Source organism: Macrobrachium rosenbergii, chromosome 21 (genome assembly GCF_040412425.1).
Source record: "Macrobrachium rosenbergii isolate ZJJX-2024 chromosome 21, ASM4041242v1, whole genome shotgun sequence".
NCBI lineage: Eukaryota > Metazoa > Arthropoda > Malacostraca > Decapoda > Palaemonidae > Macrobrachium > Macrobrachium rosenbergii.
In genome coordinates this window covers 47,917,824-47,989,912 of record NC_089761.1, presented here as the reverse complement: position 1 = coordinate 47,989,912, position 72,089 = coordinate 47,917,824, and the positions used below count along the sequence as shown (strand labels likewise).

Sequence of the window (72,089 nt, the reverse complement as noted above, 5' to 3'; positions counted from 1 at the left end):
AACATTTGACTGTCCATTAGGGATAAATAGATTGCATCATACAAATAATTTTGACTCATTCCTTAATAAATTGCATCATACTGAAATTTATTATTTTGTCCCAGTATTGTATACCACACATGAACATGTCAAGTACAGTACTTTATGTAACATTTTATTATATTGCAATATTTACACCACACCAAGCCACAAATGCTAAAAGCAATGGAAAGTGGGAGTTTGTGGTTTGCAACAAGATATGAATACTGTACAGGGAATTTAAGGAGGAACTGAGAGAATGCCACAGTTGCAATTTCAGATGCTGGACAGCAAAACTAAGGATAGGGAAATTTATGAATGGATTTACAGGTCACAAAAATCACCTGAAGCTTAACCAAATTACACAAATAGTGAGCTTTATAAAGCTTGAAATGCCTGTGTATATACTGTATTCTCAACCAGATATCATAACTATATACTGTATTCTCAACCAGATATCGTAACTATATACTGTATTCAACCAGATATCGTAACTATATACTGTATTCTCAACCAGATATCGTAACTATATACTGTATTCTCAACCAGATATCGTAACTTAACAAGTCCATGTGTATTATTATTTCCTTCTATACCAACCTGGAATATTTTAAAGTTTAAAAAGTGTAAAAAATAAGCAAGCAGGTTTTAATTTTGTGGAACTCCAAACTTATGTAGCAACAGTAGTAATTGCTATATATATTACATACTATACACACTTCAAGCAAAGCAGAAGATGAGAGAGTAGAAAATTAACCAAGCTGTAAGTGCTTATACTTTGAACTGTTAAATGTCTCCTGGTATTTTCTTTAAGCTGTAAGACCTTAAGCACCCTTCCACTACCCACTAAAATCATTTTTTCAGTAATACTGTACTCTTACAACTGAAGGAGAGTAAAAGTATGAGAAAAAGGAAAACAGGAAATGCTGATAGGCAACGGGTCAAAAGGGTGCAAGCATTACTCCCTCCCATCTTACAGTACCAGCTTTTAATCAAAACTTTTAGTTTACTAAAAGTATAGTCGACCCCCGGTATTCACGGGATATGTGTATCAACTCCTGCGAATGGTTAAAACCCCGTTTAAAAATGCTTATACCTGAGTATTTTAATAGTTTTATCACAAAAAATGCATTTAGTCATGAATGTGAATAGGCAGGGGGTTGACTGTAGACCTAATTCAGCTGCTACACAAACATACTATGAATTTTTTTTTTTATGTTCAAGTTACTAGAAGCTACCAGACTAACATTACAATGTTAGCAAATTATGTGCACAAATTTACGTACATCCAGGTATACCTGAACAATGACCTGATAAGCTTACCGTTTCTCTGGCAGAAATTACTTTATGGAAAGTTGGGCTGTTCAAGCCGAGCTCTATGGTGCTTTGTTAGTCAGTGCTCAAGACAGGAAACCAGATCCAAAGAATAAAGAGGAGGATTCACAGGGGGAACTGGTAGGAAACCCCACAGCTGCACTAAGAAATAGAAGCAGGACAGCTAGAACGAAGAGAGTACAATTATAACTACTATGTACTATATAGTTTTACTATATTCAAATCTTAATGTTCTATGCAAACCCACATACTATTCCATATGCCTATGTAAAAAATTATGCCATTAAATCAATGTTTAAGATACTGTATAGGGGTAGTCATGTTTCAGCTTCTGGAACTCGTATGGTCATGTAAAAAATGTCAAGTCACATGCCAGTTTGAGACAATTTTTATTTCAGAACTCTCAAAGTCTAAACTATACCATATCCCCCTTAATTCTTTCAAGCATGAAACCAAGCTTTCTTTAATCCCAAAGCAAGTTTATAATTTCATTCCGTTACAGACTACCACCATCCAAGACTAATACTGTACTGTTCTATTCTTTGTTGCCAGTAATTTTGCAGCTTGGCTATAACAGATCTGGGCAATCAAATCAGAAAATGGGAAGTTAATTTATAAAAAAAAAAAAAAAAATTTAATGTTAGCTCAGTTTAAGGATGAACATTGAAAGTAGCCTTAGTTCCAGAAAATTTACCATGAGGGCCAACAGTGTGTTAGAAAAACTAGAAAATCTTCGAAAATCTGACTTCAAGGTACTATTCACTGACTAGCTTGTAAAAATGAAACACTCAACCATCTTTAAACAGTATCCAGACAATTTTCTACCCTATAAATTTTACAAGGAACCATGCAACGACACGTCTCAGGCAAAATCTAATAACTACTGTACTTTCCACACTTCAGACTTACCTACTTAAAAATTGAGATTAACACTAATGCAGAGAAATTAATTTCACTAATGATGCTAATATACTTAACCTATTTGATAGTTTTGCCAAACTGACATTTCAGCTTAATAATGGTGTTTGCTACATTACCAGTTCAGTAACCATTTTGATCGCGCTAATGACAGTGACAGCTAACAGCTAACATCTGCAATTTGTTCAGCTACTTACCAGTTTACATTTGATACCTTAAGCTTATTCTATCTCCAAACCAAAATACAACATAGGCAAGGCTCAGACAAAAAGGTTACTAAATTTTACGATAGAAAAAGCCCTCATGAACGATAGTTTAAGAGCAACTATGGTCACCCCATTTTTCCCCACACCACTATAGCCAGAAGGGTGTACCCCAAATTAACCAAAATTCAACCAAACCACCTCACTAGGGAAGGATAAACAGACAACATTTTTAACTATTAGACCATTTTACCATCAACTACATACAAATTTCTACATTCCAATTCACCCGAAAGTAAGATTACCCAAAATAGCTTCGTATGACTTGAACAGCAAATTTGCAGGCAGGACAAGTACTCATGCTAAGCAATTGGGGTGTCGTAGACCATCTCGGCAGCCTTTCATGCAACAATTACCACTTCATTATCACAAACTTATCACCTTTCACTTCATATGGAGGCAAACCTGGAAAAATATTACTTGGTCATTGAATCTTACATGACCTGATAACCTAATAAACTCCAAAAACAATGCATAAATAATATACGTTCTGTTAGTTAAAACAGAAATTGCTAATGTTTACGCTAGCAGTAAAAAACTTTACGTTAATATATTGGATGATAAAATTACTTTTAGAGCCTGATAAAACCAAACTTGTATATTAATACGTACTTACGAAAGTCAAACCAGGCAGGCATACTAACATCTAATTATCAGGAAGTAACTATCTAGATAACTAGGGAAGTATATTAAAAACACCATGCAATGATTAAATCCATAGGTAATGTACAATAAGAGTGTGCAGGCTGTATAAAATTATCTTCTAAAATTACATGGAAAAGGCATAAAAACTATACTCTAAAGTATCATTAAACTGGACATTCACATTCACTACAGCCCGTCTCATACTACTGCAATTAATTTCACAAGAGGGTAGCTTGGAAAGATTCAAACCATTTAAAAGCAATTTTGCATTCACACATCTATATATCTAAAACAGCTGGGGGACAAAAGGTTGTTTTACCTTTAAATACTAATTCGGTTCAACACTTCCCTGGACTCAACCTAATTTATAAATGGTTTCAGGGGACTAACCAGTCCATCATCTGCTTAATGTTTAAGAGCATTGTCTGTCATTTAAATTATGCAATCACGATTAATGCTCTGTAATCTCTAATCACTTATAATCCTAACTAATTCTGCGCCATTTGGTTCTACCAATTATTGCCAATTCCGTGAAAAAGTTGTTTCGGATGTCGTTTATTAATATTTTACTAAGACGACACCCTACAACAAACCAAAGACGCATATATTAAAACTTTTCTGTTGTGGGAAGGTAACTGAATTAATATTCCAACTGAACTGTCAGATTCTCCAGTGAAGTGAAACCAGAAAGCAAAATATTTGTTCACTTGCAACTGGCATCCATATCTCTTAAGCTTCATAATTTGCTAATTATAAACGAGATTGAACCTTACGTACGTCAAGTTTTGCTAGAACCTTTTAAAGGAATTTTGCAGCTTTATTCCAGAAATAGCTTCAAAACCTACAGCTTGAAAGGTAAGTTAGTACTTGCATGAAGAGAATGGTTGGACAGAGCATTACATCGACCCAAAATGAACGACGCATAACGCAAATGAAAAAGAACCTGTGCCACCATGAAAATATCTAAGAAAAGTAAAACAGAACACCCAGCAATTGCACTACGTAATAAAAACATTGAACAAAAGATGAGGTAGGAATGGATGTAAATTAAGGCAATGCCTATGCTGTACTGTGTTGCACCCCACCGAGGTCCACTGTCCATACCTAATTCATCACAGGTGGAATTACAGTAACTTTACACTGGCTTAGTGAACACTTTAGTATAAATTGATGATGATTATTATTATTAAAATAGTTTAACCAGAAGTATAAATTGAAAGTATCATTTAAATACCTACTTCAATAAAACCTAAAGCATTTCCCACTGATTTGATTTTTAACATCACCAGCTGATGCTATACTTGAAAACTGAACTTGCTCTCATTTTCTTGTCTATTGGCAACGAATATTCGAGTTATAAAAATACAAGGCTAAATAATTACAGATTTCCTTAAGGCCTGCCCCTGTCAAGACCTGCTCCTGGCAAAATACTGAACCAATACAAACTGCCTTAGCAAAAGATCAAGTATTATCTTACTCCAGTGTTGAAACAACCTTGAACATTTTGAGTTTAATGAAAAACCTGAAAACTGGGCATCAGTAACAGTTTTGGTTACTTTACTTTCAATATCAACTTTGAAACTGAAAACCTAATGTCACACTTGGATATTAACTTGATGCATTGGTCAGCTGTCGAGTAACTTCACTGCAACTGTCAAATATTAGCAGTTAGGATGGGTGCAATATATACAACGAATAAACCAAAAAACCTTCAATTTTGTATTTTCTGTTAAGTGCTTAGAGCCCTGGAGAAAGTTTTCTTACAGCGCAGAGTAGGATATGTTTTGAAAACCTTTACTGGACCCGTAGGGAAAATTGTTCGCTAGGAAAAAAAATTCTCTAAGGGAAAAATTGTTCTTTGGGCCGAAATCGTGAGTACTTGCCAAAAACATGCAAGTTAAAGTTCTGGGATATTCGGTTTAGTATGTATCTCAATAACTATAGTCCAATTACTCTACTAACCACCACATTTAGTTTTTACTCACTATCTTATCCTTTAAATCCATTACACACATACAGCTCTCTAGAAAAATTATTTTCAGTGGAACAGTTTTTGAAATGGTGTTAACTATGGAGGCTTTAACAAAGATAAAACCACAGAAGATAAAGGCTCAATTTCTGGAGCATCATAACTAGTGGTACAGATTAAATCAACGTTTTATTTACCATGAGATTTCTGGTATACTAAAGAAAACTGTATAAATATGCCAAAATGAGATCTAAACTGTGTCATATGATTAGTAATCATCAACTTGTAACTCAGCTAAATTTCATGAGGAAATTTCCTGTCAAAAAAAGAAAAAAAAAATACATCCGAGAGTCTAAAGATACACTGCACGGTCAGACCAAATCTTACCAAGTCTTGCATCAATTGCACAAGGATTCCATATAACTATGGTTTGGTTAGATCTTTTCAACTACACCAACACTAAATTAATTAAATACTACAATGGTAGACTTCTTTTCAGTGAGGAAAGTAAACCTATCTAATAAGAACTTCAGTAATTAAACCCACTAACTTTAACCAACCTGGAATTTAGTACCAAGACCTACTTAGTATACTATTCAAAGTTAAAATAACCATGAAATAAAGCATACATAAAATGCAAATACTTTTGTACAATCCTTAGGATATTTTGCTTTGTGAAAATAAAGTTCAGAAAGTTCATAACATTGAAAACTACTGTACTTTCACGAGTTTGTATTTTAACATTGATGCTACCACTTCTTATATTAATGACTGATACTACACTTAGGCAATTTTCGGCAACAAACTACCTAGATGAATCTAGAATTGCAAGGCTTAAATTTAGCTATTCTATAATCAGTTCTGATTGTAATTCTTGAATTTTACCAAACAGAACTAAACAGCAGCCGAACCACAGTTGCAAACAAATTAAATTTTTATCCTACAGTTAATCTTTAGGTTTACTACGGAACTAATTTTTCAGCTACTGTAAAACCAGTGTGTTTTCCTCGCAAATTATAGTTTACTTGGCATCTGTAGCAACTAGTCTACTACTAATTTAGATTGACCAGGCCAAGGGAATAAGTTTTAGTTTATACAGGCAACTAGATTTGTCACTAATGCCACAAGGTATAAAAACAGGGTGACAAACCTAATCAGATTAATGCGAGGAACAAAGATTAAAGTATAAAAAGTTCTTGATATTTATCTCCCATAATTCAACTAGCTATTTTAGATACACTATCCCTCCCCTTAAGCAATGCATATGGTCATTTACAGGTTACATTAACAAAAAAAAAAAATATTCACAAAACCTCTTTCAAGGTATACCTGACAGTGTATGACTCCACAGAACTTAGGTTTCATGAATTTATCCCCCTAGCATATAAACCTGCAACAGTTACTGCCAGATTACTCCAAAATATATACAATATAAAACAGACCTAATGAATGATAAACAGAAATTTTAAGATTTAAGCATTCAGCTACTACTTTCAACAAGTTCACATTTTGACTATACCTTAACATGAGGATAATTCAGCTTCACTGGACTAGTGCACCTCCCAGACAAATATCTCTAGGTAAGTTGGTTAACAAGGGAGAAACCATTATTTCGGCTGTATTGCACAAACAATACTACAATTTCTTATGTCAGTGCCAGACTCCATTAGACTTCACATTGCCATCATTAAAAGGATTGATTTCTATTGGCAGAATCTTAAGTCTTACTGCAGTAGTTCATTTTTTTTTCCTGAAATTAGAAATTACAGTTAGAATATTCAACCCATCAAAGCCTATGAATAACAAGACCACCAACAGCAAAAATTTTACCAAAATTAAACAGACAGCAATTCTCTTGCTGACGTTCCAAGTTCCAAGCTGGATTTAATGGCAGCCATACTGATTAATCGCAGTTGACTATTTTAAGAATAAAATTTACATTAAGCCCTTTGACAAAAAAAAAAAAAAAATGGCTGCAAAGTGCCTTGAATGTGATTAGATCCATCAAGGTAATAGTATTCCAATAAAATTCTTATACAAAAGTTCTTCCACCCCTACGTCACACCTCCAATGATCAACTTAAAAATTCCATCCAAACTCCAGTAGCTTGGTTAAATCTTTCAGCCTGAAGTTTATATTCATACACAAACACTAAACCCGGAATATTTAACTTCCATTTGAACAGTTTGGGAAATAGTCAATATGCCTTACTATAACCTGTTTCACTTGCAAAGTCTTAACCTGTCTATGCAAATTCCCTTTGATATGCAAACTACCAAACAAGGTTTTTGTTGAACTACAGTAGTATTCCATTCTTAAGTCCTCCTGCACAAACTTATGTTGAAGCTTACATCAAGTAAAATCTGGAAATGGTTTGTAAAAAGCAGGATTAAAAAACTTAGTCTTCAAGTGAGTTAAAATTTTGGCAAAGCTCAAAACATCAAGGTGCTCCAAGGCTAAAGCTTTCCTGTACAGTAAGTCTCCCACACGTTAGCTAATTACTGAGGTTGAGATTACCTAATGAACCTTGCTATGACCACACGGCAATTAATTTCCTGTATTTTGACGTTACTCATAACTAAATTATTACGTTTGGCAATTTGTATGAAATATCTACAATAAAAGCAGTTCTGCATGTGTTCAAATTTCCCTTTGAACCAATTAAGTTCACAAGACTTCAAAACCAGTCTACAGCTTTAATTCCAAATGCTGATGTTGCTTACTCAGTACTACACCACATCCCCACCCCTCCTAATTCAGGTGAATAAACTGAAACATCCAGACACTAAATAAATACCAATTCTCCTCTACACTAAAAGGACTGGATGGAAGAACAAACATACAAGCTGCCTTCCTGTCACCAACATTGTTAAAAAAGAAATGCAAGTGGGGCAAAAAAAAAAAAAAATATACAACTAGGAGCAAAGCATATCACTAAAGGCTTGCTACTAGGTCCGCAGTTTTGTTTACGTCATCAAGATCCAGCAACGAGTCACCTTGACCCATTCGTCAACACTAGTCCTCTGACCAGACACCGCTTCCTTCCCCTCTCATTTAAGATCGTCCATCGTCCTTATGACTTATATTACAGCCTGAGAAGAAGTGTCTCTCACTGCCCACTAAAATTCAGATTCCCTGTCCATTAGATACTGGGACAGTCTTAAATGAACGAGTTACTAGAATTGTTGTAACCTTTTTTATCGACCATACCCCCGAAAAAGAGGCTTACCTTTAAAAAATATCTTGCACATTTGCTCTAAATAAAAATAGGTTTGTTACAGGCTGTGTTGACTAAAATACCTGGGCTAGCCTCGAACACCCAAACATAAGAACATTTATATAAATGCTGAAGTTAACTGCGGCCTTTTGAAAGGATGCTTAATCAAGGTCATAGGGAACTTCCATCATATTCTGACACATGACTAAAACATGTTGAAAGGGCAATGGTTTCATTCTCATTATCCCTGAATGAACATCATTGCCCTCTGTGATTTGGCTTTGAACTGCGTTATAGTAGTACAGGAACTCAATTGGCTACCCTCTCCTGAATTTACTCAATTAGGCTTCTGAAATGAAGCATAGGTCATGGCTAAATCTTCTGCAGTAGGCCAACCATTCATTGAAAATTTCATCACTATTTATGGGTGCTGAGTCTCCTAATGGCATTTTTGCTGTCACTGGCAATTTGCTGTTTCTTAAGTAGCGCTTTGTGTTCAGTTGGTTTATCTTGTAGATCCTTTGGTAACAGCACTCTTATCATGACTTTTGACAAAGTTTGATATTCCATTTTAAAGATAAGCTAACAGCATGGCCCACCTTTGAATCCTGTAGTAGAGAGTTTAAATGCCATTTCTGAACCAAGGATTAACTGAGGGGTGTATTACCAGTAATGGTAAATTTTCTTCCACATACTAGCAAATTATTTGAGGGGAAGGGCAAGGACCAATCCTTTAGATTTTATCTGAATGTTAGTTCTTATTTCACTAAATTGAGGCTGTCAAGCCAAGCACTCAAACTTGTGACATTCAATGCTTAAGACAGAAGGAAAAAGTTTGTAGACTGTTGATACTTGAAAAACTCAGCATTAATTTATTTTTTCAAAGTTAAAACTAAGATGACAACCAATTTTATTTATGCATAAACGACATCGAGGATAAATTTTAAGTAAATCATGCTCTTACCAATATCAAGACAACATTGAAGCAGTAAAATGAAAATCTAAAAGCGGAGAGAAAAATAAATTCAGGCATACTTGTGTTGATCAACTGAAAAATAGTAAACCAGTTCTGAATGCTAACTACATGCGTGACTCAGTGCTGCAATGTGATTTGCCTCAAGCTACTCAAATCAGTATTGGAAGGGTTACCACCTACCAGAAATATTGACAGTTAAAACTAAATCAAAAGTGGAACTCTGAAACTATATTAGGAAGAGAAGATTATCAAGATTAACCCTTCATTCAGTTGCACTGACCCCCTACCAAAAACTGCAGTAAAATTTGGGTAAATTTTTATAACAGTTCCAACTCCACTTTTCAAAAGTAATTATGTATTTTGTGTGTTTTAATGTGTTCTGAATGGTTATGACAGTAATACATCAGGGAAATTAGTTTTTGATTTACTAGCCTATACACCCCTACCACATCCAACAAGGTTGGGGGCCCTTTGGGAAGGTGGGGTTTTGGGTCGGGTAAATCGCCATCGACACAAAACAGCATTCAAATTAATGAATAAAATGAGGTAAATCATAGCATACCTAGCAAACCATAGTCAGGCAACGTAGGCTAGTGTAATGTAGCCTAACATCCCTTAACAGCAAGCTGGTGGTGGAACGGAGCTTTGCGCCTTATCCGCATTTATAAAGATTCTTGGCACGCTTCGTATATGCCGGCAAGAGGTAATGTTGCACTGCGCGCGCTAGCCACAGGGGTTACAGGAGGTAAATCTTGTTACAATATTTTTAAAAATTATAAATTTACCTTAATTGGATGGACACAAACGTTTTGATGGGTTATATCCAGAACAAGATGGTTGTGGCTCATCTAGTGTCATCGTCGTCGTTGTCATCAGAAAATGATTCCCTAGGTGGTGATGGTGGCAGTGTGTCACAAAGGTGGATATAATTTAGCAGCTTCAAGTAAAAATTGGTGTAAAACTGAACTGTACTGCGGCAGGTAACACTCCATGTCTTAAAAAATCAATGTATCGTGTTTCATTTTCAAAGGAATCGTGAATTAAGCAAAAATCATCAAAGTTACAAAACGAACACAGACTGGACATAACCCACTCTGTGACAGACTTGGCCCAAATGACAAGCGAAAATGTTTGACACCTGTAAGATTTTCACCAGGTCACGTGACTCCTAGACTAACACGTAACTACCCACAAAGCAATTTTAAGGGGAAAAAAATTCGCATCAGAACCACAATGTAGCTCTAAACAAAAACAAACTCGCATCAGAGCACAAACTGTGTCCGTGTTAAAGTAAACAAAACACTTAGAAATTTTTCGAGGATAGGTATTATATAAACATTCATATCTCGGATATGGTGAATTTCCCCAAAAAGTGAGACAAAGTTTAATTATTTTTATGCAAAATGCATCTATTATACTATAATTATTATAGAATGAGTTGGAACTATAGTAAAATAACAAAATTTGTAGTGACAATTTAAAAGAATCCATTGCCAAAATACTTGAAATTTTATGTGCATTATACTGGAAATAAATGGCGTCAGTATTAGGTACAGCAGGTTTAGTTGTTCGGGCCAAGATACACTTCGAAAATTGGCCTTTGAGTGTACAAATTTGCAGCCTCAAACAATAAGCTACTTAAGAAAAAATATAGTCTTGATGAAAAATTTGACTATTTTCTAAGCTTTATAATTAAGTCAACCATGCGGAATGCGTAGTATGATTTAAGTGCGTCTGCATTGTGTATAGGACCGATGAATTTGCGAGTCAGAGAACGCCTGCGGGGAAGTTGGACCGGAAAAAGCCAGCACGACCAAGACCGCTGACGTTTGAGATATCCGGATTCAAAACACTCAAAACAGAGCAGTTTACCCAGATTGGAGTAAATCCATAAGGGCCCTAATGTGAACAGTGGTTCATACAGCTTTTAAACCAATGGTAACCCAGTCTCAAACCTATTTAAGAGCAAAAAAGGTTAATTTACTCATTTCCACTGACCAAGTACATCAATAACCCAGGGTTTACAAACAGGCACAAAATAAAGTCACATGGTAGTATCAGGTTATTTTTCGTTAGACTCAGCCACCTCCGCTTTATAATTTATATTTTCTTGGGTAAATCACATCAAAACAAAAATTTCTTCTCAATACATAACCTTCGCAAATGCCTAATAGCAGAGAAAAATAAGGACTTTAAGACAAACAGCCCACCCCCTCCATAACTAAAGTAAACACCCCTAGTTTACGTTAGGTTGGTATTTAGTTCTTTACTACCTTATCAGCCCATTTCTGCATGAAAAATCAAAATGGTTTTTCATGCAAAAATGGCTAGCTAATTTGTAATAAAAATTACCGTATCAGCCTTGACCATGAACGCTTAATCTGTAATAAAAAAAAACACACACGCACACGAAGCACCATCAATTGAAACACCAACTCTCAAGCTAAGCTTGAATGGCAAATAACTATCCATTTTGCATCCAAATGTTCCCATACGTTGATTATCTTTGTGCATGGAAATACAAGACACCTACTCTAATAAATATCATCGTAGATACTTTTTTGCAAACTATCGTGAAAACTTTCTAATTGCGTTATCCCTATTACTCTCAGAAATTAAGATTTGGCTAATATACGATATGCACAAGTTTGGAATAAAAAATTGCCTCTTTAATTGATCTGCGTTGCTTGAGAGAGTGGGAGTCCACAGTGTCTCAATCCCTACCACACCTGAAAAAGCTTGTGAACAAGGGCTTGAAGCCAGCATACCTTGACAAAATTAACTTACTCCACAAAATGTTACAAATTAATCCCAAGTAAAGCGACCCAAACTAATAAAGTTAAAGCCTCTGACCTGAACCAGCGCCTAACAAATCAAGCCATACTTTATTGCTTAGTTATATTTAGAAAATTTACTTTTTCTAAAATGGCTGCAGACAAGCTCAGTCCTGAATACGGACTACTAAAGCACTGTAGAATGCCGTACATTTTGGCAAGAAACCAGTATTTAAGCTCAAAATGCGACTTGCATCTTACGTAAAACCAAAGCAAACAGCTCTAGGACTCGTTCCCTATGATCAGAACTACCCATAAACTTGAAACTCATCTACCTCAAAATACGCTGATTACTGCCAAGCAGAGCCATAGCTGCCAAGCAGAGCCAAGTATATAAAAAAAAAAAAAAAAACCACGCTGACCTTAGTAATTTCCAACACTTTTCGAAGCACCGCGAATAACCAACCCCTCATGCTTCAATCACACTTAATTAACAGAAAACCAACTATGTCGACTGCAGAAGATCAAAGGAAGGCATTTTGAAGTTCCTCTAGAAGTTAACTACAGAAACAAAGAAGGACTATTTAACCAAGGAAGTGATACTACACCTTACAAGTAGGTTCTTTACCATCCATGTGAACAAGTAGCGTTATCTACAATTCTCTACGTCACTGATTTCACTTTCCGTGAATAGCAAAGGCACGTGTTTAAGTATTTACCCAAGCTACGATTTTCAAAGGAAATCTGCTATTAGATCGTGATAAATTAAAATAAATAACAATATATATGCACACATACGGGGGGAGGGCGGGAAATCGACCGAGAACTCCAGATTAAGAATACTTTAGGAAATTAGGTACGATGACGAATCTTATCTGATTGACCTTAGAACTTTAATTAATTAGATTCGATTTGGTTTTATGAAATATTTGTTGAAAATCGAATCATTGTAGAGCTTTAGGCCACTTACAACTTCAGAAAGTGAAAAGAGGGAGACGGAATGGTTGGACAGCAAGATAATGGATAGCAAGAAAATAAAAATTAAGTACAAGGAACTGAAGGTGGAACTGGGGCGAACCCAACAGTTGCATAAACAAGTAGAAAGCACTGAGAGTGGGCAGCAAGACTGAAGAAAGGAAGCGGGAATGGAGGTCAAATAAAATGCTAAAAAAAAATGGGTGCAGCTATGGGCCCAAAGGACACTGCAAACACCTTTTAGCGTTGCCTGCAGTGGACTACGTGAGTTGTACTGGCGGCATTGAACCGCTATGAAGAGAATTTTGACTGATATAGTAGTACTGCGCCGAATGGAAATATTTTGTTGTATAATATAACTAGAATACGAGCACAAAGTGAAATTGTCATGTTGACAGTCTAGTAAACTTAAAAATTAGCTATTAAAAATCTGTATAGGAAAGCTGCGAGTAACTAGAAAAACTATGAAATACATGGCCCACCTTCAGTGTCAGAAAAAATCTCAATTCGGGTATACGGACTACTTTAGGAGCAAAAAGCTTTGCTGTTATCCTCTAATCCCAGCTCAATCTGCTAATAACAGCAAGAAGTTATCTTTCTGTTCGTACATCATGAAAGTTTTTCGTGATGATGTAGGTGGCAAGACTCTTCCATAATAGTTAGGATGTTCTATCTAGAAGGTCAGCAGTTGGACATACCGGCTAAATAAACAGTTTAGAAATATCTGGTCCCCCTTGAAGGACGGAATATAGAGGTCAAGCTCAATGAGACAGTAACAATACGTCCAACCCCCTTTCATCCGGCCAGACAAAGTAAAAATAATAGTTGCATCCTTCACGACTCCTTACAAAAGAGTTTTACGGGAGAGGCTTTTCCCGCGAAAATTAAATTTGGGCGCGTTATTTGCTGATGCTTTTGCAAAATCTCTGTATTGATTATCGGGATGGTGAGTCTCACCGCTACCTTTACATGGTGTGTGCAAAACACAGGAATATATAAGCTTAAAAAGACTGAGCCAAATGTTTTGCTACTTCGTTTTGCTTTATGTTAATGGATGGGTTTAAAATTTGGAAATTTTCTGTGTATGTTGCTTTTTAATCAAAAATTAATAAACTTTAAATATCTTTTAATAAAGTTCCTAAATATCATAATAATTAATTAACGTAATTTGGATTATTTTTTATTATAGTTCTAATAAACCTGTAGGCTATAATACGCTTCCTTAAAGATAATTTATTTATAATTATGAGTGTTTTGTCCGCAGAGGACTTATCGCTGGTGATTTGTCGCCAACTTACAGCCTGGAAATAACTCTCCACATTCAACTAACCAACATGTACACAATTCGCTACTTGGGATAACTGGTTGGAAGGGGGCACAATGGATTTTTTAGGAAAGTCCTAGATACGTTACATCCTAAGAGATTTATAACTGATAAGTGCTCCTGTCCTGGCTAGGATTCGAATCTGGGAATCTCTCTTGATAACTTGGTTAAAGTTGACTGTGTATCATTGTTACTAAACCAAATGACCAGGTTCGAATCCTAACTGAGGCAGAAACACTTACAAATTAAAATTCGTGCAAGTTTATTACTAAGGTATAGTGAACTTTATATTAGATGATATTTGTGGTTTAATATTAGTGAATATTTAAATAAAGGTAATACATGTATAGGTTGCAAAGATTAATATATCTATCTAATCAATATGGGATTAGGCCACACGCATCAATTAAAATACATTAATTCATATCACTTGATATTACATCACTGGGTGTGTAAACATAACCGCATTCTAGTTTAGTTTTGATCTTTGATTTATCATATACTTCTTTCAGTTAAATTATTTCTGATAGCTCACTGAAGTCTTGCAATTTTTTTTTAAATAAGAGAACTGTGCTACTGGCAAGCTTTGTGGTAATTAGTACAGTAACGTTAACGTTATTAAATTTATTTGACATCGTGGGTTTACAGAACATGTCTTCAAATTATATTAAGAACATTTCTCCTACTTTTTAAATTGTCAGCATTTCTGATTGCATCAAACACGTTGACTTACATTGAATATCCTTCGATTGAACTTCAGTGCAAACATTAGCAAAATTGAAGTTTTAAATATTTTGCATACTTTGACCTTATTACCTTACATTTAATTGGTTTGATGCATGGATATAACTTAAAGTTGATGGTAAGCCTATGTGGCATATGCCGACTGAGTTTCTTCCTGGTACAGTAATTTATAATTTATTATCCTTTTTGTGGCCTAAAATCCGCATGCACATCTGGTTTTAGCACTATTCAGTGTAATCTCTGATTTGGCAAAAGTTAAATTAGAAATTAAGGAAATTTCTTAGCTCAAAACTCAAAATTTCGACTTCAGAAACAACCATTAAGGTGCTTCTGACAATGTCGTGAAAGTTGATCTACAATGAATGTTAAATGGGTCAATGAAGGGGCTAGGTGGACGGGGTTGCCTGGCTGGTTAAGGATGAAGAGTGGTGAGAATTTCCTCGAAAGGATGGTTTTTTTGTTAGACAAGTAAATTAATTTTTTTAAACAATCAAGAGTTTTTCTTTCCTTTGTTAGTCAGATGAAAGTAAACTGCAGACTGGCCATCTTGATCTCAAAAGACGGAGGGATGGGTGTATATTTAATGTCAGATTCCAAGAACAGGCCCAGGAAGGTAATTCAGCTTTTATTCCGTTGTCAGGGTGATCTAGACTTCGGTCCCAATATGTCTTCGTCTTCCATGCTTGGTATCTGTCCATACGTGTCATCTTACATCTAAAGACTTACTAGCAATCTCTTCCCTGTCTATGTTAGGTAGCCCTCATCCCCTCGTCAAGGTTGCCTCCACCTATTATTGTTCTTTGAAAAATTATTTTCAACCTATCTCCAGAAAAGGGTGCTGCTTTAATGCCTGTAAATGTGCTGTTCTGTTGTTTAAACTTCTCAGTACTGGAGAATTCGAAACTACTGAACTCTTATTCCCTCAGAAATCTAGAATTCATATCTTCTCCTTTGGGTCACCCTAATGATTTCCATGAAGCACGATCTGCTAAGGCCTTCTTTCCGAGCTTAATGGTGCTTTATTATCTCCTCTGCCAGGCATCGGAGAGCCCTTTATCATCATTCACCTTGTTTGTTTTAGGATATCATTGTGGCTTGTTTCGAATGGCTTCATTCTAAACAAATGAAGTGTGGACATTCACAAAAGCATCATGGTACTTCAAAGCAGCACTTCTTTTGGTATGAACACCATAACCTAACAATGGGTTTGATCTATTTTAATTTGCTATTCAGTTCATTATTTCATAAAGTCTGTCATTTAACAAAAATAATGTATTTTATAGGTGTTAAACAAGTACTGAAAGGAATGTTGAACTCTGATATGGTTATAGCAGGCTCTGGCTACTTATCAGCATCTTTCCTTCCCTAAATAATTACAAGAGTAGGGACCAAAAATATTTCAAAATTTGCAGCACAACAACTCAATATATGTAGCATGAAGAATGAAAACTTTACAGTTTTGAAGTGGGGTTGTTAGCCTTGTGCTCAAACCAATCTTTTGGTTGGTATGATTCTGTAAAGTAATTGAGTTGTTCGGACAAACTCATAAGTTAAAATTCTTACCTCGCATACAGTAGACTCAAACTGTCTTTTTAATAAAAAATTAATTTTAAAAACTTCAGTTTTAACATTTTAAAAACTGAACCCAGGTACATTTGAAGAAAAATGATGAAGATTTTGATGAATTACCTTGATATGTTTCTAAATCCTGACAGTTACTGATGGATGAAGTGTGGACATTCACAATAAACATTAAGGTACTTTAATGTGGAACTCCTTTGATATGAATGCCACACTCCAATGAGGTGCTTGGTCTGTTTTAATTTGCTATTCAGTACAGTATAGAACAGAATAGAATATAGGATTTACGCCAAAGGCCATGAACCGGGACCTATGAGGTCATTCAGCGCTAAAATGGAAATTGGCAGTAAAAAGGTTTGAAAGGTGTAACAGGAAAGCCTCACAGTTGTACTATGAATCACTTGTTAGCAAAGGGTGGAAAAGGAAGATGGAAGAAAGAGACTACGGACAAAGGTACAGTGAAAGGAGGAAAACAGACTGGATTCTTGGACATACACATAAAAAACCTCTTGAATTTCTGGGTCTTCTTTAGGTAATGATAATGAAGCATTGTTCTCAATGAACACAGAAAATCTCTGTTAGGCAACAGATTCAAGAGAAGGGATGAAGAAGGGCGCTGTGGAATGGTCCCAGGTACCTGGAATTTGGGTCTTCACCAAAAAGTCAGTTGCAAACAACAAATATCCAGCCCATAGAATGTGGGGCTCCCAGAAAGAACGTGAATCTTGCTGTCCTACCTCAAAGATATATGTGCCAAGAGAAAAAAATGTCTTCAGTGAAAGGTTAGCAATGAGGTCACTTCCAAAGGCTTGTATGATTGCGTGGTAAGACTAAATTAGGGAAAGATTTGAGTTTGGAGGCTAAGATGACTCTGTGGAACCTACTTTTCGTGTATGAAGCTTGAGACTTATTATTGGGCAGCCTTATGGCCCATGAGGGCCAAGATTAGTTTCTATATTGAAGAATGATAAAATTACAGTAATGGTGGAACCAACTGTGTTAATGCTTCTTTCACTGGACCAATTATAAAACTGTCTTCACTTGGCCTGGTTGAAGCTCTGTTAAGCCTAGCCATGGCTTCAGTTTGTCCCATTAAAAATTCTCTGCTGAGATTAATGGATAATTTCAAGCTGTAAGTTGCAATCACATGGGATCCTTCTGTATATGAACCTTCAAGATGTCATCTAAGGCTCCAAGCACAACCTCATCAACTGCAGCTCTAGCAATACAGTAAACACCCCGTATTCGCGGACTCACGCATTCACGGGTTTCTCTATGGAACATATCTACCCATTATTTGCTGAAAATTCGCCCATTCGCGGTATTTTTCACTGTGAAATATTCACTAATTACTGTATTTTCAGATAATTTTCATGAATAAATGCACTTTTTGTGATAAAACTATTAAAATACTCAGGTATAACCATTTTTACAGGGTTTTTCTTGTGTTTAAACTATCAAAATGGGCAGTTCTAAGTGTTTTTAGAGGGGTTTTATGTATTCGCGGATTTTAGCTATTCACGGGGGGGTGTGGTACCCATCCCCAGCGAATACGGGGGGTTCACTGTAATGTGCTGAAACAGCTGGGGGGGGCGGGTGATTAACTTCTCCATAGAGAAGGTCCCCAATCAGATGATTGCCGTAACTTTGAAAGAGGATCAGGACTGTGCTCAAACTTCTGGATAAAGAATAACAACCTCTTGATCTTATCCCCTCTCTCGTGAACTATGGATGCCTTTTTGTCAGTCATTTAATGTGAAGTCCACAGCATTAGAAAGCTTGAATCAGAATCAGGCCATGGAATTCTGTTGGTGATGCTACCATCACCAACTTGCTGCCCAGGTACCTTGGAGGCATTTTGTCATTTCTGTGGGCCATTGCTAATACTGGTGCTAAAGTTTGGGTAAAGGCTTGAGGAGCAGCTGCCAAACCAAAACAATGACCCTTGAACTTGAATATCTTCCCTATCAAATTAAGCAAACGTACTTCCTGAAACTCAAATGTACAAAGAATTGAAAGCATGCCTTCTTGAGATCCAGGGATATTACAAAATCCCCTTTCATGATGGAATAATGAACCTAGGCCACTTTGACCATCTTAAAAGGGGTCTGCTATTGGAAACTTTGGTAATCAAAGCCTTCCTCCTGTCACCTTCCTAACCAAAAACAATTAACTGTAGAACCCAGTCCAGTGCCTGATCCTGTAGTAGTGACCCAATCTTGCTGTCCAGGACCTGGAACCTCTTGAAGTCTTGCCTTTAAACATCAAAGCCCACTAGCTGTGATAAGAGTGAGGCTTCTTTCTAGAAAAAGATGGTGGCTGCCCATGGCTCTGCTTTTAACTATCTACTGTACTACCAAGGTCTCTACAACTTCTGAAGAAATGCACCCGTCCCCACCCCAGAGGTAGAACCATCAGTGGAGGAATACTATCCTTGATAAGTTTTTCTTTCAGGGGACTTTGTCAAAGGCTGTCCTTGTTTCCTAGGCTGAAAGGGCAACTACTACCTCCTTGCTGAAGTCGTCCTTTTAGAAACAGGCTGTCTGAGTGCAGGTGAGATCAGATTGTTTAGAGTCCCTGCAATAAGTATAAAGGTCACCACTAAGCAGTAGAGGCAAGGGACAGGTCATTTTGTTGTTACACCAAGTCTTAGAGACTGAACATACACCTATTATCAGCCCTCAAGGGTCCTTTTCACCCATGTTAGGACCTGGAAAACCAGACAGATGGTTGTTAATGGTTGAGTAGGTAGACCTAAGGGCAAAACGTAACTCTCAGAGATGGTAAAGATATGATGTAAGGAAAATCTACCAGTCTTGAGTGAGGTCTCAACTCAGGACCATTACAATGGGAGGTCCAGGCGATACCAACAGCTATCACAACTCCTGGGAACAAGAACCTCAAGTTCTTGATGTCTGAGGGAGGCATCAGGTTAGAGCACTCCCTCATTGCTAAATACCTATCTTCATAACAATATTGGCCAAATGATAGAACTCAAGTCAAATGTGAAAAATACAGGCCTGGCCAAGTAAGACTAACATTCTTTTCTGTAATAATGATAACTTCTTACAACTCAGCTTTCTGGAACTTGCTAGGAAAACATTCTGAAATATAGTATTGATCTCCACTAGCAAAATTATGGCTGAAGATGGAGTCAATGAAGAAGATGCCTATTTCAACAATTCCTCTGTTGCACATGAAGGATGAAGTGCCTGCAATGAGCTGCCCTAGATACAGCAGAACCTTTGCAAATGATAGTCAGCCAGAGCATAAAAATGTATGGCACCAATAAATATCATATCCTTTGCTGGTTACTCTTCTGTCTTGGTTAATTCAGTCTAAGGCTCCACAGTTGGCACCTCCTTTAGTTTATGGCCTCCCATGTCTGAAGGTGCACAAATCCAGTCTAGCACACTGAGAGTGAAGCCTCATCCACATGGTCTTATTGTTTGTTGCACCTTGTCCTCTGGGCAGATGTAGGAGTTTCTGGTGTGTTGCCTGAAGAATAGTGAGTTTCCTCTCCTGAAACACAGCACAACACTAACCTTTGGTGAAGTTAAACATCTCTTGGCCTTTTTTTAATAAATTTTTGTAAGTCACTGAAGAGCAGCCCTCACTTAATGATGACAAGGAGACAGCCTAAGACTGCCTCTTGGCCAGTGCCTGTAATCTTCTCTATAGAAACATGCTTGTTGTATGCTTCCTACCTTGGATGGTTCCCTATCCTGATGAAAGAAAGTCAAATCACTCTCCCTTGAAGTCCCATGGCACCAATCTGACTCTGGTTGCGAGTCTCCTGCAACCGAGAAGGTTGCCTGTTTTGGTCTTAGATATATAAGCAGTCATGGTCCCCCAAACTTGCAGCTGGTCATCCAGTCAGGGAACAGCATGTACTGGAGTACTTGGTGGTGGGTACCCAACCAGTCACTGTGTTGTTCTTTATCTGTATGCCACATCTGGTTATCTTGCTGGAAAAGTCATCTGGTTGATCACTCCCACTTCCTGTGACTGTAACTGAGGTCTTAGCACTGCCACAACTACTGCTACAAGACTTAGTAGCTGCATGCTCACCATTTATTTTATGCATCCTTGGCACATGCACTACTACTGCTGCTGCCCTACATCTGGGCAATAGTGATTACAGTTGTGGTCTCCATCACAGTCACTGTCTTAACAGTAGGCATGGTCAGTCACTGTGATGGCTGGAGAGGGAAGTAGTTTGCTCTGGCAGCTTCATGTAGACAGAAAAATAATAATAAAAAAATAATGTCTATAGTTAAATAGCTAACCTCCACAACTGGCCATAATACATTCAAACAGCAAGACTGCTGTTGTATATAAACACACACAAAAACAAAATGCTGTAGCTCTATAATATATGTAATTTAAAAATTGCTAAATATGGAAGACAGGTAATACTGCAAAGACAACGGTAATGATGAAATCAATATTGCAGGACATGAGTAGTTCTAAATATGCTCGTTCATGCTTTAAAACAAAATTACATGCAAGAACATCCTTGGCAGTTATAAATAAGAAAAGTTAAAAAGTGTCTTTTTTTAAATAATGGAGAATAGAAAACACATACACCTGTGAAATCCATTAAGGGGTTAATGTCAGATTTTACTGTATTTGATATCAGGTGTGCACATGTTACAAAGTATGAGACTGAATAACAGACAGCCATTGATGTCTTTCCACCTAGCAACTAATTTTCATTCTTTACTATGAAAAATAGATACACAGCTTTATGCAAATCTATCTTTACTAATCACACATCAGTAATTTCCATATTTCTTGGTACTATATGCATCTAACTTTTGGCATTTACCCAGTGGAGCAAACAAAACTGGAACATATCTATAAGAGTACTTCAAACATATACTGCGTTTGATATATGTTGCATCACTATGATGTTACTGCATTTTCTTTATTTTCATATATCTCTTGTTTTTTATCATGTCATTCCACTTGTAGAAGAAAATGATCATGTGGCTCGTGTAGGTTAGAGTAAGTGTCTATGGTCCTTTCAGGTTTGGTAATTAGCTGAATCATTCATTGGCACAGTAATGGGTTAGCAATGAAAAAATCAATATTTCTAAAAAACATTTGCTTCATGACAAACCCATCACTTTAAAATGTGCTTAATAGCAACTTGGGAATAAGGTATGCTGAGATGCTAACACTCTGAAAAGGACCTGATGGAAACAGAAAGCCCTCAGGTAAATATGCATAAAAAAAATTGAAGGTTCTAAATGGGATGGAACAGGGTGTCAGTGTTAACCCTTTTAACCCGGACTAATAATTATGACATGCGAGCCCATGCGTGCATAAAATTGCATGTTATTTTGGAAAAGTGGGTCTTTTTTTCCTGTCACTTACCGTATGTTAATTATCTCCCAATATACAGGCTATTATATATCAATTTAAAGCTTATGAACTGTATTTTAAAGTGAAAATATAAAAATTGATGTTCCCTGTAGGATTAAGGTTCGCTGTCAGGTATCAGCAGACAACAGACATCAGCTGACGACAACAGACATGAGAAACACATTACAAAACCTTATTTACAACACTGTCTGAGCTTGTCACTCTTATATAACACAATCTTTATTCTCTATGTCATTATTGTAAACTAAAAAATAAGTGTATCTAAATTGTTAACTAAAAAACAAGTGCATCTTATGCATTTCTAATATAATATCACAAAATTTACATATATATATATATGCGATAATCACTTGAGACCACAGCCATGCGTGAACCTGAAAATGTAAACAAACACGAGATTTCTGGGTAATATGCCTGAAAGATGTACTGTCATCTGATTGCTTTTGTTGGAAAAGGAGGAGGGAGATGGTCAGCCAATAAAAAGTAACTGTCTCCTGATGTGGGTTGGGCTTATTTAAGCGCGTAATTTGAAAGTGACTATATATCGCCACACGGAGTAAGCAGTAAAAGCCAGTATATAGCCTCAAGGGTTAAAAGTGTTAAGATTGGAACCTTGTCAGAACATTGGAAAAATGCAATTATGAAAATCAGATACTGTACTAAGAAATATGCACCCTATTCATTTGTAAAGATACAAAAGGAGAATCTTGAATCTACCTACCTACAGTACAAGAAACCAAGTAATGACAGTTAAGGAGATGAGGAAGATGATGCTTCAAAAGCAGAAGCTTGTCCTGTTGAAATCATAACAAGAACTGAGCAAGATAACCTTTGGAACTATAACCAAGCATGGACTTACACCTGAGATGCTGGAGAAAGTCACGTCAACTCCATATTCCAAAGTGGCATAAATAGTGAAATCATCTACAAAGACGTGTACAGAACCAAGGTCTAGAGAATACAAGGTCTTCTCACAGCTGACCCAAAATTGGGATCTAATGCGCAGGTAGAGGTTGTGACGTCAAGCGGTCTACTCACGGTCCTTAGTAATCTCTGACTGATCAGTTCGTTTACAAACAAACACTTAGGCCTTGCTTCTACATATTTGGTATTGATATTGTCCGTAATAGCAGCCTTATATTTTTTTCTTTCTTGCTGCAATTTAGACAGTTTAAGTGATATGAGCCAAATCTTGTGCAGTAAACGGGTACTTTGAAAATAGGAAAAAAATAGGATCTAATTCTTCATAGATTTCCTATGGACGAAAAGTGTAGTGTCGCAAAAATATGGAGTTATGATAAAGGCACAGATGCTTTATATGAACCTAGCTCAAAAGTGCGATGTGTAAAGGTCAGACCTTGGAAACCGCTTATTCATTGTAATTTCGACACCGATATAACTAAAATTCTCCTATTTGAATTCATCATTAATATAGCGAGAGCTGGATTTCCTATAGTTGGTATGGTTCATGACTTGGGGCAACAAATATAAGGTTATGGAATTCAGTAGGCAATGGCGTAACTAGGTTAATCCAACATTGTTAATCCCTGCGGATTATTGCAGGGGAAATACATGTATTTGCCGATGCTCCCACTTGATAAAACTCATCACAAACACTTCACTTTCTCAGAACATGGATCTAGGTTATTGGACTGTAGGACTGCTTACATTGAGTCAGGAACTAATTAAGAAAAGTAAAGGTGATCTAATGACAACTCGAAAACTATTTGAAAAGCATTCAAGTGTTACAGGTATGGAGGGTACGACAGTGAAATTAGCGTTACAGTTACTCTGCCACTCACAAAAATCTCAAACACTAGGCACTGGGAAAGTGCAATCCAGTTCATTTGCCTTGTTGATAAGTGGTTTGATATACTCAGTTCTGGAGTGCCTTTCGATAGAAAGTCTTCACGGAATGCTTACGGGCTAATCTTAGAAACCAAAACAACACGGAATGCTTACGGGCTAATCTTAGAAACCAAAACAAAACATTGAAAGAGATGATACACCCATCCAGAACAATGAAAAGTCTGGGAAGAAAAGGACTTTACCCTTTCCAAAAAGGCCTCGTGATGTCTTGCAAATCTCTAACGAACTTGCCAGGGATGTTAGGTGAAATTTTGCAATATCATACATCTTGACTCATAGGTTGAATCGAGATGGACTGGAACACTTTTTTGGCTGTACACGGTAAATGGGTGCATGTCATCAGCACCCATCACCTGTTGAATTTAAGCACCGAATTTGAGCCCATCTCCTGGGAAAAGAGAGAACTCTATGAGGCGCAAAATACAATGTTGAAAATTGTATTAGCGATAATATAACTGAGGTCTCATTTTCCAACTTGATAACTAAAGAAAGCACTTCTTACGAGGCTGAAGAAACATCTCTTCAGAAAGCGTTGTTTATCGGCAATATTGTTTCGTTTGCCAATGGAGGAATTGCAGGATGACAATGAAGACAAAACTGAAGGAGGCATGCAATATGTGGGTGGTTTTGTAAAGTTTCCCCAAGTATGACTTTCTAGGAACTAAAGAACCGAAGGGGATGGCACAAGAATCGGCACTATAAGTAGAACAAATGAGAAGCTAATGAAACCTCGACCCGAATTTTTGGAGTATTTAAAATCTATGGAAAAGATATTTATTTGTTATCATTGTAAACATAACGAAAAAGTTGGTCACATAATTGTATAATTGTTAACCTTATGTATACATGTACTCGTATATGTGTATTTGAGTGTGAGTTGTATATTGTAGTGAAAAATGGTTTTTCATTTTTAAATTCCATTTGTAATTATTTGGATGAATATACATATAGAAATGAATATGGTCAACGTGCTTTATTTTCCAAAAAGAATGAATCAATTTTCAATATTAAAGAGAGTCAGCGAGGAAACCGGAGAAAAGTTTTCCCATTTGTAGAGAGCTTGGGCAGAGGAGAAAGCAAGTAGACCATGTGATGTCACATTTCTTAACTCCCATCTCCTTACCTCGTTAATCCTGCACGTGAGAAGACCTTGTATTCTCTAGACCTTGTACAGAACTACAACCTTCTCAAACCATAGGGATACAAATATTCTAATCCTCCATAGTGCTTCAATAGGAAGAACATAAAACCTCCATGGGATCCCAAACCTTTGGGATTTCTTGTTGCAATAGTGAATGAAGCATCAAACACAACTTTGCTGAGAAAAACTTCTAGAGGGGAAGTTAGCATTGCTAGAATACTAAACTCTTTAGAGCCACTGCATGAGGTTGAAGATAAGGTTCCTTCCAATCAAATTCTGATACGCTTCATGACATTCCAGAGAAGTCAATGTTCATAAAAACAGTTTTATTCGTCATTTAAACAGCTGCTATGGTACTGGTATCTTGAGTGTGAAAACCTAAATGCCGGAATGTAATAACAGTAGCTAGACTGTGGAGGGCTGACAATCAATCATATGTAAGGAGAGGGGACGGAGCTTCAAGGATGTTGAGTAACCTGCAATCAAAGTTTTGGCAAAAGACTTGAGGAGGGTGAGACAAAGGATTTACACTCACAGGTAAACTGACTGGTACATTCTTGATCCTGAGTGCTCAAGGAAAGAAGACTCAGGAGTTTACAGGGAAAATTACTCTTGAGATCAACAATAGTTTTATGATAAAATGTTTATAAACAGTATGTAATGTCCCTAATGACAAAACTAAATGTAAATTATGTTTTACCAAGACAGTGTTATAACAACTCAGACAGATGCTAAACCTTGAAAGTAAAATTGAAATTAGGGTCTCCTTTTAGTGAAGGCCACCTTATTTACAAAAATAACCATACTGATATGAAATATCTTTAACAGGCTTAAAATTACACTACCAATAATATATGGGTATGTATGTGTATATGACAGAGAGAGAAATTGTTCACAAAATTGCATAAGATCAAGTAGCTTACAGCATATTTTGGATGATGCAATGATTAAGGCTGGGGATGAATGGAGATCTGTGGAAGATAACACATAAGAATGACATGAGGGGTAGAATTTTTCAAAGGCCCTCTGTGTCACAATTCATTGGATGGGGTGGTGATGATGAATGATTATGTAAATTTATATTTTCAGATACCCACATCCCATGCATAACAGAGAGAGAGAGAGAGAGAGAGAGAGAGAGAGAGAGAGAGAGAGAGAGAGAGAGAGAGAGAGAGAGAGAGAGAGATAAGCAAATGACAGATTTCAGTACAACAGAGTATGTTATGTAGCCTAAGATGTATTTTGGAAAGTGTAATGATTGAGTAAATTTGTGTATACAAACATCATACTCCATAAATAATAATAATGTTCAGTTCAATACAGTGCTGTTGTGTGCATAAAATCAGATGCCGTAAAATCCACAATTTTTTAAAAGAGAATTTTTTTTTTTTTTTTTTTTACAAAAATTCCTGTTTTTGCATGTCCACAACCTGTTCAAATTTTGGTCCACCGTAACAAACAATTGATAATAGAAGGGAATAGGGCTGAATTATTCTGTTAACCCTTAAATGCCGAGCCTCTATTTACAAAAGTGCCTGTCGTATGCCAGCGGTGTTCGGGAGTTAGCACCGAGGAGGAAAAAAAGTTTTTTTTCAAAAAATCACAGCACACTTAGTTTTTGAGATTAAGAGTTCATTTTTGGCTCCTTTTTTTGTCATTGCCTGAAGTTTAGTATGCAACCATCAGAAATGAAAAAAATATCATTATCATATATAAATATTGAAACACTAAATTGCGATGGTTTTGGTATACTGTATAACAAATTGTAAAACGATCAAAGCAACACAAAGAAAATATTATCACAAAATGATCTATGAATTTGTAACGCGCGGACATAAAAAAGTTTTTTTCAAAAATTCACCATAAATCAAAATATTGTGCTAGAGACTTCCTGTTTGTTGCAAAATGAAGGTAATTGATTGAATATTACTAGACTGTAAGTGTTTTGGCTTACAATTGCAGTTTTCGACCATTTTGGTCGAGTTAAAGTTGACCGAAGGTAGAATTTTTTCTATTTATTGTGATTTATATGAAAATATTTCAAAACTGATAAAAGCTACAACCATGAGTTATTTTCTGTTGTATTCTACATGAAATTGCGCACATTTTCATATATAAAACTTTATGTAACGACTAATATAAAACGGTGCAAACATTACGACAAAATGACGAAAGAATTTCTGAGATGTTCGGCCGAGTTACCGCGCAGACGTAAGGAAAAAGTTTTTTTCAAAAATTCACCATAAATCAAAATATTGTGCTAGAGACTTCCAATTTGTTGCAAAATGAAGGTAAATGATTGAATATTACTAGAAAGTAAGAGTTTTAGCCTACAATTGCGTTTTTCAACCATTTCGGTCAAGTTAAAGTTGACCGAAGGTTGAAATTTTGGCACTTATCGTGATTTATATAAAAATATTTCAAAACTGATAAAAGCTACAACCATGAGTTATTTTCTGTTGTATTCTACATGAAATTGCGCACATTTTCATATATAAAACTTTATGTAACGACTAATATAAAACAGTGCAAACATTACGACAAAGTGACAAAAGAATTTCTGAGATGTTCGGCCGAGTTACGGCGCGCGGATGTAAGGAAAAAGTTTTTTTTTTCAAAAATTCACCATAAATCGAAATATTGTGCTAGAGACTTCCAATTTGTTGCAAAATGAAGGTACATGATTGAATATTACTAGAATGTAAGATTTTAGCTTACAATTGCATTTTTCGACCATTTCAGTCGAGTTAAAGTTGACAGAAGGTTGAAAACTTATTTTATATGAAAATATTTCCAAACTGATAAAAGCTACAACCTTGAGTTATTTTCTGTTGTATTCTACATGAAATTCACATTTTCATATATAAAACTTTATAACAATATAAAACAAACATTACGACAAAGTGACGAAAGAATTTCTGAGATGTTCACAATTTAAGGAAAAGTTTTTCAAATATTCACCATAAATCGAAATATTGTGCTAGAGACTTCCAATTTGTTGCAAAATGAAGGTACATGATTGAATATTACTAGAATGTAAGAGTCTTAGCTTACAATTGCATTTTTCGACCATTTCGGTCGAGTCAAAGTTGACCGAAGGTTGAAATTTTTTGCAGTCGACGTACGGTACGTCCACTCATCACCTGACAGACAATTTTAGTCAACTTAGGATACGTCCAGTCGGCATTTAAGGGCTTATGAGGACATAGTGTATCATCCATTTACTGCCTAAATCCCTTAGCCTGCATATACCCAACTGCTCTGCTATGTTCCTGGAAAGTCCACTCAGATTTAATACAATGGTCCTTACAATTATAACTGCTACAAGGACCTACTGTATTTGCATATTAATACATCAGCAACTTCATGAATTGTTCATACAAAGTAGCTTGCACTTCTGAAGACAAACATTCTTTCCATTTTAGATCCTGAACAGGTATCTTGGCTTTCTGCAGCACATGACAAAAAACTCTTGAGGCATGAAGAAAACAAATTTAAAAATTAGCTTCTATTCAGAAGGGATTTACCAACATGATAAAACAAAAAATTGTTGTTATTTGTACTGTTAATTATATGATTAATACAAAACAATTTATGTTACATCTTTTCTAATAATTGATATCTTCTTTTGGTGATTCTGAGAAGTGCTTGCATAAGTTCCAGTCCTTATAAGAAAAGGAAAATTTTTACCCATTAAGTATATCTTATTTACTTCTTCAGATAACCCCAAAATTTCTGGGGAGAAAGGAATGTCCTTCTCTTTTGGCTTACCATGCTCTGTAATATACTCTGCAAATAAAAATCCTGTCATAAAAGCATCAAATCCTGCCCTGTGCCCTGCAGCATACTGCATGTCCTGGGCTTTACCAGTTTCATTCACTGTTTGTACTCCATTTGAACTTGCAACTTCAATTTTCTTATCTGGTAATATTTTTGCTTTCTTCTCCAATGGTTCTGCATTTTCCATATCTGAAGAATGATTACTGTGTTCCTCTTCTTTCTTGACATGTTTAAGAATCTGAGCAACAGATTCACAAACAGGACCAGAGTATTTGGAATTGCCTCGTTTTTTTGCACCAACTGGCTGAAGGCTCTTCACAATTTTGTTGATGTTATGACTGTTCTCACACTTATCATATTTGGAACACCATCCATGAAACTGAAAAAACAGGCACCTTGATATTAACAATATAAATTGCTTTCCAGAGTATTGAAAAACTTCCCTAACCAAACAATACTTCCATTTAAAAATTATGAATTACTGTTCAATTATACAATCTTACAATCTACAACTTTCACATTACTGTACACTGCATTTTAATCTGTATGTATGCATCACTTTCTTCCTCATTCCACAAAAGATCCTTACATAACTATTGTTGTACTATAAAAGAGAGTACACACTTCCTAACCTGGCATCTTGAGGAGATACCCTTCACAGACTGACATATACACTAGATTAGTCAAAGGTTTTCTTGCAAGGCTAAGCTAGACTAGGCCACAAAGATTCACAGCCTAAGGTATGGCATTTGTGTGCCTGACAAAATCCAAAGAACAACAGCTTTTAGTAAAAGAAATAACAAGACTGGCTGCACCCAGTAACTTAGATCATGGACATATGGATCCCCCGTGCCCAGCGACTCAATCCTTGTATGTCTGCTGACTAGCTATCAGCCTACTTAAGCAACTTCCAGACTTGATGAATATTTGTTAAAGAACTACCTTCATTTATTCACCCTTTATTTTTCATCGTCATTCTCACTTATTTTATGTTCTTTATTTTGGCTGGGGCGAATAACTAATTTGCTGAGGGTTTTGCTGCTCTCTCTGATGTAGTTTGCAAGAACTTCTGCAAGTACTCTGCTCTCATTTCTAGTCTTTTGGGTATTTAGGTGTTTTGACACTGTTTTCATATTTTGGGGGGGTATTAGGTAAAAGTATACTATCTAGCAATGTAGGTGTTATCTAGTAAGTTATTTGCATTTAAGTCAAGAAACAAATAGTTTTCTTTAAAGATAAGTTGGAATAAATTTTATCAGTACATACTTGGTTTTACAAATCAGTTCTTGTTCTTTCCTTACTAGTTTTTTATATTTCTTGTACACTTTACATTAATTTCAATTAACAAGTATTGCATATGTTTTATGTTTTATAATCTTGTTGTTTATTACTTAACCATTTTTTGTAACAATTGGTTAATTTGTTTTCTTGCAAACTTCATTACCTCCTCATCTCACACATAGTTTTTGTTTAGTGGTATTTACTTAAGAAGTGTTATTCCCAAATCCTGTAATTCAACAGTTTTGTTCATACTGGTTATTCCATAAGGTAATTTGACTTGCATTTATTACTGCAAGCCCATCAATCATAAATAACCCTTAACTTGCATTTCAAAGAACTCAATGCACATGCCAAGCCAACTCTATGATCCATGAAGTGACATTTTCATTCTCCTGTCCACTTTCATTCTCTATTCTGTATGGGTGCAAAACATGGACCCTATACCGAAGACACATCAAGCAGCTCAAAAAGTTCTATACAAGATTGCTGTGCTCTATTATGGGCATTTGCTGGTGAACAAATGTTACAAATCAGGAAGTGCTGGACAGAGCTGGTTTGTCTAGTGTTGAGTCGATGCTCCTAAAGCACCAACTTCGCTGGACAGGCCACGCCATTAGAATGGATGACAGCCGCATCCCCAGGCAACTAATGTTTGGTCAGCTGAAAGACGGCACACGCAAGCAAGGAAGACCCAGACTAAGGTTCAAAGACACCTTAAAGAACAACCCTAGGTGGTGTGCATCGAACCCTGTGACCTGGAGGCCACAGCAAAAGACAGAAAACTGTGGAGATCCCTAACTTGAACAGCAACCGCCGCATTTGAGGACGATTGGAGACGCCGTCTCACCGATGCATAAGATAGGCGTCACAGAGCAGTACCCCCAGCAATACAGTCTACAGACCACAGGTGTGATGCCTGCAGATGCCTGTGCACCTTTAGCTTCGGGTTACAGAGCCACAGACATTCACATCGCTGAATGCACAGATTCATCATCGTCAGACCACAACGGACTACCAAGAGAAGAAGGGGCCATTTTTCATGATGTGCCATTCACAGAATTTAATTTTAAGTACATTTTCATAGCGCTTTTATCTTTGCTGGTTATGTGATTAATAATGTTTTGTGAGTTTTAGCATTGTGTTGCCCTTCAGCCAGCAAATAACATACTGCTGTGTTATTACTGTGGGTAGCCTACTGCTCTTAAGTTTCTTGGTTGTTTTCCAGTTTTCTCATTTTGCCATATAATTTCAGAATTTTAGTAATTTTCATAAGTACTTTTCCAATTGCTTTCTTTTCACTCAGTTTAGCATTTCCTATTTACATTATTTTAGTTTGGGGTGTTGCTTTGACAAGAGTTATGGTCTTTTTCCATAACTTTCACCCTTGCCATAATCTTATTGGGGTTTCTCATTTCTGCAGTACTATTTGCTTTAATATTTACTTCTTATTTTCCATGACCAAAGTAAGGGTTACCTTAAGCTCTTTCATTCTGTCTCTGATTATTTTGTGAAAATTTTGTCTTACGACTTACTAATTAGCACAGCATACCTGAGGGATGTCAAGAACTTCTCTCTTAGTTATCACACATTTTCTTGCTGCCTTGACTTCAGGAAAGACAAGTATGAACTCATCATTCCTGAAGTCCAAGTTATGTTGAATAAAAACTTAAGACAAGGCAGAGTGATAATATTTGATAGCTAAGGAAGAACCTTTTCCACGATTTTGTTTAACCCATTCTTATGTTTGAGTGTACTGAAGTTGGGACTTGATCTGGATGATGTACAATCTTACTAAGCCACCATATAAATATCTAATTGATACATCTCTTACATTTGATCTCAAGGCCATGTCCAGATTACCTTGGCCTCCTCCTTCCGAGGAAGTCTTGCATTCAAGTCACAAGTCCTCAGTTAGTAGCCAAGAATCAGTCTTCTAGCAGGGATTGTTCTCTTATTTGGTCCCTTTGCTATGCCTACCCAACCTTCTGCTCAAAATATCAGTCTTCTCTGTCCTGTGAAGGCTCTTAAGTCTTATTTCCAATGTAAGGAGCCCTCTCATCTGTCTCCTCCTCCTCTGCTCCTGTACATGTCATCACCACTGAGCAGTGTTTAAACACTTTCTAATTGGTTAGTCTTTCTTCTACCCTATCTAGAGAAGTTCTTCTTTGGAGGGGTGGTAGAGCTTTCGACTGGCACACTGTTGGCCCAGCGTTCGACTCTCCGAGCCGCCAAAGAAGAATTAGAGGAATTTATTTCTGGTGATAGAAATTCATTTCTTGTCATAATGTGGTTCGGATTCCACAATAAGCTGTAGGTCCTGTTGCTAGGTAACCAGTTGGTTCTTAGCCACGTAAAAATAAGTCTAATCCTTCGGGCCAGCCCTAGGAGAGCTGTTAACCAGCTCAGTAGTCTGGTTAAACTAAGATATACTTAACTTTTACCCTATCTAGAGAGGACTTTGCTACTCTTAAGAGTCAGGGCCTCATGGGGTTTGTGTCCTCTCATCCTCGCTGGCCTTCAAGGATAATTTGGAGCACTCTGCCACCCTGAAAGCAAGAAACTGGCATTGTCAGAACATCCTGGCCAAGTTTAATAATCATGATATCACTAAAATGACTAGTGATTTGTATTTCTTTGGACCCATCACTGCAGCATGCCATGTACTTTCAGTAGGGACAGACTTGAATCACACATCTCCACCCTCTATGATTCATTCCTCATCTATCTGGCACACTAGAGGCATGTAATTCCTGGAGTACCAGCTGTTACACCTATTACGCTTCTTGAGTGCTCCCCTTGGGTTCATCTTCCATTCCAGACCCATTATATATGGAGTACCCATTACCTTGAGAATTCTTCCATTGCAAATTCATTACTTCTACAAGCTCTCCTTAACACAAGTTTTTATACAAACCCAGTACCCATAATTTCTAGTACCTTCCTCCGGTTCCATCTTTCTTCAGATGGAGACTGGCACAGAATAAAAAGGGCATTACTTTATGGATCAGGGAGTCAGTTGGGAATACACATTGGGGTCTTTCTTTGAAATGCTCTGCTTCATGCACATCGATATGAATTACACTAAAGCCTTGAACATACCTAAGTCAACCTTGGTGAAATGCATCATAAATGAAGGTTCTATTACCGCAAAATAATTTGTTAACTTATCCTTACACAAAGCAATTAACCTTTTCAAAAGAAATCGTGACCATTCTTCATTTGGTTCTACACCAGATACCCAACTCGTCAATCAACAGAAGCACAAACAACTTACCCTCTGGCAAAGACAAAGCAGGAAAATAGGGCTTAACCACAGAACATGCACAAAAGAGACCACGGCAAAGACTACACCTACAGCAGCTGACTGCATTGAACTAAGTCCTGATAAGCTTCTACCATCAGCTGAAAACTCCTCTTTAGTCACTGCAGATAAAACCACTTGATCTGGCTCCAAAGGATACTGATTCGGTTGAAAACCTGTTGACTCAACAACGGATATAAATTCTGACCAGGAAAAATCTCAGGATAACAAGAAAGTTCCTGAACCACCAAGTAATTGAAACCAAAACGGCAACCAACTATTTATGGAAGAAACTCCCTTAACTGGAAAAGGGGTCAAAATCCCTGATGCAGGATGTTAAGAGACTACTAAAGGCCTGCCTATCCAAAAAGACACCAAAACGAGAGCACTTTTTCGAAATTCTCTATAGGGACGCGATAGTCAAACAGGCAGTAGGCACACAAGCGATAGGCGCACAGGTGATAGGCGTGCAGGTGATAGGCACACGGGCCATAGTTATGCAGGCAATAATTGCACAGACGATAATCAAACACATGTCACACAGGTGCATGAGAATGGCGACTAGAGAACCTACAAACTGAGGGAGAAAACCTGAGGGGCACAACACACAGGCGAGAGAAGCCCGTGGCATGGCATTGTGCTACAATGTGCAAAACTGCACTAGGTGCAGGCGAACGGTGCGTCATAACTGTGAGGCCCACAATCTCAAGAGCTGAAGAAAGCACAATACAAGGGAAAGTGGAAGAAAGTCCACACTTCTCTCTCTCTCTAGAAACTAATTGATACTTAGGCCCCTTTCACACTGAGCAAACAGTGAATGCTACCAGTGACAGCCAACAGTTGCCCCCGTTAGTTTTCAACAAAGTCTTTCATATGAAGGCAATTGTAGTTGTTGGGCTGGCAAAAGTGCTCAGACAGTTGCTTGCTCAGCAACTAGTGGCCGCCACTCACAGTTGACGCCACCAGCTGTGAAGCAGTGTTTCAAATTAGAGCTTTCACATGGCACCAACGGCTGCCGCCACCTGTCATTGTTACCCATGCCTTTGGGAGATCAAGACTGTTATGATAGAAGGCATTTCAAAGATGGTGGAGGAGAAAGTGAACACAAAAAATTTAATTTATGATATTGAAAAGAGGACAGTAATTTGGAATAAGAGTTGTGAAGAATATGGAAACAAGATAGGAAAGAGGAAGGCCTGCATGAAATTGTAGTGAACTTCATTCCAAAGTTTGAAAACAGACTCCTGGCCAACAAAAGTGAAATTGTTAATTTTTGCATTTTTTATGCTCCTGACTGAAATTTCATGGCATAACTATCTGTCTGCTTGTCTACCTATCTTTCCACAACCTTAACTTCAGTCATAACTAGATCCATCAAGATAAGTTTTGACACTTGCGTCTTGCGGCATCGGAAGGTGGTGTCACGCTGGGACGTTTTCTGTCATCTTCAGCCCTTTTCCATGCATGATTCTTATTTAACATCATTACTTATGCTAATTTGTTTTGATGTTTTGCTATTCCTCTTTTTAGGTTTATTCTTTATTTTGTTTCTTTCCCTCACTGGATTGCTGTCCCCCACTGGGGCCCTTAGACTTGTAGTATTTTGCTTGGTGTGCCACTTGCTTATACAATAATAATAATAATTATGACTGATAAAAGAAGACGAAGACCCAGAAATATACATAGACAGGAGAATGAAAAACAGAACAGAGGACTGGCACAACAAACCAATGTACGGACAGGTACATGAGACAGACAAAAGAACTGGCCAGTGATGAAACATGGCAATGGCTACAGAGGGGAGAACTTAAGAAGGAAACAGAAGGAATGCTAACAGTGGCACAAGATCAGGCCCTAAGAACAAGATATGTCCAAAGAACAATAGATGGAAATAACATCTAACCCATATGCAGGAAGTGCAATATGAAAGACGAGACCATAAACCACACAGCAAACAAATGTCCGGCGCTTGCACAGAACCAGTACAAAGAGGCATGATTCAGTAGCAAAAGCCCTCCACTGGAGCCTGTGCAAGAAACACCAGCTAGCTTGCAGTTATAAGTGGTACGAACACCAACCTGAGGGAGTGATAGAAAAACATCAGGCAAAGATCCTGTGGGACTATGGCATCAGAACAGATAGGGTGCCAATAGACCAGACGTGACGTTGACTGACAAAATCAAGAAGAAAGTATCACTCATTGATGTCGCAATACCAAGGGGCACCAGAGTAGATGAGTAGATGAGAAAGAAAGAGAAAAAATTGATAAATATCAAGACCTGAAAATCGAAATAAGAAGGATGTGGAATATGCCCGTGGAAATTGTACCCATAATCATAGGAACACTAGGCACGATCCCAAGATCTCTGAAGAGAAATCTGGAAAAACTAGATGCCGAAGTAGCTCCAGGACTCATGCAGAAAAGTGTGCTACTACAAACAGTGCACAGAGTGAGAAAAGTGATGGACCCCTAAAGAGGCAGGATGCAACCCGGAACCTCATGCTATAAAAAAAAAAATACCCAGTCAAATAGGATGACTGTGATAGACAAAAAGAAAATAATAATAATAATTCCTTTCAATTAATACCAAAATTCGTCACCTGCCACACTTTTTCGTAATACATCTTGTTTGCTCATTCGTCTCCTAACAATTATTTCATAGTGCAACAGCGAGGTTTTCCTCTTGTTACTTCTTTAAAAGGTTTTACTTTCAATTTCCCTTTCATCGATGAAAGACCTCATAGGACTAAATTTTATATTCCATGCCATCCCTCTTTAAAACTTTTGTCAGAGCTCCTCGTTGATGTCATACTCTCTACTGACAATCATAACAAATTTAGTCTGTGGAAGACACCAGTTACCTGCAGTTGCCTGGCCTTTCACACTGAGGCAACTGATGGCAGGGATCAACTGCCCAGCATGAAGGATTCTTAACTACTGAGGATTCAAGCAAAACTATCCTAAAAAGCAACAGGAAACTCTCCGCTGTGGGTCAGCTTTATCTGGTGGAAGTGACGAAACATACTTAAACATTACCAAATAGAGTTGAAAGATCACTCCTACCAAGCCGATCTGATATGGTTAAAATTAAACGAGGGAAAAATGCTGGGCAACTTCTCTTATTTTCTCCCAAGCAATCCTATTAGAGAACAAATTCTGGCGTTGCTGACTCCATACAAAACAGAGGAAGGAGACAATGGGCAAAGATCTGCATCATTTTCTAACATGTTCTGGTTCCCTGTTGCTCCAGGCAGGCCCAGAGGGAGAAAAACAGGATGTTCCACGGACAAGGCAAGCTAAAAACAAGGACACTGACCCTTCCTCCAATGGATATACACCCCCAACTTAACGAGACTCTCCGGAGGGGAGCACAGGGTAAAAACAATCCAGCAAAACTTCAACCAAGTGAACATAAAAAAAGACTGAATCCTACCAAATCTAATGTCCTGAATGAATGGAAAGCTTAGCTGGAATAACAGATCGAAGAGAAGCAGCAGAGGACCTATCCAGTTACTAAGCAGGGAAGCAGAAAAATGCATCCCTTCAACACAAGTCTCTGTAAACTAACACGCTCATTTTGCTTGCAGTAAATTTCTGCATGATTTCGTTAGACTAAGATTCATATTGGTTATTCCAGTCATAATCCTTCCCTCAACAGTACACAGATCTAATGAGAGTCAATAAAACTAGAATAATGCCCATTACGGGACTCTTACCTGACAAATTCTTACTGGTTGAATATTCAAAATAAAATCAAACAAAATCCAAAAACAAACCAACAGAAAACCAGGTACATTTAACAAACAGTCTACCGCCTATCAAAACTGGCGACAGAAGTAGACTGATCGGCCACAAATGCTTGTACCTATCGGTTGCAAGGTGGGGGGTGGGGGAAGTAGATGGATATTCATAGAAAACAGACAAGGTGGGGGTGGGGGAAGTAGATGGATATTCATAGAAAACAGAGTGTTCTTGTCTTATATTATATACTTTTTTATTTCTTTCGCAATCGGTCAAACTCCCATTGGCACGGAAGCAAATGCTATATAATGGAGAGATAAGGTTCATTTCAAAACTGACACATTAAATAATCGAGTTGTGTGAAACAAATTAACCTATTTGATCCACTCTATTGGATGGTACAGTATAAAAGAGGCTTATTGTTGTATGGACATAATGACTTAGTTGTATAGTAATGAAATTGGAAATTAAAGTGGTGAAAGTGAACATGGAAAACCTAAGTGAAGAGCAATACATACCAAATTTGCTGGCATATAAGACTCAATCTGAATTTGGGGAACATTTCTCAGAAATTAAAAAATATCTCTCATTTCCTTAATCTTCATAGTTCTTCCCACTGAATGTTTTTCTGAAGTTTCTTCCCTACCTACATTCAACTATTACTGCAAGATGAAGAAACTGCAAGACCTTTATTTTCAGACAAGTCAGGTGGTGTGCCCTTCACAAAATATGAATTTTCTGAATTCAAGTAGTATGTACTGGCCTTTGCCTAATGCGGTGACTAGCATATGCCTAGCCCACCATATCATGTTCCCTTTCTCTGCTACTGTAATTTTAACCCTATTAAAAATAATATTACAGCATTAGTGTTATTCATGTAGTGTGGCATACACAAAATTTATCACTACAGTGTAAAATTCAACAAAATTACAAACAGCTGTCTGAATAATCTAAAAAAAATAATTCTTTCTGTTTTTTTCCCTTACAGCATCTATTTCTGATGGTGAAATTTTAAGCCTACCAAAGATTTTAACACTTATTTGCATCATATGGTGTATAAAAAATCATTATAGCATAAATACACATTAAACCAACTTTTGCAACATACAAGTGTCTGTCTATAGGACTAACTCATAACATCTTTCTTCCCTCTTTCTCTCCCACAGATATACTACCAATACTTTAAGTCTATTTACTACAATTTGTAACTATATCAAACAGGACATCTAAGCCAACCATCTCTCTCTCTCTCTCTCTCTCTCTCTCTCTCTCTCTCTCTCTCTCTCTCTCTCTCTCTATTGCTATTATTGATGCAAAGTTCTAAATATATTTAACAAGATAATTTCCATAAATAAGTATGTAATATGGTATATACACCTTCATGCAGACAATGAATTTTCAGCATTGTTATAGAGCTGGAAGTAGGTTCAAGGGTGAGCAGAGGCCAAAAGGGGTAACTGAAAAAAACTGACAAAATGCAATGCTAAGTACAGACATAATTACCAAAGCATTACAATTACATTTTCCAAATGGTGACGCTAGTTACTTATTTCACAGGTAATATATAAAGGCCTTATGACTGGGAGAAAAAATTACTAGTATGTTTTTTCGTTTCAAGTAACATTTACCTACATCTCATGATAGCAAAGGCAAGACGACATTCAGTAGGATCTTATATCTGATGTATAGTGGCAATGATTTAAAACTGCTGATGCTAGTCACATTATGCATACTGTAATATATAAAAATCTCTTAAACTGAGACATTTGTATACAGAAAATAAGTGTGATATGTGATGTCACCCTGCATGATGTTACTGACAACTGCAAAGCAAAATACAGCAGTCACTATAGCATGCTTTCCTCCCAAGATTGAGCATACTGTATTTGATTTTACATTTTATTCCATTGTATTTAATTTTTTGTTTTAGCTAATGGGAAACAGTGCTCCAAACTGCATATTAATATACTTCAATGCTTGGCTTTTATATCTGTCACAAGTATAACTTTGTTACAAGAAACAATGTCTGAAGGTGGTATTTGTTAATTGTGGCAGAAACCAGATGCTCATTGCCTGTAGGCTAAACTTGCACACACAACATTCACCCTATAAGTCACAACATGAATTTCACTGCCTTTTCTTTGCAAGAAAAAGTCACATCTATGCCAGCAAATGTGGTACCTACTCTACCATTTACCATGTATTGTTTCACTTTCTGTAGGAAGTTATTCAACAGCAGGTCTACACCATCATGTATTTTAATACTTACAGCAAAATTTTCACAAACTGCCAAGCCATCATCATCAGTTTCAGTATCATAGAGAAGAATTTGGAGATAAGGGTGCCAATCAATGTTGGACAGGCCTGGAGGATATGGAGGGAACTGTATCCGTACATGCCAGTCTCCTGCATTCCCTCGACGAGCATTTCTTAGCTGCCTTGGGTAACATATTCAAGTTGTTAATACCATTACAAATTTAAGTGAAAGACAATAATACCCACTCAAGAGATGGATTCTTTTCCATTGAACATAATACATAATTACAATGGATATACATTTTTCTCCACCTGTCCATGCATTCTGTCATCAACTAACATATTTTGCCAAATGCCAGTCCTATGAAGTGGTCTGATTAAGCAATGTCATAATAAGAGACATGAGAAATATAGTTATATTACACAGCTTCATGCACCATTGTTCAATGCCTTGTTTTTAAGATTCCATATAACACCAATAAATATTACTACAATACTAGACTTGTTAGAAAGGTTTCCCAGAACTTAGAAAGTTGGCTCATATTCCCAATCTAGCTCTACTCTACAAGTGGACAAGATATCCAAATGTTCTCACATGTCTGGATATAACCTGGACAACAAATAGAACTGACTGTCACTCTTACTCCCCAGCACACCACTAAGCTAGGTTCTAAAATTTTGCAATAATAAATTTCTTCAATTGTGACAATACATAATCAATCAGGAAAAACAGGTTTACAATGCATATAACATAATATAAAATATGTTTCACAATACAAAAGGCTACAACTGAAGCCATCAGTGAGAAAACAATGAGGTTCAAGGTAGCTATCACTTAGGCCAAAACATAACTACAGGTACTTATGAGTACAAAAATACATAAAAAGACAAACAAAAAATAATGACTAATTACACTGTTTACATTCACTAATTCTTGTAAATATCTCTGACCTACTCAGAATTCACGTATTTCATATATACAAACCACTGCTTTACAAAGGCCCACAACTTTGCCCACCTATGCAGTTACACAGTTTAAAGTTTAAACTGTCAATGGCCTACTTGAATGATCAATAAGTCAGCCAAAATCAAGGAGATTCCTATATTTATTAGACAAGATCATCACTTTTGTACCAGAATATTGCAGGGAAGTTGCAGCCAAGTCCTTGAAAAACATCTATTTGAAGTTTAAAGCAAAATTAAAAGAGCTCAATTTTTCAGTCAAAGTATGAACCCATTAAAAAGCAAACCACTGCTACTGACAGCAACTTAGCCACCAGGGAGACAAGCAACCTAACTCATTTCTGGTCCCAAGCCAAGATAAATAGGAAGGGTTGGAGTCAGGAAAGGTATCCACTGGTGAAAAATCTACCACGATCAATTATGAAATGAGTCAATAGCATTATGCATTTGTTAGAAGTGTTCAATGAATACTCACAATAGTAAAGAAGGCGACTACACTACACAGTGGTGACAGAGCCCCTCTACAGATGTAACAATGCTGTGTCCTTTACCTATTCCCATCATTATGAATTCATTAGTCAAACTGATGACACAGCTTATCTTTCACCACAGAATTTCCTTTTATTGAATAAACACCAGGGTTGTGATATAATGCTTTATTCAAGAAAACCACAGCTATGAAGGATTAAGTCCATTTCCTCTTTATAGTTCAGGTTTGGACTGATGTATTTAGAGTAGGTCTAGTTGGTTTTTCCCAGATCCCACAACTGTTTGCACTGAGTTATCATTTCCACACTTGGAATGAAGCAAGTTGATAATCAAAAGCAAGTGATTGAGGAATAAGGACAGATCAGAACAAATATCTTCATGAAGGTTTTGAATAATTAGTTTTTTACTAGGTAAGCTCTGACTTGTCATAGTATACTGAATGCCAGATCTGGACAAAGCACTATAGTGGTGTTGTTGCTCATCAGCACAATCAAGAGTCTTGTAGAATCAAAAATGCTCCCAATATTCACAAAATATTTAAATACAGATGATGATTGCTCTTGTTCCACACAAACAAAGTGAGTAAGTCCTCCAGGTGTATATTCCAACCCTCCTTCAATGTCTCAATGACAGGAGCATTTCAAAAGAAGGGAAGGGGGGGTGTCTGTTTAGGGGAACTTCTACTAGGAGGCTGTTGTCCATCCACCGAGCAAGAATATCCTATACCTCCTGGCCATGAGGTACTGGAAATGTCAGATTTGAGATGGATGACCAGAGCTGCTCTGGGCACCACTGAAGAAAGCATCCCAGAACTGCAAGAAGAAGTCCGAGCTGGACCTCCTCTCTTGAGAACCCCTGGCTGGAAACCAGTCACAAGCACACTCATGTCAGAAGTTATCAGCCCTCCTCCCCTAGCACTGGTCCACAAACAGGACCAGTAACTCTTTGCCATTCTTCCATGAAGAATAGGACTTACCAAGAAGAGGAGGTTTTTGAGCCACCATTCTGCCCTTTTGACAATCTGGGCTGGGAAACATTGAGGTGAGGAAGCAGAGGAGAGAATGGAGATAAGTTCATCTGTACTAAATGGTCCTGTTCTTGCTGTCGCTAAGTTGGCTCTTCCACTACAGCAGCCAGAGACCCATTAGTTGCCAAAGTATGAACAGCAGTAGCAGCAGCAGCAGCACCAGAAGCATCCTTGTTAGAAGCAGCAACAGCAAGGGACACATTGAATCTACCCAGATGTGCAATAAGGACACTACAGAAGGCCAAAGAGCCTTTAACAGCTCCAGGGAAGCTGAAGGAAGTCTTGAAATCTAGTCCATCAAGAGATACTACTGAGCAATAGACTACTCTCCTCAGATGAACCAAATCCCCACCCCCACCCCTAGACCAAGCAGGAACAAGGGCAGGCATAAGATGAGCAGTCTCAGCTATTCCACTGCAGGTGTAGTACCAACTAGAGATAAAATGGTGAATGGAGGAGCATTACCTACCAAGGACACACTCGGCTTTCCTTTACTCAGAATCAGATTCTGCCATTGAGGGGTAACAAAAGACATGAGAATCAATGTTCAAGGACACAAACATGACCCATATCCAGGAAATCTATACTGCTTACGTATCTTACCTTGACAAATTGAAGGCAGCTAAAGACAAAGTGAGGGCAAACAGCAAGATGACCAGGCAGGTACTAACAACTCCCTTGCTCTTTAAACTACCCTGTTAGCAACCTCAAAAACTAAAACTCTTAGCACCAAGAATATTTCAATATAAAAATCCAGGTTTGTATATTTCATCAGAACAATTCTCTTTTAATAAAAAAAATCCCAGGTGTAAGCCCCTGGAGAGTCTAACAATGTAACTCAGTAGTCTTCTTAAAATACTTTATATCAGTTTCAGTATAACCTTATGACCAGATTGAGGGAAGAATGAAAAAATAGTACTGTGCTGTACAACTCTGGCAAAACCATCCAATTTATCAAAAAAAAATAAAATTTCAAGTAAATACTTACATTTTTTTATATAAGTACTCAAGATATGTAGCTGGCATGGACTGATGGAACTCTGATATATATTTGGTGTCATACACTCCACAAGGAAACATTTCACTTAGATCTGCAGCAAAGGTGTCTGCCTTTTTGGGCAGGTCAGCATAAAACGACTGATACAGGAATATGAGGTCTACCAAACCATTGTGAATAACCACTGGCTTACGATGTTCAAGGACTGATGAGAACACTTCTCTAACATCTGGACTAGTATCTTTCTGTGGAGATAAAAAGAGTGTTGAGTTGTTGAGGACTGTTTTTATCAGTAAAGAGCAAACAACATGTACCTAGTACCTATGAAATCTGACTAATAACCAAATAAAAATACTGTAATGGACTTATACACTTAAACAACTAAAATTTACACTGTATTGATAAAATACAACATCAATGCTATATCAGGAAAACACTAGCAAATAAAGTACACATAAACAGGTAGATCTAACAGTATAAATCTGAAAAATATCAAGTAACATACACTGTAAAACATGAAGCTAACATATACTGAAAGGAAAAATTTGACAACATGAAGGACGAAATACTGACTACTTTCAATGAACATAAGCTAATATTAGGCTCTTCTTAATTTAAAGTGTCTAAGAAATTACTATACACTTAGCAGACAATGGAATAAAAAATTTTATAGCGTACATCAAAGGAAAAATAGAAACAGGAAAAAGAAATGAATCTAAACCAACCAGCACAGCCACATAGTCACTGATAAAAATCTTAATAATGGTCCTTAATATCTAACTACAAAATTAGATGGCAGTCAAAATAACACATACCAAGCTTCAGGTAATTTTAAAAGAAATCAGTATGGACAACTGACATCTGAATTTGAAGACTAATGAATTTGATACTGGATCTAGACTGACTTTACTGAAAAATTTAATTAAAATCCAGACGTTTATTATTGACTAATTCATATCTGCTATGATGAATTATTTGATCATAATAGATGTGGAGCTAAGTTTCCATCAAAATCTAATGAACTGTTCTTAGCCACTATTGGCCATCTTAAACAATTGAGAAATGCTGATGGAGCCTGAAACCAGAACACTAACAAAATTAAACTGGTAGCTTGAAGGCCATAGCAAGAGAATAGCATGTTGAAAGAACCCTCAAAATATTGGAGAAATCACAAACTGCTGGAAAAAGCAGTTGACTTCTAAACCAGAATGCTTGACCAGGAAAAAGCAATAAATGGGAGCTCCTCCAACAGGCAAACATGTCTACCAACAGAACATCCTATATCTTCTAAACATGAACATTTACTTCTAGCTGAAAAAGCCCCTTTCAGTTTTATGAGAAAATATAAACATATGAGGGAATTTTGATAAAATATTCTGACAACATGCAACTACTGTACTATCTTCCACTAGTAACTTCAACTGTCTGCAAAGAACCTTTAATCTGCAAACTTTTAGGTTGCTGATTCAATTGAAAAGAATTTTAAAATGGCTTTATCCTTTTGGCCATTCTGTATCTGAATAAAACTTTCATCTGGTTTCCTCAGAGGTTCTTTACTCACATGCCAAGAACCTTGCACCAGATGCTACTTTTAGAATGTCACACAACTACTTAAGTAAATTAACCATCCCATTAGTATCAAATTGCCTAAATCCTATGGACAATGGCTTTTCAGAATCTAATCATCATAATGCAACCAAAGTATGGGTTTTTGGTCACTCATCAAACTTCTCTGAACAAAAGTGAAAAGTCATCACACCAAGTCAGCAGCCAGCACCATCCCTATCGCTAAACAAGCTGAAACAATATAACCAACATTGCTAAAAATTTCACTTAAGAAAAAATCTCACTAGCCAAAGTGTGAGATTTTCTCAGTCAATCAGCTACCAGTGAACATCTGCCCCTACTAACCACCTTGTATATAAGGCACCACACTCACTGCTGCAGATCATCCACTCTTATCTTTTGACATGATCATGATCAGAGGAGCCTAAGTGAAATATGGCCTGGAAACTCAAGAAACAACTGATCAAGGAACACCTTAAGGAACATAAAAAAAAAGACCACAGATGACCTATGCCTAATTTCAGTGCCAGCTAAAGACTTTCTCATAAACATCAGTTATTTTGCAACTTGGAAGTACAGTACTATATAGGACAGTTACTGAAAGAATGCAGTTATGGGGGAGAGTAATCATAAGAAACATTGAAAATATTTCATATAAACTGAATACAGATGATGATCCTATCATATTTAATTTCACTTATCATCATCACTATTATTATCTCACCATTTTTACTCGCCATGCTGCAATCCCAACTGAAACATCAGAATGCTACAAACACAAGGGTTCTAATAGGAAAAGCAGCCCAGCATGGAAAAAGAAACAAAGAAGCAAAGAACAAACTAATAATGAGAAATAATTAAGAAAGCACATAAGACAAAACCAATAAACACTAAAAGGATTTGTCTGAGTATGCTAAACAAAAATGTACAAACATCAAGTTTGAACTTCATGACAATAATGATCATTCAATTAGTATTTGGCACAGCCAGAACAAACTCATAGGAACCACTGGAACTACATATCTGGATACCTATTACTATCTGATGGATGGCACCGCCCAGGAAGATCTGAATTATGAAAAATTTTATAAAGCATACACAGGTAGTTAACTAAAGGACAGTGTGAAGATCTGTTATATGGAATTTAATATACTGTAATAAGTTTTGTCAAACAAGTTAAGAGGCAAGGTAAATGCTGAACAATATTCAAAATATTGAATAAAAGAATAAAAAATCTATACACAATAGAAAATTTTCCAAAAACCCTGAGAGACTTTTATTACACCAATTTTGTGCCCAATCCACGATACTGACTGAATATATCTCTCAGAAGGAATTTTCTAACAAGAATCACACCTAAAATTCTAAATGAGGTGTATGTAGTTAAAGGAACAATGTCAATAAAAGATGTGGATGAGGGGTGGTCAACTGTCCAATCATCCTTTATGTTTTCTTTGAGGAATACACATAAAATATGGATTTGCTTCCTAATAATTTCCAAACCTTAGAGAAATAATACGTTTACAATGTCTAGGCCTTATTGCAATTACAAGGCATTCAGCAACAAAAAATACTAGTGGAACTGATATAGTAAAAGAGAAAAACTATCTACAAAACACAACATGACTTGCAACAGAAAGATGAACTTTTTAAAATAAACCTAAAAAAGCAAGAATAACTAGTGGACATTGATATTGTTTATATTCTTAAGAACACTTGTTCAGTATGATTTAATTTCTTCCAGCTGAAGCAGCAAATAATGTACTAAACTTTAGTTGCATTCTCTGCTACCTTCACGGGTGCTGGCATAACAACAACTGCTGTAGCTTTAATGGCAGCTTAATTAAATTAAACATTGACAACAATATAGTTTACATTCCTTTACATCTAAAAAAACTTCTATAGCTAACATCATGCAAGCTCATAAGCCTAAAACAATTACACACAATCAAGAGTTAGTAGTATAAACAACGTTCAGAACATTAAACTACTGTATAATAAACTCACCTGCCGATCGCAGCCCTTGTGATATAAAATTCCCTTAGAATAAAGCTTATTGAAATCAAACCCATGGCTAAGTAAAAACTTGTGAGAGTTCACTTCAACGCAGAAGTCTTCTGCACATAGGGTGATGATGTCAAATGTCTGCACCAGATAGTCGTAGCTACGAATGTGCTCTCCATCATCAGGGGAATCTTCTAAAATAAAAAAATTAAACTTACAAAAAAGTTTGCTATGGAATTTGCACAAAAAATTCACACATATTTAAACGATACTATAGTAATGATATAAATTATTATCCTTGGTTCTATTTTCACACTAACCAAACAACTCGGTACAGTATTATAAAAACCCATTACATACCTGTTCCATCAGTCACTTTAACATCACTGATTGATTTACAGGTGAAACACGACAACCCAAGGGATATAACGGCATAACTCCTTGCAATTTCTGTTGAATACTTATATCTGAAATCTATTTCTGGGTAATTAAGTTTCTTGCGATCACCAAGGCCAGTCAGCTCCTGAAAAGTAAGCCCAAGCACATTGAAGTAATAAATGAAAATAACATGGCATATTCATGGAATGTAAGGTTGACTGTGTTTGCTACATAAAAATTGCATACAAACTCTTACATAATAACACAGAAAAAAGCTTTGCAGCTACATCAAAAGAATCTTTAATTATTTTCCTTTTAGTTTTCTGTAAAAGAAAACTACTGAGATGGCTTTGTCTGTCCATCCGCCCTTTTCTATCCGCCCTCAGATTGTAAAAACTACTGAGGCTACAGGACTGCAAATTGGTGTTGATCATCCACCCTCTATTCATCTAACATATCAAATACCAGCCCTTTAGCTTCAGTAGTTTTTATTTTCTTTAAGGTTAAAGTTAGCCATGATAATGCATCTGGCAACACTATAGGACAATCCACCATAGGGCCGTGGCTGAAAGTTTCATGGGCCACAGCTCATGCAGCATTACACTGAGACCACCTAAAGATAGATCTATTTTCAGCGGCCTTGAGTATACGTTGTACAGAAAACTCAATTGCGCCGAAGAAATTTTGGCACATTTTTTACTTTTTTTATTTAAAAATAATCATAAAGGAATTTAAAATAACCAGATATAATTCTACACTACAGCCCCCGTGAGTGTTTCAAAGCCTGAGGCCTCTGGAAATACAGTATATCTTCATTAACATGATAATAGCCATTTCTATTGCCATATCAAGAGAAAACAGAAAGATAAAATGGCTTTATATTGTTTGTAAATACATGTACAGTACAGTAATTGTTCCAAGATACATGCCTAGGTCAGATTTGGTGGGAGGTCCAGGGGAGTAAAAAGTTCCAGCAAAATAAGGACTAGGTGGCCTAGGTTAAGTTAGATTAAGTTTGTGGCTAGGTTAGGCTGCAACCCTCATATTCATTTTAACATTCAGTGCCCTAAATTAGGTTAGCTACAGAGGGGACGCTAAAGTCACCATCCAGCCAGGCAAGGACCCAGTGCCTTACCTCAGGTTAGGATAAATACATAACTGTAGTATATAAGGGGTTGGGCTAGTATATAAAAACTAAGCTACTAATCTGCTACTGCAATGAATGTCAGAAACATTCAAAGCCCAGAGGTTAAAACTACATTTTACTTGTGATCTTAGTACATAAGTCATACTGTATTCATATTGGGTGCAAATTTACTATTACCAAAATTTGTCCAAGGAACGTTGTAACCTGATTGGATTTTTTCTAAGCTGTTTGTTAGTGTTAATAATGTTAATACAAATAACATCAGTTTTACAAATAACATCAGGCCCTGCTTGAAAAAGCTAGCTTCAGTTTTCAGCCATGGCACCTTTGTTACTGCTGTGTTCTTACTCCCTACATTATTTTGGCTGTATCACTAATTCCATGCCAAATTTTGTCCTCCTCACACAGATGTTCTCGTTTATCTTTGGAAACATTGTGTTTACATGATTCTTTGCAGCTTCCTAATTGCAACTGGCCACCTACATTTGGATAAGTTAGGTATGAGGTTTAGGTGAGGTCCCATCATCCTACTTTAGGTTGCGCAGGGATTCTAAGTCTTGGTAAGGACATGGCTCCTATGTTAGGTTAGGCTGAATTGATCTTTGTACTCCTTTTGTTTTCCCCCACCCAATAGCCCCACTTCCCCACTGTTGTCCCCCAGTGACCCCACTGTTGTCCCCATCACTGGAAGAAAAAAGGGTGATTTCCACTATTCCTAAATACATATTTGCTAATGAAACAAATGTCAGAGACATTAACACATAGGAAAATTATACTTTCAAGTCTGAAATACAATAATGGTTTAAAGTACAACCTTATCATTAAAACATAACAAAACCGTATCTGAAACTCCAGGATGCAATTACGGTTTAAAGCAAACCTTTACAGAGAAATTAATATAATATTTTCCAAATAGGTTGGCCTATGAAAAAATCATATGCCTATCTCGCCAATATTAGACTTCCTGATGTAGCAAGGCCTAATTATGAATATTCTCCATTCAGCTACCTTAGCTTGCTTTGTACTCATCTTCCCAAGGGTGAGGGGACTGGGCTACTGTAGCTGCCTAAGCATTTCTGTAGTTAGCATTTCAGCGGAGGGAGTGTAAGGAAGGTACTGAGTGACATGTTGATTGGTTGTTGTCTGGTTCATTACTTATTTATGTAAAGAATATTCACAGAGGTTATTGGCCGGTGTGTGCCACAACCTAGTTACTAATCTCCGACAAATTGAAACGGATTAAGTTTAGACATCTGTGTTTGTTCACATACAGAAGCATACATACAATTTGATACAGAAGATTCAGTTGAACATTACAAGCACATGATCAGAGAGCTGGCATAGCAATGCATACAGTGGTGACCATAAATGAAATATGACAACAATGGTTACAGAGAAATATATAAAAGTCGTATGGAAGAAATTGTATTTCTGCGACCACATGTTCTTCTCCCCAGAATATGACCATGTGTTCGTCTCGCCAGATGACTCACAGAAGAGGAAGTTCATTTTGGTTGTTGATCTGCTGGCAGGCACACGTGGCTGGTAGTGTGTGGCCGGTACAGGTACTCCCCCAACCCCAATAAGAAAGGCCCCTCGGCTGAAAATCGTCTTACTGGCAACATCAACACTAGGTCGTTCGCACTTTCTCCAGTCTTGGTATTGGCAGTGAGTAATGGGTGCGACAGAACGTTTATGTTGCCTTGTTGTTGGTACGTCTGCTTGGCGGTGAGGAGATGATGTTGGTGCTGTTCATGGGATCAGCTGTTTAGCTGCTATGCCGACCAGTCCCTGAAAACATCAGTCGTATTCTTTCCCATCGAAAGCGATCTTCATCTTCCGCCTCTCGTACATCCTAGACATTTCTCCACTGGCCTTTGATGCATGGAGGGTGGGAGAAGCGGGGTTGATTCGTTTGCGCTGGCTGGGCTGAAAGACCTGCAAGCTCTGGAGTCTCTTAAGGCTCTGTGGCAGATTTTTCAGTCGCTGTCAGCAGGGTAGAGTGTGAGAGTACCTCCTTCACGATGTCCGATGATGGCTCAGGCTGGTGGTATGATGATGTGCCGCAGCTGTCTTAAAATTTGCGGCGGTCACTCATCTCCTCCAGGTGCACCAGCGTGGTTGAGGAATTCCTTGGCTGGCTCTCAGGGCAGGTGGCATTCTGAAGGATGACATCGGCTGATCCTTCAGTGGTCCGGTCGAAGACATTATCCGACAGGAACTCGAGGATGGCGTCTTGGAAAGTTGTTTCCACCCCGAAGAACCATGCCTCTGGGTTGTGGGCCACGAATGGCAGTAGGCATGTGGAGGCGGTGGCGAGGGCTTCGTTGGTGGGGTTGGTCATCTCTGCAGGTTGGAAATCTCTAGTCGGTGCCTTCGAGTCACTCTGGGGTCACCAATGTAAGGAAGGTACGGAGTGACATGTCAACTGGTTGTTGTCTGGTTTATTACTTATTTATGTAAAGAATAGTCACAAAGGTTATTGACAAATGCATGCCGCAACGTAGTTACTAATCTCTGACAAATCGAAACAGAGATTAAATTCAGGTGTCTGCATTTGTTCACAGACAGAAAACATACATACAATTTGATACAAAAGATTCAGTCACACATTACAAGCACATGATTGGAGAGCTTGCAAAGCAATGTATACAATGGTGATCATAAATGAATGTGACAATAATGGTTAAAGAGAAATATGTATAAAAGTCATATGGAGGAAATGTGCTTCTTCGACCATGTGTTCTCCCCAGACGATTCATGGAACAGAAAGTTCATCTTAGTTGTTGGTCTGCTGGCGGGCCAACACATGGCCGGTACAGGAGTATGACCTAACCAGACTTTACTGTTTCCTAACCTAACCTCAGATGTTGTGCTCTGACCTGGGTTGTGGGGCTTCGCTTCACCTGGCCACCCCAAGTAAACCATGACCTCTCATTCTGCATTCTAGGCTATCCGTTATCTCGAACCAATATTAAACAGTCACATCCAACAGCCAGTAAAACTGAATGTACAACACAAACAAGACTAAGTATCATAAACAAACAAAAGCCATAAACATAAACATATGCGGTAGATCTAAGCTGGCTGTCCGCGGTGAGCTAGGCTATGGCAGTTGACATTTTTCTATAGAACTCTACCTGCTGAACAAGAATTTAGAGTAATATTTTGTTGCTCGGCTGTAATTAAGCTGTAAATGATCTTAGAACTGGTGTGGTAAAACCCTTTCGAGAATAGCTAACAGTAAGGGGGACCAGTCGGGTATTCGGGGTTTTTGGTGGGGTAAACAACTTGGGTAAAGGTTTGGGTACCTTATTGTTGTGTTTCCTGTTATATATGTCATTTGGAACACGAAAAAACAAGCGTAAAAAGAAGGGCAAATAAATGGATAGTGGGAGCTGTTCCAAAGGCACTTTTCATTCATTACTAGTACTACTGATTCTAAGCCTTAACACGCATGCACTAGCTTTCGGTTCACCAATCAGCAGCTGCCGGTTTTCTGCGTTTAGCGAGAGCCACAAGAGACTGGCAATTGACGTTTTCCTGAGTCAGGAATTTAAAGTACAAGAATTTAAAGTAATTACCTCTTGCCAGAACATACGAGCTTGCCAGGAATCTTTAAAAATGCAGATAAGGCACGCAGTGCCGTTCTGCCACGGCAACCTGTAGAGGCCACCCAAGTTGAAAGCAGAAATGGTAATGTTTTGTTTCCCGTTTATGAAAGCTTCGAATAGTGTGCAATTGTCGTTTTTCTATGGCAATTGTCGTTTTTCTATGTTATTTTACTTGCATTACAAGAGTTTAAGGTAATATTTTGCCAGTCGGCGGCTGCTAAACTGCAATTTACCCTTGAGCTGTGTGCGACCCACTGGTAAAGACGTGCAGTTTTCAAGGGCCAATTACATTTTAGTTACAGCCGACCGACAAAACATTTTAAATTCTTGTTCAGCAGGTAAAATAACATAGGAAAACGTCAATTGCCATAGGCTAGCTCACCGCGGACAGCCGGCTTAGAATTACCACATATGCAAAAAGCGGTAAACATTCCTGTCAACGACTGACGGTAACCAGAATAATATAGGCTACAGTTGGGCAGGGCAAAAATTACTCGAGCCTGAGGTTTCTTACACAGTCAATGGCCAGAAAAGATGCGTCCTTAATAGCCGCCTTTATGGTTGGTAATATTTTCTTGAAGTTATCCTCCGTCACCTCTATGATTGGCAAGCAGTTCTTCATGGTGCACCCTAAGTATCCTGCTTTAGGTTAGGGTCATGCGTCTCCTACTACTTAGTTCTACCTCACAAACACTGAAAGATACATATGAACACCAAAAACACTTATCTTCCTTTAATTTTCTGTTGCAAGAGTAAAAGCCTCTGATCTAAGAGAGGAAAAGACACTATGAACTGGTATAAATTAATGACACAAACGTATTACGCGAAGCGAACGTTTTACTTTCATATACGTAGTAGTAGTAGTAGTAGTAATACAGTGAGCTTTTATAAAAGCTCTTAAAAAATGTTCGTTGAACTCGTCAAATTTACAATCGACAGCAAAACCACAAAACTACCAAACTCCAGGTCATGATAAAGGCTAATTGCGGTAATAATGTCTACTACATGCTCTTAACACGAATATTAATAGACAAAATGGATACTCACTAGAAGGGAATTGGTGGAAACCCAGACTGGATTTACGACTGGCAGACGCATGCCAAATGATACCTTATAGTAAATCGCAAGGGAATCATGCAACAAATAACATTCACCTATTGTAAGAGCAGTCTATTTTTGGGATGCATTTGCTAGCATAAAGAGAGGAAAATTAATGAAAACAATGATAATACTTCATACATATTATCGACTTCATCTCTAATATTTAAAAGAATAATGAAATAGAACTAATTAGTTAATAATCAAAGCATCGGAAGGAATAAAGGAATTGGGCAAGGAGGCATTGGCGTAAACAGCATTGTTCCTCCTTATAATCTACAAATCCAATATGCCATATTGTGGCCATCTTCTATGTAATGTTGGGCTACCAAAACAACATGGACTTGAAATAACAAAAAAGACCAATATTCTTGCAAACAAATAACATGGCAAGTCCAGCACCAGAAACTTACCTGATGGATAAAATGAACCTGCTTCGCCTTTGCTGCACACTATATTAAGAAAATTACTTAGGAAAGCAGACAATTTCACCAAGCAAACTGCGTCTGTTACTCCCCGAAGTTCTGGCAGATTAGTGATGGGTCTTTTTAAAAATTATCAAGGAAAACATTCTACCAACCGATATCAAGATGCTTAAAAGATGCACCTGTAAGTGCCATAAGATCAGGGGTGGGGGAATCAACAACCTACACGAGATATAAGGAGACGAAACTTAGTTCTGTACGACTCGTGCATTTTCCATGGAATCAAAGATTACGCCACGCAGGAAACGAAAGGTAACTACTGATGAACCCTCAAACAGAAAATGAAGAACTGCAAGCCATCCTCACAGAAATCACACTTTATGCTTTTTTCATAAATCCTGATAGCACGACATTTATTTTTTTACTAAGTATATCAGGTCCCATAATATTGCTTTGTGGTACCACTTTTAACTGATGTTTTGGTGCCGGTTTACAAATTTGTATTAGTATTTTTACAAATTGTATGAGTCATTATCAAATATTATAAATTTTCGTTTCATAAATTACACCATATTTGGTTCATTTCTCTTCGATGGGCCCCGGCCGAAGTTTCACTTGTGCCTGTAAGCTGCTGTGAGAATTTTCTCCCCATCAGTTCCAAAACTAACCTCCGCAATAAATGTCATCATCAACAACATCATAATCACTATATTCTATACACTGGAATAAAAAACGTAACTGGAAAAAACAGAGCCTAAAGTACAAGAAACTGAAGAAAGAAAGGTACATAAAAAGAAACAGCAATGATATTGCTAATTAATCCCATAGGCACATATGTTAAAACCAATAGTCCTGTAAAGTCACCAATTCGGCGCCAGGATAGTGTTTCGGCGGCGCCATTAATTAAGTCTCCGCTGAGCTTGTTTTCTTTGGTGACTTCCCGTTTTCTTCAAGCTCAATTAGTCACGCCTAAAACGTGCCAGGTCACGCATTTTAATCATTTTTACTTTATGGTATTTATACGAATGTCACACATTGTGTATCACATGTTTCTTCATTCACAGGCATCAAGACTGTATCTATATTGTAGCTCTGTATGTTTTGTATTGTAATTTGTACTCGTTCACTGCATATTATTGTTTATTGTTTCGACCTCAGGTCACAGTCAATTCCATTGTCTCACGGCCCGGCGTCAGTCGGCCGCAATATAAGCCGCCTGTATCTGTAATAAAGCAGCAGTAACCTTTACCTGCTCGTTTCTTTGACACTTACAGTGGTGACCCCGGAGTATCCCGGAGCCATTAGCGGACTCACACGGCGACTCAGTCTTGGCTCCAGGATTTCTCCAAAACGCTCTTAGCGGCCTAAACACGCGCTGTAACCAGCGTTTGAGCGTGCTGACTCGCCGGCGCACCCCACCAGCGCCACTAGCGGAATCCACACGGGCGACGAAAGTGCGACGACGCGCACCCCACTCCAGTAAGGGGTCAAAGGAGCGAGCATGGACGCGGATATCCTCCTTCATGCAGTTAAACGCGACCCCGCTGGACTCCGAGGTTTACCTACCTCCCATCACAGCCGCGCCGCCCCGCGTCGAGGCCCTCCCGCAACTCCACACCAGCGCCCGAACACACGACGGCCGGGCAACACAATCGCGGGCCGCCCTCACCCTAAAGCTGCCGCCGCCACGCAGGGGGAACCCATCGAGGTGGCTGCGCAGGGTGGAGAGTCACTCAGAATCGCGGACCTCACGGATGAAATCCTACAGGCCCGACACAGTGCTCAACGCCCTTCCGGAGGACGTACAACAAACTCATCTCGCTGGTATTCAAACACTCACCTCACATACAGCACCACAAAAAGTTCCTCCTCGAAGCTTGCTCCCCTGCCCATCGCCGAGCGGGCCGCCCGTGCTATCGACCTTGCCAATAATCCACGCCACGACCTCAATCCAAGAGACGCTTGGGGCATGGTCGAGATCTCCTGTCAACACCAGTCTTGGGTGGCACAAACAAGCGCAGGAGATAAGCTTAAAGACGGGAAATTTTCCTTCGCCAACTCCTCCCGGAAGTACGCAACCAGATCGCTCACCCCTACACCATGCCCGTCGAGGACCTCAGAGGCGGCACAACACCTGCACAGACTCCGTCAAGGCTTCACAGCGGCTAAAACCGGCCACACAGCCGGTCAGCTCCGCCCAGCCTGAAGAGGACGTGAGAGCAGCCCGCCAACGCCATCGCCAACAGACGCCCACCAACCACAGTAGACGGTGGTCCCCGGCTTCTGTCGCTATCACAAGTGGTTCGGAAAGGACGCCCAAACTGCCTGCCGCCTGCTCGTTCAACCGTTCAAAACGGGGGTGGCGGCGCCAGCAGGACAGGCCGCCATGGCAGCCGGAAGAACCCAGGGCCTCAAAAACAGTAGGTTTTTACGTCCGCGACACCGTCTCCGGCAGGATGATGCTGGTCGACACAGGAGCCTTTAAGTCGGTCTTCCCAGCATCCAGAGAGGACCGCAACCAGACACCAGACCCGGCCGCCTTCCTGACGGCCGCCAACGGAACCCCCATCCTCTCCTACGGCACCAGGCTCCTGTCGATCTCCATCCTTGGCCAGAGTTACTCCTGGGACTTCATCGTCGCGGACGAGGAACCCCACTCCTGGGGCCGATTTTCTGGCGCACTTCGGCCTGCTAGTCGGCGTGGGGCGCAAGCGCCTCGAGCACCGACTCCTGCCGGTCTCTCCGTTAACGGGACCCAGACCCACCATCAGCGCCGTCGCCCCCACCAGTACGCACACCTTCTGTCGGAGTTCCTGAGGTGTTTAAGCCCGAGCTTCGCCAAGTCCCCGGGCCCCAGCCAACACGGCATATACCACCATATAGTGACTAAAGGGCCTCGACACATGCAGTTCCGCAGGCTTCCCCTCAGCGCCTTCAGGAGGCGAAAAAAAAGCATTCAGCGGAGATGGAACGGATGGGCATCTGCAGGAAAGCCCCAGTCCATGGGCCTCCCCCTCCACATGGTGCAGAAACCGGACGGCTCCTGGAGACCCTGCGGCGACTACAGACGGCTCAACATTGCAACGGAGCCCGACCACTACCCTCTGCCCAATATGCAAGACTCACGGCCTCCTTTTCACGGGGCCAAAATATTCACTAAATTGGACCTTCTTAAATCTTATTTTCAGGTACCTGTTGCGCCAGAGGACATACCAAGACAGCCATCATCACGCCCTTCGGGTCCTATGTTCGCCTTCTCCACCTTCGGGCTGAGAACGTGGGCCACCTTCCAGCGGGCTCATGGACAGCATCCTGGGACCTAAAATTCTGCGTCTGCTACGGCCGACGACATTCTCATATTTTCCAGGTCTCTGGCAGCGAACACCAGAGGCACATCAAAGCAGTCTCCAGCGCCTCCAAGAAAACGGCCTCGTCGTCCGTTTTGACAAGTGTACCTTTGGCGTCAGAAAGCAGAGTTCCTGGGTCACGAGGTATCTCCGACAGGCGTCCGCCCTCTTACATCGAAGTGGCAGCCGTAGCTAAGTTCCCGACACCCACCTCCATCAAGGCCGTCCAGGAGTTCCTAGGGATGGTAAACTTCTACAGGCGGTTCATCCCGGGATCGCGCACACCATGGCCCCCTCTGACGGAAGTCCTAAAAGGTCAATCAAGTCCCTGTCTTGGGGACCCAGCCAGCAGCAGGCCTTTTCCCCTGACGAGGTCGCCCTCACGCAAGGCAAACCGCCTTGGCACACCAGATCCCAAGCTCCCCTCCAGCTGACGACAGACGCCAGTAACGTTGCCTGCGGTGCTGTTCTGAAGCAAATCATCAACGGCGCCCCCAGCCCATCGCCTTCTTCAGCAAGAGTTCAATCCCGCAGAGTCCCGCTTACAGCACCTTCGACAGGGAACTCTGCGCGATGTACCAGCATGAGTTCGGCACTTCAAGTTCCTCCTGGAGGGACGCCTTCACAATCTTCACAGACCACCAGCCACTGGTTCCGCTTTCACGAAGCAGGGGACGATGGTCTTCCAGACAGCAGCGCCACCTCTCAGCCATAGCCGAATTTACCTGTTCCGTCAGGTACCTCCCGGCAAGAAAAAATCCCGAGCAGACGCCCTCCAGAGTCGAGTTGAACGCAGTGCAGCTTGGTGTAGATTACCAGGACCTTGCCAGAGAACAGGTCGCTGACCCAGAAAACCCCAGCATACCGCACCGCCATCACATCCCTCAAGTGGCGGACGTGACCTCGCCCGGAGGCCCCAGCCTGCTCTGTGACATCAGCACAGGCCAGCCCTGCCTTTGGTTCCAGCCTCACGCCCGCCAGGTATTCGACATCATCCACGGCCTCTCACACCCTCCGGCAGGACCACGGCCAAACTGCTTTCAAAAGTTCGTCTGGCACGGGTGCAAAAGGACGCCACAGCCTGGGCAAAACAGTGCCTGCAGTGCCAGACCAGTAAAGTGGGTCGTCACACGAGTCGGGGTAGGCGAGTTCCCACAGCCAGGCGCCGCCGCCACATCCACATCGACGTCGTCGGGCCCTTCCCCATCAGGCGGATCCAGATACTCCTCACGGTGGTAGACCGTTCGACGAGGTGGCCCGGCCACGCCCATGCAAGAAGCCACCGCCAGCGCGTGCGCCGAGGCCCTGCTCTCCAGTTGGGTTAGCCGCCGGCGTCCCCGGACCACATCACAACCGACAGGCCCCGCTTTCCTCTCGGAGCTGTGGTCTGCCCTGGCTCAACTGCTGGGAACCACGCACCACACCACCACAGCGTACAACCCAGCGGCCAACGGCCTGGTTGAACGGTTCCACAGGTCCATAAAGTCATCCTCATGGCCCGCTGCACCGCCGAGGACTGGAAACATCAGCTGCCGTGGGTCCTCCTCGGGTTGAGGACCGCCCCAGAGCCGACGGCACCCCATCCGCAGCTGAACAAACCTGGGGAACCCTCGTGGTGCCGGGAGAGCTCGTGACGGGTGATCGCCACTCCCCATCTCTGCAGAGGCTCCGCGACGTGGCGGCAAGTTCGCCTTGCAGGCGCCATACATCGACAGAGCAACCATTCACGTGCCGCCACAGCTGTCATCCGCCACCCACGCTCGCCAGAGTCGACGCCGTCCGTCCACCACTAACTAAGCCCTACAGGGGACCTTCCGGCGTGCTGGAGCGGAACAGCAAGCGTTCCGGCTGGCACTTCCAGGCAAGAACGACTGGGTTTCCATAGACCGGCTAAAGCCCGCCTTCCTGTCGGAGAGTCCCGGCAGCGACGCAGCACCCCTTCCGCCCAAACGCACTCCAGCACGCCCACCACCCAGCGCGCGCCGCCCCAGGAAGGGACCGCCCAAACAGCAGCCTCACAGGCGGAGGCCTCAGTTATCCTCAAGGAGCCATGGCACCCCTTCAGCGCCCCACCAGGTACTAGGGATTAATCAGACGCGTCCCTCGTCTTGGGAGTATTTGTAAAGTCACCAATTGGCGCCAGGATAGTGTTTCGCGGCGCCATTAATTAAGTCTCCGCTGAGCTTGTTTTCTTTGGTGACTTCCGTTTTCTTCAAGCTCAATTAGTCACGCCTAAAACGTGCCAGGTCACGCATTTTAATCATTTTTACTTTATGGTATTTATACGAATGTCACATTGTGTATCACATGTTTCTTCATTCACAGGCATCAAGACTGTATCTATATTGTAGCTCTGTATATTTTCGTATTGTAATTTGTACTCGTTCACTGCATATTATTGTTTATTGTTTCGACCTCAGGTCACAGTCAATTCCATTGTCTCTCACGGCCCGGCGTCAGTCGGCATAATATAAGCCGCCTGGATCTGTAATAAAGCAGCAGTAACCTTTACCTACTAAGTTTCTTTGACACTCTTTACAGTCCCAGTTAGCAAAATGTCTCGAAAACGAAGGAAATTTTGGGTAAACTGTCACTGTATCATGACTTTTTCTGAATGAAAAAGCTTTTAGTGGATATAACTGGAGACTGGGTGGAATTAATATCTTAAAATCTCCCCGAAACGTCATGCCGTTTAACCATTAGAATCTTGGATCTTTCAAGATCAAGAGAATTCAACTTTTTATCTATCTGACCAAAAAAGTCATTTTCAGCGTACACATACACACACACACACACACACACACACATATATATATATATATATATATATATATATATATATATATATATATATATATATATATATATATATATATTCATGATGTTGCCTTGTAATACGTATATCCTGCTATAATTTTGACATATTTACTTTTTTTCATGTGTTATGTGTAATGATAATGGTTGTTGAAGTGTCATATTTAGTTTGGCATCAGATCTCAAAAGAACTAATGATTAAGTAATTTAATAGCGTAATTTAGAATTGTTAATACAATTTTAATAGTAACGTAGCTTAGAATAATATCTTTTTTGATAAAAGCGTAGTACATGAACATGTGTGTGTCCAGCAAAGACTTGTATCATTTCAATTGTCATCAGTTGAGATAAGAGAGAACGCTTTGTTTCGGGTTAATGATGACAGGTTTGGATAACAAATGCCGATTCGTCCCATTCGAGCTCAAGACAAGTGATTTCACGTTGTTACATGTTCGAGTCACGTACGCCACTGAGAGAAAAAATACGTGTCTTGATCAGTTACGCCATGTTTTGTAAGATTGTGTTCAAAACATTTTGCTGGGATGACGTAACTTTCTTTCTAGAAGTTTCTCCATGGTATCTCGCACCCAAAATGCTTTAATGACGTCACCTCCCTGCTTATAGAACTTCCCTTTTGTATCTCGTACCCAAAATGCTTTAATGACATCATGTAATTGTTTCACATGTTACTGGAATTCTAAAATCTGTTTCATTCTGATTTCTGAGACCAGTTGATTTGGTTCCCTCTCTCTCTCTCGTTCTTAGAAAGAGATTACTCTTAACGTAGTGTTTTGTGGTCACGTATTAGCGTTAACTTTTGAGATCTGAATTAATTAAAGTTATTTAGTTTGTAACGGCGCCTGGTAAAAAAGTGTGTTTTGTGGTAACGCAGCTGCAGCAAGTGATTTACAGAGGTTTTCACAAGTTTGTGTAAGGTAACGTGAATTTTACTTATTAATACCATGGTATGATAAGTTGGGAAATTTTGACCGAGTGAAATCATTATTGATAAATCTTATGTGTATTTTTGTGGGTTTTTCTATTTACAATCTCTTTATATTTTCACATTTTTTATGTTTGTGATGTAACATTTATTTACATAGCATTGTAAATATTTCTTGGTAATTTAACATTGCATACTTGATTTAATATTTCATTTGTTAAGATTTTCTTTTTAAATCTTGAGTAATTCTTGATAGTTTAAATTTTGCTTAATTTAAATTCCTGATAAAGTTTTTGTGAGTTAGTTTTGTTTCATGATTTAATTCAAGAATTAATTAAGTGTTGTGTTATTTTCAAGTAATGGTAAATTTTTCAGATTGTGAATTAAACTTTGAATTTAAAAATAAATTTTTGTATTTAACATTTTTAGAAAAAGCGTTTCATTTATTGATCACCAGTGAATAGGATTGATTGTGTGTGCATAAGGCAAAGTGATAAACATGTTTTGTTCTTTTAGTTTTGCTAAAGTGAATTAAGATCAGGGAAACAATTAGAGTTTTTTGATGGAGTGATGCCCTTCTACTCTAGAATATTTCTAGTTTAATTTTTGATATCTCACACATATTCTGATAGACTTAGTTTGATTTTTCAAGTAATAAATAAGTTTTTTCTTAAGGGATCACTGTTACCTTTAGAGTACTCAGTCGTAATAATTAATGTTATGAGAGTTCAGGTATCTGGCTGAAGTGAGGTATATTTTTGAATCTTGAGATTAGTTGTGTAATAACCAGGTACTTGATACGCATCGTGACAATATATATAATGTGTGTGTGTGTATTCTCGTGTGCATTGTGCACATGCATACATCACTGATATACTAATTATTACAAATAACTATGGCACCTTCGAGAAATCCCAGATAGGAACATACAGGCGACTAACCGCCTTCGCAAAATCAACAATTAAACCCACATACAAGATGAGAAACAATTAAAGGTAAAACTTATTTAAATAAGTAAGCAATGTCTAAGTAAATAACCAGGTGGCAAAAATTCATATAGGCACAGTAGGTACACGTCTGCATGGTCTGAATTCAGATAAAAACAATAGTAACTATAATGAAAATAACAAATGCGCCATTACCAACGCCAAACACGGTCTGATGAATACATACTTAAAGGGCCCCTCTTGTTACATACTTAAATTTGCACTGTATTATCACTCTTATATGTAGGATCTCTCTCTCTCTCTCTCTCTCTCTCTCTCTCTCTCTCTCTCTCTCCAAGCTCTAGGAGGACTTTATAACAAACACGAACAAAACCTAAAAGTCCCCCCTTTCCTTCCTACCTATCTAAAAAATAATGGCACTGTAATATCACTCATATGTAGGATTTCTCTCTCTCTCTCTCTCTCTCTCTCTCTCTCTCTCTCTCTCTCTCTCTCTCTCTCTCTCTCTCTCTAGGAAAACTTCACAGCAAACACGAACAAATGCTAAAAGTCCCCCTTTTCCTTACTACCTATCTAAAAAAAACTTGCACAGTAATATCACTCTTACATGTAGGATCTCTCTCTCTCTCTCTCTCTCTCTCTCTCTCTCTCTCTCTCTCTCTCTCTCTCTCTCTCTCTCTCTCTCTCCACAGCTCTAGGAAGACTTCATAACAAACACGAACAAATGCTAAAAGTCCCCTTTTCCTTCCTACCTGTCTAAAAAAAACTTGCACAGTAATATCACTCATACGAAGGATCCCTCTCTCCCTCCCCACAGCTCTAGGAAAACTTCCCAAGAGCACACGTGAACGAGGAATAGCTTCGCACTTTTCTCTGCTCTGCAAAACCCATAGTAGAGTATTCGGACTAGAGGCAGTTTCACCCTTTCGCGCTCTCTCCCCAACTCTAGGAAAACTTGATAATGGGTCTGAGGTTAAATATCGGGTACCCTCCTCTTCCGCTCTTTTTCTGCCCTTATGTAACAGAGTTCATCGCTGTCTCCTGTGAGCACCACTAGCCGGTTCGCGTGTTGTCGTTTCCTAAAGTCTCTGAAGAAATGCCAATTGTTCATCGTTACTTTGTTATATATTAATAGAATATGCATCTTGAATTTTAACTTATACATATATCTATATATATAAATAAAATATATATATATATATATATATATATATATATATATATATATATATATATATATATATATATATATATATATAAGGTATGCGTTTATACGAATTCCTGCATTTCCTTATTCTGTTGTCAAATTCGATGTATATGTAGAATACTGACTTACCTCACTAACTCTTGGTATTAGTGGTATGGCCATGATTCACCTAAAGTATCTTCCAGTTAATTGCACATGAATCACACGCAATATTTACAAGGGAAGTATCTCGTTGTGAATATAACATACTCACAACGAGATACTTCCCTCATTTTCCTTGAGAAAACACGGCTAATATTTCTAGTTAAGCCCAATAAACATAAAACAGACCCATGGAGTTATGACAGACCTGTCTGCTTGAAATGGTCCTAGAGATCTTCGAAAAGTTACATCTCAGAGGCAGCAATAATTTCTTGAAGACCACAGCAACATCCTCTCTGAAAAGCAATCAGGCTTCTGCCAGAGTAGGAGCCCACCGCAGGAAATCACACTGTTTCTGATTTTACCATGAAAAGCCACGTAACAACACACACAGCTGTACTTATTGCCACAAGAAGACATTTGATTACTTGAAATACATCACCTTCTGATAAACAGTGTAGGCGTCACCTCTTTAATTTACAATTTACATATATGAAGACAAATTGATTTTTCTAACTCACTAGAACTGGAGACTTTTTCATGACAACTATTCTGCCTCAATTATGTTAATGACCATCCCCCTCCAATATTCACAGATATATTAACGAAGCAATTTGCAGATGATATGGCGCGTATTTAGTCTTCAGATGGCGGTGAAGTCAAGAGAACCAAGCAAGCTAAAATAGTACTTGAACTGGAACTGACCAAATAGGAAGGGGGTGGAAGATAAAATGTAATGCTCAGAACAGCCAGTTAACAATTCTAAGCGTAAAAATGTCCACTCAAGAAACATGGGTCTATAAAAAAAGTGACATTATCTCAATGGGTAATTACACAAAAGTCATAGTAAAAGTTAAAAAAAAAAAAATTAATGGAGCATACCAAGAGCATGATTAGAAAAAGTCAGACGCAGTTTAGCACAATTATGCAGGTTCAAAAGTGTGCTACAAAAATTAAAACACGCTGTTCAAAACTCTGTTACGACTCGTAACTGAATATACTTACCATATGCTGAAGAGTGTCAGTGTAACGAGTAAGAAAAGACTGCAAGTAGTTGAAGAACAGGGCCTCAGATACGATAAGAATGGTAAAAATGAATGGCAGAACGAATTAAACAGAATGGCAGAACGAATTAAACAGTCTACAAACGTTAGACTGAACAGTTTAACCATCAAAAAACCAAAGGCGATAAAATAAATCTATCACAAATAAAAAAAACGAAACACTAATATATAAATACAAAGTTCAAACGTCACACTATAAAATAGAAGACAACCTGTACTGTAGTACAAAGATTAGGAAAACACACAGTAAAACCTAATGATCACTAAACATTCTAAAGCATATTCCCAGTAGAGATAACTGAACGCTACTTGACCCCACTGGCTCGAGAGCTGTTGAATGCCATTTTAATGTCACTTACAAGCATAGAGCAATTAACACAAGAAATGGCAGATTTCCAGCCACGACTGCAAGGTTGGTGATGTTTATCTCAAAAAAGGCATAAAAAAATAAAAAAGAAAAGCGTCTTGACCTCTTCTGTAATAAAGTCTTCTTCTCTTTAGCTTAGTCCCTTTTCCAACAGCTCATATCATAATCTATTTTGGCAGATTTTTACGGATGGATGCCTTTCCTAGCCTCAACGTTATTTATTTATCAGGGCCTTGGAAATCTCAAGTAATCTTTGACGTAAATAAAAGAAATATTACATGAAATAACACCGCACATAAATTACTTATATCATCCACGGTGGTCAAGGGCACTTAGTTGTAAGTCTTATAATCATCAACTCTTTCTCTACCATCATCATCATCATACTTCTCCCTTTTAGGTACTCTGTCTTTACCAATCATCGTTTCAGCCTTTTCCTTTTATCTATCTCTTTCTCCCATCGCATTATCCTCTATCCCATTTAGTGGCTACCATCCAGTTCTTGACCTACATCACACACAGCAGCAATTAATTTATATATATATATATATATATATATATATATATATATATATATATATATATATATATATATAGTGTGTGTGTGTGTGTTACGGTTAGATTGTGAAACCAGGAATTTCACAAAATCCCAGAAATGTTCAGGGAATTCTTGAAATCACCAATTCACTTAAGAACATTTGATCCCCAAGGGACTAGTACTAAACATGGCAAAACAGTGATTCATCTACACTGTTTTGCTGTGTTTAGTACTAGCCCTCAGGGGTCAAATGTCCTATGTGCATTTGATCCCCAAGGGGCTAGTACTAAACATGGCAAAACACATTTGATCCCTGAGGGGCTAGTACTAAACACGGAAAAACACATTTGGTCCCCGAATGGCTAGTACTAAACATGGCAAAACAGTGATTCATCTACACTGTTTCGCCATGTTTAGTAATAGCCCCTCGGCGATCAAATGTCCCAATGTGCATTTGATCCCCAAAGGCCTAGTGCTAAACACGGCAAAACACATTTGATCTCCGAGGGGCTAGTACTAAACACAGCAAAACACATTTGATCCCGAGGAGCTAGTACTAAACACAGCAAAGCACATTATCCCCGAGAGGCTAGTAATCCATCTATAATGTTTCGCAGTGTTTAGTACTAGCCACTCGGGGATCAAATGTCACTAAGTGAATTGGTCAGAAATCCCTGGTTTCGCAGCCTTCCTGTAACATATGTATAGCTTGAAAATCGCAAATATGATTTAAGTCTCAGCTAAAACCATAGGAAATGTTTAAACAGAAACGGCATTGCCAAAATTTCTAAGTAGCGTACACTGTTGCGTTCTAAAGATGTATAAAACACACAGTTGTACTTGATACTCTGTTGTTTCTTTTTAGCCGATATATGTTTGTTTGTGTGTATATATATACATACATATATATACACATATATATACATGTATATATTTGTAAGCTACAAACGTCCTTTAATATCCAATTTGCTCTACCTCGGAAATAATATATTTTCATATATGTTACCGAAGTGGAATTTTTAGTTGATAATAAGTTCGTCGTCCCGTGGGCTCGAACCAGCGAAGGACAGGAACGGACTACAGTGGACGCATTAACCCATCCGGATGGGATAATGCGTCCACTGTAGTCCTGAGTTCTTGTCCTTCGCTGGTTCAGCCCACGGAACTTATTTAACTTATTATCAACTAAAAATTCCTTCGGTAACATATATGAAAATATATTATTTCGAGGTAGAGCTAATTAATATTAAAGGACGTTTGTAGCTTTTTTACTGAGTGTATATGAATCACGGTGATGTGATAAAAGACATATATATATGTATATATATATATATATATATATATATATATATATATATATATATATATATATACAGTATATGTGAAATTTTTATCACACTGTGATTTATATACATTCATGAAGGAACAAATGTTGTTTAATGTCAAATTCACGCTACTTGGAATATCCCTTCGGTGATAATTCCCCATTGAGGATATTTCAAGTAGAGTGAATTTGATATTAAGCAACATTTGTAGCTTCATTTATATATATATATATATATATATATATATATATATATATATATATATTTATATATATATATATATATATATATATATATATATATATGTATGTATGCATGTATATGTATATGTTTATGTGTATGTATATATATTATATGCATATATATACACACATACATATATACGTTTATATACATACATATATATATATATATATATATATATATATATATATATATATATATATATATATATATATATACATACAAAATCCTCATACACCTCTTTTCTGTTTGGAAGGAGTTTGCCAAGGGGGAACAAGTCTCTAGGGGTGAGGGTGCTAGCCTCATACCATTTTTCTTGGCCCACCAGATGTTGGTACCCTTTTACAAGTGGGTGGACTGATGGGCGGTAGGTCGGGAGCAATACCCATACCTAAGGATGTACCACACAAGCAAGATGGCTACTTTGCTGAATGCGCTTTAGAGTCCCGACATTTCATTCCTCTTGTGGATTGCAATGAATTAATTGGAAAGTGTGTCTAAAAACATTGGGAATTCGAGATGAGGTCATTCTGATTGTTAAAATATGCAGTTCTGTTGAATGTCATATATATATATATATATATATATATATATATATATATATATATATATATATATATATATATATATATATATATATATATATATATATATATATATATACATACTAGTGTGTGTTCGTGGCATACGACCACGCGCAACGATTCCTGACTTCTCGATTCCGGAATACCTAACATCGCGTTACCAGATAAGAATGGAGTTATTTCCAGTTTAGTAAAATATATCTGAGATTCGAGCGACACGCGGAACGCATAGAGATGAGCAAACATAAATCCTTGTCTTTATTGGCAACATGACAATAGAGAACTGAACCGCGGAGGGAAAGAGTTTCGTCATTTCATTTATAGATGCAAATCTCCCGGATAAAAAATGCCGGATACCTCTTCAGCAGTATAGCCTACGTATAGCAGTGCAAAACCAGACACCGTATTTTCCTATTGTTTGCATTCCTCTCCGAAACCATTACAGCAGAAAATCAACCCTTACATACCAAACCGGATTCTCTCTCCCTCTCTCTCTTTCTCACGAGCAGAGAGGGACTCTCGGCCACTGATTTGGTATATAAAGCGTAGCAGAGGCTTCCCACGTCAGACAAACAAAGAGAAGCAGTCAGATAGGTAGTCGACTTGAATATAATAAACAGAGGTGAGTTAATTTCCTAACTTATAAGTCTTCGACAACTGATGTAATGCATTCCTAACCCTTTCTGTTACTCCATCGCTTAAACTCAGTTTATGAGATTAATTTTATATAGTTTAAGTAACAAACACTGTTTATGGAATTAACTATACAGCACATAACGCCACATCCTCAAGACCACAGCTGTAAAGGCTAAAACTCAATATCATACTATTTGATATATAAATTTTAACAGTTTTCAAAAGTCATAGCCTATTGCATGCAAGGTCTTCACTGGATAAATCTTCCGTAACAAGGCCTTAGACATTCTGAACTTCTATTCTTACATTTTAAACCGAGATTTATTCGTTCCTTCCAGATTAAAATATAACACAATGAAGCTGCTTCTCTTCGTCGCCATTGCATTGGCTGCCATCTGCTACGAGGCTGGCGCTGTTCCAGAGCTTTCGGTAAGCTCAGTTTAATTAGGCTAAGGAGATCACTGATGGCTTTGTTATAGAGTTCCATATCACCTTTAAGCTAGTACTTCATTTTTGCCAACATCATTTTGTTAGTTTCATGTACCTTTCCACATATCCCGATGTTTTCATGAGAAATTCATGTTTCTAGGGTTGCAAATCCCTTTAGAGGTGCTTCTTTGTGGTGGGCGTTCCAACTTAATCTTTAGTATTTCTTGGTAAAACAAATTATAATATTCGTAAACAAGAAAAAACTTTCATGAACTTTGTTTCAATAGGTTCTTCGATTGCCTCCTTTAGTGGATACACCTGAAGTGTGTGCTACTTGATTTGCAGAGTACAAATTTTCACACTGTAAAGAAAGAGCTTTGGAAGGGGCACGCTTTAAATTGCCTAGTCATAGTCATCTGTAACTATAAAACTGTTAAATATGCCTTATTAACACCATTAAGGATGACGTTTGTTATTTTATCATCTGGGCTTCTTTTTCAATATGAATATCCTCGTTTGCAAAGGCTTTCTTTTGCCAGTAAATGTCAAATACAGGATTCTCCAATGTCAATATGCCTCATTCTGAATAATATCAACAACACTCAGTAATCCCATCGCTCAAAAATTTTGATGTGTCTGAAATCAGGTTCAGTTCATATTTGACTCAGTATTATGCTTCTAAGTCTGCCATTTAAAGGAGATTCCACTTAAAAGGGATTATGTTAATGCGTTGGATAACAATGTCCAGCTCTTAAAATCACAATTTCTTGAGTAGTTGAAAGTGGAGCGTCACTACAGCGGGTCAGAATACTACATCCTTAGCTCTCGTTTTTCTCTGACCGTTTTCCCTCCCCACAGGAAACACAACTGTCATCAGAGAGCGTCGTTTCACGGGACAAAAGACAAACTTCAAACAGACATGGGTGCTGCACTTGTTTCGGTCGTCCAGCTCCTCCGTGCTGTCCTTGCGACCTTCCAGTCCCATTTCCCCCTAGGCCTACTCCAAGACCTCCCTTCCCATTTCCTCCAAATGGACCTGGTTCCTGTCCGCCTTTCTGCCGTCGAGGACTTTCCTGTATCTGCTGAGTGTGAGAGAAATGGAATTTCGTCGTCTGGTGCCGCATGAGTGATAGAAAGGACAGCAGGACAAGGACAATTCATAACTTAAGTTTATTTTGGTTCGCGGTCCTCGACCCAAGCACCTGGCCCATACATTATCAAGAGGGCTTAGGATGTATCCATGACGACCACCCATTCAGAAACTGAGCAAAACCAACAATGCTCAACCTCGCTGATCTGTTCAATGAAAGCAAAAGTTGTTATTAAGATAATTAGCATCTTTTATCCTATTGTTGTTCTTGTTCATTTTTGTTGTGGATCTGAGTAGAGCAGGTCCTCGGAAGCTCACAGCTGTACAGTATATTTAGCTTTCATTCTTCTTCTGTTACATGTAAACCATTGTCTTTTTTATTTCTTCATTAGTATGGAATTATCATTATCATTATTTTATATATTGTCTAAGTATCCAACTAAACCAAAGTTCAGGATAAGATATTTACTTTGACGGTCGATGTAGACTTAATAATGTCCCTTCTGTCGTATTTTCATGGGACGGTACTAAACAAGAGCTGCTACCTAAAGGTATCAAGATGTACTTGATCATGCAAATAAAATGAGGAAACATCTGCCTTTATACGCTTAATAAACAGAACAAAATGTTTTTCATGATTTTGAAAATTATCCTTTAACAATTACTGTACATTAAGGAAAGGACAGGACGGCCTCAACAGCACAGAAAAATCATTTCAACAACCAACATGTTAACAAATCTCCCTCAGAGGAGGGCTGAAGTATTCCAAAACAAATTTTGTTTGATATATATATATATATATATATATATATATATATATATATATATATATATATATAACACACACACACACACACATATATATATATATATATATATATATATATATATATATATATATATATATATATATATACACATACATACATGATTTTTCAGCAGGCGTTCAGTATCAGTACTGCAGGTGTGGGGGTTAATTCTGCTTGAAGGTACATAATGATTCAGATTTCCATCCGGGATTTACAGAGTGACTTGCTATCGAAACTGTTGCGTTTCTGATAAGTCTATAAAGAGTTTCTGTTGGCCAGAATTTGATACCGATGAGAAATACTTTTCTGAATTTAGTAAAACAGTAAACAAAGAAATACTTGTCTAGGACCACTGTTACAGGTGTTTTGAGTCAGTAGACCTGTCGTACTGATACCGAATGTATGCTGAAAATTCATTAGATGATCTTTTTCACGTTTCAACAGGAAAAAATCTGAAGGCGAATCAGGTTCACCAGAGATTCAAAAGCTGGAAGCACCATTGTGGTTAGAAAGAGCAGATTTGGATTTCCTGAAGCATAACAAATTACAATTGCTCCAGTTTGAGGAGCAATCAATTAAACTATAAAAGGTGACACAGGACTTGGAAAAGGACTTATAACAGCCAACAGCATCTACTCACTGGAAGCTTGGCACCATATGAAGATGGCGGTATATCTATTCTTCAAATTAGAAAGGGCCCGATTCTTGTTAAAATAAACTGCCATCAAATACCAAGTTAAACATTCTGAGGACAGTAAATAATGTCATAGTTATACAGAATGGAAAATTACCTTGTAGCAAGGAGAAGATGAAAGCACAATAAAAAATACTCATCAAAGGACGCTTTAATTCATTCTCATCTTATTCAAACAAATGGGCAAATCATAAACGTGCAATAGGGTAACCAAAATATCTCCTAGTCAAAAGATTGTTTTTAGCCTTGGGTATTCAGAGGCTTACAGGAAAACAAACATGCAACCACTGTAAACATGGCACACATTTCGAAAACAATTTTTATTTAACAAATACTAAATCATCTCGTGTGGGAATGCCTATTAGGTAAGCCGAGAGCCAAGACATTCCCAAGAAACGAGTGCCGCTTGGATGGGAACGGAGGTGACTCTCGAACAGAAGCACCGGGACAGATCATTAAAAGCAATTCAAGCAACTTCTGAAGCGTTCAGGGAAAATTCAACGTCTGTCATTTTAAAGTACAGAGGCAATTAGACACTTACGAAGGAGAAGACTGACCTTAAGCTCTCTGGGAATGGAATATACAATTTTGACCAAATGCCAAGCTCTGGGACCTGAGAGGTCATTCAGCCCTGAAAGGGAAACTGAGAGTTTCAAAGGTGTAACAAGAGGGAAGCCTCGCAGTTGCACGATGGAACCTTCGTTAGGGGAGTGTGGAAATAAGATGGAAGAAAGTAAATGTGAATGGAGGTACAGTAAAACGGAATGAAAGGGGTCGCAGCTAGGGGACGAAGGAATGCTGCTAAGAACCTTAAGTAATGCCTATGAGGTGCACTGACGGCACTAACCCCCTACGGAATTAAGCTCTCTGTATCATGCCGAACGGGTGCATCACTAAAATTCAGTACCTACAATGTCTCTGCCTGGATTTTGCTCCGTATCATTGTTGAAGGCGTGTTCGTACCACGTTTGACTGGGACCCCTTCGACCGTGTGGGAACTGCGAAGAAGGACTCTGCAAAAAACTTGTCCCCGACTTTGTCGAAGGCAAATAATAAAGCGCCTCAGCCAGGTTGTAATTTGGGGCTATACGGAAGCACAATACAATCTGCTAAACATACATCTTCAATCGCCTTTCCTTCCCCGAAATGAAGGCTGTGTGAATTTCTCCTTAGCTTGAATGCTCAAAGTAGGGCCAAGTATGTTACCTAACTCGAACTTTCACAGATTATTAGGTTTTCTTCTATTTTCACGGTTTTCGGACGCACAAATGAAGGCATGCAAAAAAAGAGAATATCATTCATATCAACAACCAAGCGGAGCACGAACACACCGCGGTAAACAAAGAACTGCAACCGTACACTTGTTTTATGTAGCTTTGTAGCGCAGTTCAACAATTCATGCGAAAGCCGTGTTAGAATTTTCAAACCCTGAATTATCAGAACGTCAAACCTAAATCCATTTGTTGTCATTAAGAGACCTTGAGGGGTTTCTAAATGATTTAATGGCTATTTAAACGAGCTGACACAGGTGAGCAGTCGAGAGAGTTGAGGGGTGTGCTCGGGGGAAGTTTCACTTCTGCTCCACTCTAGGAAAACTCTGTCATGGCCCTGAGGGTGAGGTTCGGGTTCCTTTCCTGTCTTCTTCTTCTTCTTCTTCTCTCTCCTTTATGAAACAGAATCCATTGCAGCACCCGGTGAAGACA

At 38.5% G+C, this 72,089-nt stretch overlaps 1 protein-coding gene and 3 long non-coding RNA genes across 9 annotated transcripts in view; 2 read left to right on the top strand and 2 right to left on the bottom strand.

The window, feature by feature from the left end:
* The window catches only part of LOC136850165 (uncharacterized), a 16,198-nt gene extending 15,613 nt beyond the window's left edge, over positions 1-585 (top strand). The window contains exon 4 of the long non-coding RNA XR_010856563.1: positions 1-585. This exon is cut by the window's left edge and continues 546 nt beyond it. This is a non-coding gene — a long non-coding RNA (uncharacterized lncRNA).
* The window catches only part of LOC136850164 (uncharacterized), a 13,845-nt gene extending 1,191 nt beyond the window's left edge, over positions 1-12,654 (bottom strand). The window contains exons 1-3 of one of the 2 annotated variants that reach the window (XR_010856562.1): positions 12,538-12,654; positions 6,668-6,898; positions 2,780-2,939 (exon numbers count right to left, since the gene is read on the bottom strand). This is a non-coding gene — a long non-coding RNA (uncharacterized lncRNA). Of the gene's footprint in view, positions 1-2,779; positions 2,940-6,667; positions 6,899-10,126; positions 10,427-12,537 lie in introns of those variants that run through there. The other variant, XR_010856561.1, reaches the window with a different exon arrangement.
* Positions 12,655-28,633: 15,979 nt separating this feature from the next.
* LOC136850155 (target of EGR1 protein 1-like) lies at positions 28,634-63,291 on the bottom strand. Of its 5 annotated transcripts, none has more exons than XM_067123774.1 (6): positions 63,129-63,291; positions 46,907-47,069; positions 46,550-46,740; positions 42,968-43,221; positions 39,514-39,682; positions 28,634-29,299 (listed from the first exon to the last, which is right to left on the bottom strand). In XM_067123774.1, the coding sequence occupies exons 1-6, from the start codon at positions 63,147-63,149 to the stop codon at positions 28,733-28,735; spliced, it is 1,365 nt and encodes a 454-aa protein (XP_066979875.1). In that variant the 5' UTR covers positions 63,150-63,291; the 3' UTR covers positions 28,634-28,732. The 5 variants fall into 5 exon arrangements, with proteins under 5 accessions (XP_066979875.1, XP_066979874.1, XP_066979873.1 ...); XM_067123773.1 differs by lacking the exon at positions 63,129-63,291 and adding an exon at positions 62,012-62,062; XM_067123772.1 differs by lacking the exon at positions 63,129-63,291 and adding an exon at positions 52,733-52,798.
* Positions 63,292-67,154: 3,863 nt separating this feature from the next.
* On the top strand, positions 67,155-69,513 carry LOC136849606 (uncharacterized). Its single transcript, XR_010856338.1, has 3 exons — positions 67,155-67,350; positions 67,703-67,793; positions 68,652-69,513. It is a non-coding gene; the product is annotated as an uncharacterized lncRNA (long non-coding RNA).
* The last annotated feature ends 2,576 nt before the right edge of the window (positions 69,514-72,089 follow it).

Bases quoted from the DNA above. Each gene is read 5' to 3' on its own strand.
- LOC136850155 (XM_067123771.1), bottom strand. From the start codon at position 52,307: ATGAAGAACTGCTTGCCAATCATAGAGGTGACGGAGGATAACTTCAAG. The intron at 46,741-46,906 runs GTATGTAATGGG...TTTTTATTTTAG, and splicing joins TAAAGTGACTGATGGAACAG to AAGATTCCCCTGATGATGGA. The intron at 29,300-39,513 runs GTAAGTATTAAA...CTGTTTTTTCAG, and splicing joins CAGTTTGTGAAAATTTTGCT to TTTCATGGATGGTGTTCCAA.